This window comes from Polypterus senegalus, chromosome 1 (assembly GCF_016835505.1).
Source record: "Polypterus senegalus isolate Bchr_013 chromosome 1, ASM1683550v1, whole genome shotgun sequence".
NCBI lineage: Eukaryota > Metazoa > Chordata > Cladistia > Polypteriformes > Polypteridae > Polypterus > Polypterus senegalus.
Genome location: NC_053154.1, coordinates 194,786,331 through 194,858,419, shown reverse-complemented (window position 1 = coordinate 194,858,419; position 72,089 = coordinate 194,786,331). Strand labels below are relative to the sequence as shown.

Here is a 72,089-nt window from a genome sequence, read left to right as displayed (position 1 = left end):
AAAAATCAAATACTCAGTTAGAGGATCTGTGCAGACGTTTTTCAAAACATGGCAGGATCTAATCAGTAATATTTTAAAATAAGTTCATAAAGCACAGAGAATTTATTAATTTAGGTATGTTTAAAGCCTTAAATTTTACCGTTTGGCTTGCTCTCTCTCTCAAGGGTGGGGATCGATCTGTTCTTAACTCTATTTTTCTTTTGTAAAACTTGATTGCTTTGTATGGATTGTAATAAAATTAATAAAAAAAAAAAAAAAAAAAAAGAAAGTCCATCAGAGTATTTTTTATTTTTGCATCAGCTGAGGAAATCCACTCTCCCTCAAGCAATATTAATTCTACACACAGGAGTCCACTCTGACCTCATCTGTAACTGTCTGGTTTGGTGCTGCCTCTGTTCAGGCTAAAGTTCATCTGCAAAGCCTCATCAAAGCCTGTAAAAGGATCACAGGCTGTAATTTATCCCACATTGAAGTCCTATATGAGTCCAAAGTAAGGAAGAGGTCCACAAAGATCCAACTCATCCAGGCCAGTTCCCGTTCCAAAGACTTCCTCCGGTAAATGTCTCCTTGCAGTGAAAGCTAAAACAACTCATCACCCAAACAGTTTTTAACCCATGCAGTTATTCTGACTAATCTCTGTATACCTGTCCACTAGACTGCCTGGACATTCTGATCCTATGGTCTCTTTATTTTTTTTTTTATTGCCCTTGTGTGCTGCATCAAATTTTATTGTTTTATATTTTATCTTTATCTATATTTTTTTTTGTTGTTGTTCTGTGTTGTCCTTGTATGCTGCGCCAATACTATCAAAACAAACTCCTACTACACATTAGTGTACCTGGCCAATAAAGCAAATTCTGATTCGAATTAAGCAGCTTTGCCTCCATTATTTGTCTCTTAATCTAATAATATTGTATATACTTGCGGATAAGTTCTCCCGCGGATAATTTAGGACTTGATTTTATCATATCATTTCTGGTATTCTATTATGTTGGTCATATAAGTCAAATGCGGAAAACTCACACTATTGGTCCAAGAGATTATGAAATGCTAACGCCCACCTGAGAGAGTAACCACGGAGCACACTGCGTTTTTTTTCCTATATGGGTGCATCAATGCACTGTATAAGTGGATGCTCTTAACCTCTCTCGTACTATGTGACCACATGATAATACCCGAACTATTCTGAAGCTACGTTTGCACTAATTTGTGTTATTTGTATCTCACACCCTCATACACATTTATTGTATGAGCATCCCTTTTCTACGATGGAGCGTTCGATCAGAAGAAAATATGAAGCTGGTTTTAAATTAAACGTTGAAGTAGCAAAAGAAATCGGTAACTGCGCTGCTGGAACTGAGTCTGAGAAACTGATGCGAGATTGGAGGAAGCAAGAAAGATGTAAAAAAAAAAATTAATTATCGCATTTTTGAATGGGCGTATAAGTCGGGGTCTAATTTTATGATCGATTTTTCGTGTTTTAAGACCCGACTTATACACGAGTATATAAGGTTCATGCTTTTTCATATTGGTAACAATCTGTATTATGTGTGTTGGTTTTCATTCTAGAACATTCCCCACCATACTGGAGCTAAACTAGACAGTTAAATCTGTTCACAATGTGGTTTGGTTTAGTTACTGTGCCCTTCACTGGCTCCTGCAATTTTAGTGGAAGCTCTGAAAATGTAGCGTTAGTCCACAGCTCTTCCTGATCCAAGTGTGCAATGGAACAGCGCTAAAGACGACACATAGTTTTGTTATTTAAAGATGATCTCAAGATAGGCCCATGAGACTACTGTCCTGTGGATTGTGCCAAGGCTCTCTCTCTCTCTCTCTCTCTCTGGTGCCTGGCAAACTTGGAGATTGTGGAGCAGGTCAGTGCTGGGAAATGCAGTTCATGGTGCTGCCTCAAAGCTGCAGGAACAACAAAATGACCAACAACAATAAAAACCAATCAGGATACAGGCAGTAATCTTATAACTCACTTGTGCTGAAGAATCCACAGACAGGCTCTTGAGAGGCCCTTGATGAAAGTCGACAGAGGTGAGCGCAGCAGGGCTGTCTTTGGTTCTCCAGATGTTTTCAGAGCCTGCAAACACCTGGAGGCTGGAAGGTCACAGAGGGTCCTGATTCAAAATGTTCAAGAGCTGAGCACGTTGGTGGCTGTGGGGTACTACAGTGCCAGGGGGTGCTAACACTTTTTATAATGTGAAGATACTATTAGTTTGGTAAACCAATCAGTGTCTAACTATGAGCCTCTGTCCTTTTTGCTAGAAATCTCTGGTGTTTCTCCTGGCAGAACCCAAGAACTCCTTTTCTCTCTTGAAAGAAGGCAGCCTCAGAGCCCAGAATGAAGTGCAGAAAAAAAAATATTTCTTACAGAGCAGTTTAACAAAGAGACCAGACCGTGGTGCAAGTGCTTAAACTAGGAAGTGCATCGGTTTCTATTACATTTCTTACCGTCTATGCAAGACACTCTCCTCCTTCCAGTTCTTCCCACCACTACCTAATGTCCATCACTTGACCATCATTACTTCATACCCTTTTCAGGTGTCCCCCAAACCTATTCACTGATCAGTTACACAATTTAAGTCAAAGCCATATGTGGGATAGTGGGCCGCTCAAATGGAAGTTACCTGATGGACAAGCATCAGCCAAGATTGAACTTTTAAGCAGTTGCATTTCTAAAACAATGGCCTGCTAGGCTTTTTTGTAGCACACGCTGTCCTTGACTTTTCATTACATCGTATCTGCATCTAAGCAAGCAAGTAAAAAGCAGGGCCAGGCTGCAGCATGTAAAAGCAAGTGCAACCTTAAAGCCATCTTCTTCATTATACTTAATAAAAGAGCTGTATGTTACTTATTACTGTGTAAAAGTCATTTATATTCATTAATGATACAATATACTGTAGTTGAAAATCATTTAAAAACACAAGAACTGGTACATTGAAAAGAAGGCAAAAAAATCAAGAATCTACTAGACAATAAAAATCTACTGTGTGTGTGTGTGTGTGAGTTTTCAGTTCCTCTGAGACGCCTGATTGATCAGTTTAGCTTTGATCTGATTGGCCGGTTTGGCCTGGGTGACTCAAGGATAGGGTGCGGTGCCCCGTGCAATGGTAAAGTTTGAGACTGTGGGCACCTGGAGCTGTAACCGAACGACCAGAGGATGGGAGACTTGAGACACAGACAATGATGAGGTGCCAATAAATATTTTCAGTAAGGTCTTGCAAACATACAGTTCAATGTGAGAAAGGTAAAAATAAGTGCAGATGCTATATACAATAATTTAATTGACTCCAATGCAAGAAGTGATGGAAAAATCCAACAAAAAGATGAACAAACAGCTTTATCTTCCTCCTTCTTCATCCACAGACAGTTCATGAAGAACGGACAGAAAAACAAAAATCATACACAGAGACAATCCTGAAAAAATGAGCACCCACAGCCACAGATTACTTGCACCCAAAAATAACAGTAATACAAATCGGAAGTAAACTCTCCTCACTAATATATGCAAACCTAAATGCTGTTCTTTCTGCTCTACCTGCTCAGCAGTAAAGCCTTGTCAGCGAGCCTGAAGACCGGTCAAAAGAAGATCACTAGCGGGCTGCACTACGGTTTTGTACAGCTAGCCCTCCTGCCAAGGCAGTCCTCGCTCATGTCTTCTGGGGTCCCCCAAAAACAAGCATCGTTGAGTCACGTACCCCAATTTCTTCTCTGATCTGGTGCACTGTTGCCTGCACTTGCGTGTGTGTGTTTGAAACCACGTTGCACCCACAGGTTTGCTCATATCACACTGTGAACTTTCACCGTCTTGCTCTATATGCGCACTTCACTTTGAAAGTCACTCAGGAGCCATATAGAGGCTTTGGATATACAGCATTGGTGGGATTCTGGCCAGAGAAGCCCACTGACTTTGTAGGCCTCTAAGACAGTGGAGCAACTTTGCTTTGTCACTGCATTTTCCTTCGCTAGAGCGCTAAAGTAACAGGTTATGATATACACACTTTATTAGGTACACCTGTTCAACTGCTTGTTAATGCAAATATCTAATGAACCAATCACGTGTTAGCAACTCAATGCATTCAGGGATGTAGACATTGTCAAGACAACCTGCTGAATGAAGTTCAAACCAAGCATTAGAAGTGGGAGAAAAGGTGAATTAAGTGGCTTTGAATATGGTTGTTGGTGCCATACAGGCTGGTCTGAGTATTTCAGAAACTGTTGATCTACTGGGATTTTCACACATAACCATCTCTATGGTTTACAGAGAATGGTCCAAAATAGGGAAAATAACCAGTGAGCATCAGTTCTTGGGGCGAAAATAACTTATTGATGCCAGAAGTCAGAGTAGAACGGCCAGACTGATTCAAGATGACAGTAAGGCAACAGTAACTCAAAAAAACACTCGTTACAACCAAGGTATGCAGAAGAGCATCTCTGAACACACAACACATCGAACACTGATGCAGATGGGCTACAGCAGCAGGACACCACCTGGGGTGCCACTCCTATCAGCTAAGAACCGGCAACTGAGGCTACAATTTGCACAGGTTCACCAAAACTGGACAAAAGAAGACTGGAAAAACATTTGTATGATAAGGTCAGAATTTGGTATTAACAATATGAAAGTATCCTGCCTTATATCAAAGGTTCTTGTTGTTGGTGGAGGTGCAATGGTGTGGGAGATATTCTCTTGGCACACTTTGAGCCCCTTAGCATCAAGTGAGCATCATTTAAATGCCACAGCCTACCTTGTTGCTCCATTCTTTTATGGCAGCAGTGTACCCATCTTCTGATGTCTACTTCCAGAAGGGTAACACACCATGTAACAAAGCTCAAATCATCTCAAACTGGTTTCTGAACATGACAATGAGTTCACTGTACTCACATGGCCTCCACATCTCAATCCAACAGAGCACCTTTGGGATGTGATGAAACAAGAGATTTGCATCATTGATGTGCAGTTGACAAATCTGCAGCAACTGTGTGATGCTCTCATGGACCAAAATTCCTCAGGATTGTTTCCAGCACTTTGTTGAATCGATGGCACGGTTCTGAAGGCAAGAGTTGTTTAACCCGGTACTAGTACGATGTACCTAAAAAACTGGCCAGTGAGTGTGTCTATATATATATATATATATATATATATATATATATATATATATATATATATATATACACACTAACTACACTATACACTACAGCTAGCATACACATATATATACATACATATACATATATATATATATATATACACATATATATATACATATATATATATATATACATATAAATATATACATATATATACATATAAATATAATATATATATATATATATATATATATATATATATATATATATATACATTGTGAACCTTGCCCCGGAAACAGACAGGCAGACACGCTAATGTCACCCACAAACACACGTTTATTTTCCATCTCTTTTTACAATTCAGCTCACTAATCCCCAATACCCCTCAGTCCAGGCCACTCCAATGCATTCTCTTTTCTTCTTCTCTTTTTCTCTCTCTCTCTCTTTCTTTCTCTCTCTTTTCTTCTTACCGCCTCCTCCCTTCTCCAGACGTTACCACTCTTCCACCCGAGTCTTGTCAATGACTGGAGGGAGGCGGCCCCTTAAATGGGAACCCGGATGTGCTCCAGTTGCTTCCCAGCAATCAGTCCTGACCACACCCCAGTGTGGCGGTGCCGTGCGCACTGAAGCCGTCCGGGTGTCCCCTGTCGTCTTCCCCGTCCGGCGCCATCCTTTTAAAGATATGCCAGGCCACCAGGAGGTCTTGGAGCGTCAGCTGGCGGTCTACCAAGGCGGGGGGTCGGAAAGGCACGCTCGTGGGAACCGACAGGGACGGGCGGCCACCCCCAAGCCCTCTCGACGCGCTGCAGAAGCGACCCAGAGACCAAAAGAAAAACCGGCCGCCCCGCGCTGTTACAAGTGCGGCGAAGTCGGCCACCTTCTTCCTACCTGTCCCCTCAACACGGCAGTAGAGCCGATGGACTGCACCTGGGCGGCCGCCAAAAGGTACTGTACTCCGTCACACCCTCTGGCAAGTCCAAACACGGGAGTGGTGTTGTTGAATGGGCACTCAGTGGTGGCTTTGTTTGACTCCGGCAGCAACATTACCATTGTCGCCGTTACGTGTTACCGCGACAGTGGCTGGCACAGCACTTGCAGGTCACTTGTATACATGGGGAGACCAAGTTTACCACAGCGCCCGCTGTTACATCACTTGGAAGGGGCAAGTTTCCAACTTGACGGTCGCGGTGTTACCTGATCCCCCCTATCTGGTAATTTTGGGGCAAGACTGGTCACACAGGAAATGCGGTAAGACGAACACTGCTCCCGGGGTTCGCTAGGTCTGGTTATGAAGGGGCGAGGCGCCCTTCCCGCGGTCTCCACGCCATGCACTGAGGCAAGCTAAAATGGCGCAGGCACATTGGGGGAGGTTTCTCAGGCGACGGACTCTGACCCGGAAGCATCTGCCGGAGAAGGGACGAGCCAGGGAACCCTTCCCCCAAACTGCTCACAAGACCCCCTAAGTAATTTGGACCACCAATTTTGGTCCACGCCTGCCTCGTTTAAAAGGGAGCAGTGGAATGACGATTCCCTGCGGTTTGCCCGGAATGTGATTGTTCTTCCAGGCAGCTCACAAGCTGACGGTTCCATGCCACGTGAGCCCTTCTTTGTACTGGAGAATGATCTGTTGTATCGGGTCGCATCCCACGAGTGGGAGGTGTGGAAACTGTTGTTAGTGCCGCGTACCTTCCGGCGGGAGGTATGCGAGCTGGCTCACGCCTACCTCCTAGGCGCCCACCTCGGGGCCGAGAAGACACTGGAGAGAATCAAGCTCCGCTTGTACTGGCCCGGGATCAACTAGGAGGTCCTGCGTTTCTGTCAATCCTGTCCGGAGTGCCAGACTGGCCAAATTCCTAGGAAGGACCGTGCTCCTCTCGTCCCGATTCCCCTGATAGAAATCCCTTTTGACCGAATAGGGGTAGACCTGGTAGGCCCCCTGGAACCCTCAAACCGTGGCCACAAGTATATATTGGTCATGGTAGACTATGCAAACCCGATACCCAGAGGCGGTTCCCCTGCGCTCCACTAATACAAAAAGTATCGCATGGGAATTAGTCCACCTATTTTCAAGAGTGGGGATCTCCAAGGAAGTCCTCACGGGCCAGGGTACTCCTTTCACCTCAGATACGTTCAAGGAGGTTGCCAAATTACTGCGTATAAACTCCTGAAGACGTCTGTCTACCACCCCCAAACAGACGGGCTGGTAGAACGTTTTAACCAGACGCTTAAACAGATGCTTCACAAGGTGGTCAGCGCCGATGGCAGGAATTGGGACCAGCTCCTGCCGCTCGTGCTTTTTGCCTACCGGGAGGTGTCGCAGGTCTCTACAGGTTTCTCTCCTTTTGAGCTATTGTACGGGTGACAACCCCGGGGACTTTTGGACATACTAAAAGAGGGCTGGGAGGCTGAGGCCCTTCCCTCCTCCAATATATTGGAGTATGTGGCAACTGCGCGACAGGCTCGCTAAAATCAGGCCCATCCTAAAGGACCACGTGACCCGTGCGCAAGCAGCGCAGGCCCGATGTTACAACCGCAACTCCGTCCTCCGGGAGTTCCGCCCGGGGGATCGAGTAATGGTACTCGTCCCAACCTCCCATTCAAAGCTACTAGCTCATTGGCAAGGGCCATACGAGGTTAAGGAATGAAAGGGGCTCGTCGACTATTTAGTTAAGCAACCGAATCGTCGACCGAGCGAGAGGATCTACCACGTTAATTTATTGAAACCTTGGAAGGACCGGGAGGAGTCTCCCGACACTAGTAGATCCCTCTCCCTGTTCGCTAGCACAATTGCCCTTAACCTGGGTGACGAGCTAACACCCGTACAGTGGCGGAGATAACCCAGACTATCCACGCCATCCCCGATGTAGTGAGCGAGGCACCAGGCCGGACCTCGCTGATTGCGCACGACATAGTCACGGACCCCGGAGTAGTCGTCCGGGAGAGGCCCTATAGACTCCCGGAGGCAAAACGCGCCGAAGTGGAACTGGAGGTGCAGCGGATGCTGGATATGGACATTATAGAGGAAAGCCATAGTCCTTGGTCCAGTCCTATTGTCCTCATTTCCAAGCCGGATGGCTCCTGGAGATTCTGCAACGACTTTAGACGTCTAAACCAGGTCTCCAAGTTCGACGCCTACCCGATGCCCGCATTGACGACCTGCTCGAGCGGCTGGGTGTGGCTCGATACTTGACATGACAAAAGGGTATTGGCAAATTCCTTTAACGGCATCTGCAAAAGAGAAAACAGCCTTTAGCACCCCTAGCGGACATTGGCAAAACAAGTTCCTCCCATTTGGGCTGCACGGGGCCCCAGCGACATTTCAGCGTCTGGTGGATAGAGTGCTGAAGCCCCACCAGTCCTATAGTGCCGCCTACCTGGATGACGTCGTCATCTATTCCGGCACCTGGGAGGAACATCTATTGCAGGTCTCTGCTGTCCTCGCGACACTGGCTAAGGCCGGCCTCCGCATTAACCCCCGTAAATGTTTCTTTGCTTAAAGGAGGCCAAGTATTTAGGCTACCTGGTGCGGCGAGGACAGGTGAGACCCCAATGCTCCAAAATTAAAAACATCCTGGAATGGCCCAGTCCGAATACCAAGAGACAGGTGCAGGCTTTCTTGGGGCTGGTGGGGTACTACCGCCGGTTCGTACTCGTTTCTCGAAAGGGCAGCACCCTTGACTAACCTAACAAAGAAAGGCTCCCTTACAAGTGGTATGGAACGACACGGCGGAACACGCATTCAATGACCTTAAAAGGGCCCTAACGTCGGCACCTGTATTAAGGACCCCTGATTTTGGGTTGCCTTTATCCTCCAGACCGATGCTTGGACACCGCCTGGGCGCCGTGTTGAGCCAAAGTATCGAAGGTGTCGAACCCCCGTAATGTACCTGAGCCGGAAACTGCTGGACCGAGAGAGCTGGTACGCGGCAGTGGAGAGGGAACTCTGGCCATTAAGTGGGCCATGACTTATCTCCGGTATTACCTGTTAGGTCGCGAATTCACTCTGGTGACTGATCACACTGCGCTTCAGTGGATGTCCCTCCACAAAGAGTCGAATCCGCGGGTCACCAGGTGGTTTCTGAACTTGCAGCCCTGTAAGTTCGCGGTGGTCACTTATCGCCGCGGCAGCCTTCACGCCAACGCCGATGCCCTCTCTCGCATCCACGACCTCTCGGTTAGGTCCGCCTGACCTGGCGGTCTTGGGCTAAGGGGGGGGTCGTGTCACGCATGCGCGAGTAGGAGGCCACGGACGGACCTTGCACCGCTTCGAAAGACGTTCGCCGGTAGGGAGTGGCGGGGTACTAACCTTTCTCCTTTGTCTTCCAGGAAAAAAGACGCTCTGCCATTGTAACCTTCCCGCAGTACGTCCACTTCCGCCCTTCTTCCGCCATCTTCCTTGACGTCAGCAGTACCATCCTCCCTCACGGTTCCTTCCCAGCATTCCTCCACTTCCGGCTCCTCCCCTATAAAATGGCGCCCGGCGCCTCTGAACGGCGTCCCGCATATGAACTGTTTTGTTTATATCTTTGACCTTTTTGTTTGATTATTGTGGAGTGTCCGCAATATACAGGGCCGAAAAAACCCCAACCCTTTATACTGTCTGTGCTTTCTTTTACAATATATATATACCATATATATATACATATATACTGTATATACATATATATATATATATATACATATACATATATATACATATACAGTATATATATACATATATAAATTGCTCAAAAAAATTAAAGGAACACTTTGAAAACACATCAGATCTCAATGGGAAAAAGAAATCCTCCTGGATATCTGATATAGACTGGGTAATGCGTTAGGAACGAAAGGATGCCACATCGTTTGATGGAAATGAAAATGATCAACCTACGGAGCCCTGAATTCAAAGACGCCCCAAAAATCAGAGTGAAAAAATTATGTGGCAGGCTAGTCCATTTTGCCAAAATTTAATTGCAGCAACTCAAAATTGTATGCAGCACTTTGTATGGCCCCTGTGTTCTTGTATACATGCCTGACAACATCGTGCATGCTTCTAATGAGATGACAGATGGTGTTGTGGGGATCTCCTCCCAGATCTGGACCAGGGCATCACTGAGCTCCTGGACAGTCTGAGGTGCAACCTGGTGGCATTGGATGGACCAAAACATAATGTCCCAGAGGTGTTCTATTGGATTTAGGTCAGGAAAGTGTGGTGGCCAGTCAATGGTATCAATTTCTTCATCCTCCAGGAACTGCCTGCATACTCTCACCACATGAGGCCAGGAATTGTCGTGCACCAGGAGCCACTGTACCAGCATAGGGTCTGACAATGGGTCCAAGGATTTCATCCTGATACCTAATGGCAGCCAAGGTGCCTTTGTCAAGCCTGTAGCGGTCTGTGTGACCCTCCATGGATATGCCTCCCCAGACAATCATTAACCCACCACCAAACTGCTCATGCTGAATGATGTTACAGGCAGCATAATGTTCTCCATGGCTTCTCCAGACCCTTTCACTTCTGTCACGTGCTCAGGGTGAACCTGCTCTCATCTGTAAAGCACAGGGCACCAGTGGTGCATCTGCCAATTCTGGTATTCTATGGCAATGCCAATCGAGCTGCATACTGCTGGGCAGTGAGCTCAGGGCCCATTAGAGGACATGGGGCCCTTGGGTCACCCTCATGAAGTCTTTCTGGTTGTTTGGTCAGAGACATTCACACAGTGGCCTGCTGGAGGTCATTTTGTAGGGCTCTGGCAGTGCTCATCCTGTTTCTCCTTGCCCAAAGGAGCAGATACTGGTCCTGCTGATGGGTTATGGACCTTCTATGGCCCTCTCCAGCTCTCCTAGAGTAACTGCTTGTCTCCTAGAATCTCCTCCATGCCCTTGAGACTGTGCAGGGAGACACAGCAAACCTTCTGGCAATGACACGTATTGATGTGCCATCCTGGAGAAGTTGGACTACCTGTGCAACCTCTGTAGGGTCCAGGTATCGCCTCATGCTACCAGTAGTGACACTGACTGTAGCCAAATGCAAAACTAGTGAAGAAACAGTCAGAAAAGATGAGGAGGGAAAAATGTCAGTGGCCTCCACCTGTTAAACCATTCCTGTTTTGGGGGTCATCTCATTGTTGCCCTCTAGTGCATCTGTTGTTAATTTCATTAACACCACAGCAGCTGAAACTGATTAACAACCCCCTCTGCTACTTAACTGACCAGATTAATATCCCATAAGTTTCATTGACGTTATGCTATACTCTGATTAAAAAGTGTTCCTTTAATTCTTTTGAGCAGTATATATATACATATATATACATATACATCCATATATACATATATACTCAGCAAAAAAAGAAACGTTCCTTTTTCAGGACTGTGTATTTCAACAACAATGTTTTAAAAATCCAAATAACTTTACAGATCTTCATTGTAAAGGGTTTAAACAATGTTTTCCATGCATGTTCAATTAACCATAATCAATTAATTAACATGCACCTGTGGAATGGTCGTTAAGACCTTAACAGCTTACAGAAAGTATGCATTTAAGGTCACAGTTCTAAAAACGCAGGACACTAAAGAGACTTGTCTACCGACTGTGAAAAACACCCAAAGAAAGATGCCCAGGGTCCCTGCTCATCTGCGTGAATGTGCATTAGGCATGCTGCAGGGAGGCATGAGGACTGCTGATGTGGCTAGGGCAATAAATTGCCATGTTCGCACTGTGAGACGCCTAAGACAGCGCTACAGGGAGACAGGAAGGACAGCTGATCATCCTCGCAGTGGAAGAGGCCAGATCTCAATCCCATTGAGCACGCCTGGGACCTGTTGGATCAGAGGGTGAGGGCTAGGCCATTCCCCAGAAATGTCCAGGAACTTGCAGGTGCCTTGGTGGAAGAGTGGGGTAACATCTCACAGCAAGAACTGACAAATCTGGTCCAGTCCATGAGGAGGAGATGCACTGCAGTACTTCAAGTAGCTGGTAGCCACACCAGATACTGACTGGTACTTTTGATTTTGAGCCTCCCTTCATTCAGGGACACATTGTGAAACATTTTTAGTTTATGTCTTATGGTGTTGACTCTTTTAGTGTTCATACAAATATTTACACATTAAGTTTACTGAAAGTAAAAACAGTCAGAGGACGTTTCTTTTTTGCTGAGTATATACATACATACATATATACACATATATATATATATATATATAAAAGCTCCGCCCACATAGTAATGAAACAGGACAAACTTCAAAATCAATAGACGTTGGCACTGTATCTGATCGTGTTCAGCTCTGACGAGAAAGCGTTCCACGCGTCAGGAGAAAAGCACATGGCCGTGTTATCTCTGGCAATCAGCAGCTACCCTCTAAAACACATGGAGCTCTGATCTCTCTCAAAAACGTCAAACGTTACTCCTTAACAATCTGTAGATGATAATGTCTGTTGAACAAACAGGTATCGCTAGCTAAGCGGAGGCGAGGTGCACTCCAACACGTGGCGAGACGTAGTCCAACTTGAACAGAGGCTGGCGAGTGAATGAGGCCCACAGCCACTCTCTTGGATTTGCATAAATACCATAAATTGGTACCGCAAGCGAACTATGGTACTTAGCGTGATGAGAGAAGTCACAAAAACAACCGGAAAGTTCAAGCAAATTATAGAAAACAACCAGATCTAAATCCGTTAAGTAATTCTCTCGTGAAAAGTGGACAGACATACAGACAGAACGCGCTTGAACCACGAAATGTTTAAAACTATTTCTTAGCGAGCACCTATGGGCCAAGGGCAACCTACATTCCAAATTTTAAGTCCCAAGTCCTCATGGTTCGGGAGATTTCGTGATGAGTTAGTCGGTGGTATTTATATATGTTGTTTTTTTAAGCATGTACGAGGAACACTGACATTGCATATAAGATAAGAGACATCCATCCAGCCATCCATTATCCAACTCGCTATATCCTAACTACACGGTCATGGGGTTCTGCTGGAGCCAATCCCAGCCAACACAGGGCGCAAGACAGGAAACAAACCCCAGGCAGGGCACCAGCCCACTGCAGTAAGAGACATCAAATATTTAAAAAAACATTTTATTATTGGTCTTAAACAACTAACATAACTAGTGATAATAAAAAGGAAAAACAAGCAATGTAACGATATTAATAATAAGTAAAAATAAAATATGCCGTATATAAAAGAATGACAGGTCATCAGCAGGTTATGTATACGAGCGCAAAGCCCCTTAAATACACCGACCACTGTGACGTATGCAGCACTGAATGAACTTCACGCCTGCCCATGTCGAAGATGAGCATTGTACTGTTTTTTCCTGCAGATCAGAGGAAACGTCACGAAATGCTGAACTAACAGCAGCAGGCTTGCTTTACTCTGCGGATGACGCCATGCTGGACTCTTCCGCGGATTAAGCTGTGAAAATAACGATGAGGTTTGTGTCTGGGTCTCGGATTCCCAAAGCGATGAGTCATTGGGTTTGACTTTATGTTTTAAGCATCTGTCCGATTATTTGATGCTAAAGGGTGACTCCTCCAACTGCAGGCTGAAGACCACAGAGAAGCCGCCCCCAAAATTACAGCTGATCAGGGAAAGGGCTTTAGTTTAGTAAGTGCCTTAGGCTGCTGTCTGCGCCAAGACACGGCCAGGGGTGCTTCCCGCCTGCACACTTATCTTGGGTAATGCCAGCCCGGCATGCTAAGCTTTCATTAGCTTTCAATAAATACACTCCTAAAATAAATTCTGTCCAAATGGTTTCCTGCTGCCAGGCAGCAGCTTTTGTACCCCCCATGACTTTTAAAAAAGCACATCAGCTCCGTTTTGGGACTGTCTCACGCACATCTTGTGGTTTTCCTCATTTGTGATGAAAGCTTGCAAGACAAACATTGGGGCACATCCAGCAGGAGACAAGTGGGTGAAAGCCAGTAAAGAGGTTTAAGGATGTGTGAGGGCAGGACTGACGTCCTCATCAAGCTGGTGCCCTCCCCACAAACCATAAACAACTGGCCCGGAAACTTCCTGCCATTGTCTCTTTTCCCGCTTTATGATGAGTTTGTTTATGAGAAGGGGTCCTGTGACATCAATTAGGGGTAATGGAGCCACTTGTGGTGATAGAGAGGAGATGTAAACGGGGCAGCCACCCCAGGCCCCACAGGATGTGTACACTCTCATTTTGACCACTTAACCCTACAGGACTGATCATCATGCCTCCTTTTTACTGCTCAGCCCATATCTGTGCCCTCATAAACTAGAGAGGCTTCCCAGCCACTCTTAGGTTTTCTATTACCTTCTCCTCTCTACTTTTGAAACCCGAGTTTCTCAGGGAACTGATGGCACCCCAAATACAACAGGACAGGACACCAGGCCAGTTCCAGTTATCTGAGAGGACAGCTGATTTTATGTCTCCATGCCCAGGCTGCTCAAACCGGCACCCATGGGCTCACCCCGATGGCTCTTATCTTTGTTGAAAGCTGGCCTGCTTTCCTCTGATAATGGTGGTTTGCCAACACAGCCCTGACAAATCGAACAACTTGCAGCCAAGTGCCGCAGTACAGCCAGGTCCGCCCCAGCTGCTGGGGATATGAAATCAATTAAATGAAAAACACGGATTTTAAAAGGAAGCTGAGCAGTCCTGGAAAGGAGTGCTGCTGTAGAAACTGTTACTGCCATCAAGTTATGAGGAGGGCATCTGGGTGGCACTGGCAGCCGTGGCATACATGTGAAAAAGTGGATTTAATCATATAGGGATCAGATTCAAACCAATTCACCAAGCTGCTGGCACTGAAACATGTAGAGGATGAAATGGGAGACAAAGTGAGGGGCTACTGGCACCCATTTGTAAGATGGAGCAGTGCCAACCTTCACTTAACACCCACATCAAGTGGGCTTCTAATGGTGCTGTTGGTGCTGAATTTTGAGCAGTACAGTGAACATTGAATATAGTGCCAAGGCATGGTGGCACTCCACGGACAATTTTGTGTGATGGATCAGCATCCCATCTATGCCCGATTCTTTCTTTGTGCCCGATGATGCCAGGCCTCACAACTCTGAAATGGATAAACAGATTTCAACAATGGTTTAGAGTTTCAAGAGCCTGCTAAGTGTTTTTATTTTCAGATTTTGTGTCATATTTGCCATGAAGAGGGACCCACTGTGAATGGCGCTGCATAGCGTGAAGATGGACTGGTGTAAAGAATTCAGCTCGGACTTCATCCTTTACACTCAAGGAGTTCTTCATTCTTTGTGAAGATTAGAAGGACGGAAAGAGAACCAAACAGCTGTTAGGAAATGAAAGAGACAAATAAGGAAATAACCACAAATGCCCAGTTTTCATTAGCTGAAAGGTCACTACCAGGCCAGGAGGCACACAGAGTGTCCACTTTGAGTGACAGGAGTCAGTTTAGTTTGATACAGAACCTGAAGTGCAAGGTCTCACTGCAAAGAGCCAAAACCAAACCGGCTGCTCGCTGTTAAACTAATAATGCGGCAACAGCTTCTTCTTAAAGCTCCCTTTCTAAGCCTGCATGTTGAACTTTGTAATGTGGTGTGTCACCACGCTTCCCACTACTGCGCCCAGCGCTTGACTGCTCCTGCCAGGCCTGTGCCCCACAGGCGAACATCAGCAGCAACATACAACCAACAGACAAAGAACACAACACCACACGTTAAGGAAATGTTCAGCCCGGACATCAAGGAAGCAAAAGAAAGAAGCCCAAAACTACAATCTTTCCAGATTGTGCAGAAAAAAACGATGGCAAATACTGTGATTAGGAAAAGACAAGGCAAAGTGAGACTGCACGTGAACCAGGAATCGGGAAAACCAGGCGAAGTCATAACTGGGGAAACAAAATTATAAACATAGCAGAAGAGCGTCGCACAGACAAAGCCAAAACAAAAGACACAAATCGTAGCAAGCAAATCAAGGGGTACTCAGTAAGTTCACGTGCCGCACACTTCCAGATGACTTTGCTTGACAACTGCTTGGCTACCAGAGTAAACAAAATGCACAAAATGGAGGTGCCCTTATCTCAAACAAAATGGTGCCCCAGCAAAACGTTCTTACTTTTTAATGTTAATGAGAGGGCATATCAATCTATGTAAATTAAATTGTCAGCAGTTTCCGTTTGATGGCCTGTTTGTTTGTGCGCTAATCACACAAAAAAACGATTTTCATGACATTTTGCACATGTTGCCGTTGGTCAGCCTGAATGTCATATCAGGAAGAGCGATTATAAGGGGAGGACGGGGGCAACTAAAAACCAGCACCAACGTGGGGACTACAGTTCCCATCAGGCAGCACGAGTGCGCTGGGAGAAGGATATCGTCATCAGCATGACCAAAGTTTTGTAGCGGCCAAAGGAGAAAGCATGTACAACGTTTTCTTCTCAATTTGGCGTTATCTTGCAGGATTACAGATTTTATCAAATAAGGGCACTTTACTTTGTTTCATAGTCGGTTGTGTTTAGTTATATGAATTTCTGAAAGATAGTTTTTCCTCTGTTTATTTTAACTCAGGCACAACAGATAATTTGGCTAGTAAAATTACCGTATATACTCACGTTTTAAGTTTTCCCATGGATAAGTCGGGGCTTGATTTTACCGTATAATTTCCAGTATTTTATAATGTTGGTCGTATAAGTCAAATGCGGAAAACGCGCGCTATTGGTCCAAGAGATTACGATATGCTAACACCCACCTGAGAGAGTAACAATAGAGCACACTGCCTTTTTTTCAATGTGGCTGCGTCAATGCGCTGTATCAGCGATTGCTCCTAACCTCTCTCTCTATTGTGCTTACGTGACCACACGGTAATACCTGAACTATTCCGTACCGACGTTTGCACTGATTTGTGTTTTTTTGTATCTCACATTCTCATACACCTTTATCGTAAGAGCATCCCTTATCTATGATGGAGCTTTCAATCAGAAGGAAATATAAAGCTGGTTTTAAATTAAAAATCGTTGAAGTGACAAAAGAAATTGGTAACTAAGCTGCTGCAACAAAATTTGATGAAGCAAGAAGATGTACAAAAAAAAAAAAAATTTAAGTTAAGTGTTGCATTTTTGAACGGGCGTATAAGTCGCAGTCTGATTTTATGATCGATTTTTCAGGTTTCAAGAACCAACTTATATGTGAGTATATATGGTAAATGTATCCATTGTGGTCCTTGGCCTCTTAAATACTCAAACAGATGCCTTAGTTATTTTTAAAGGCTAAGGAATGGCTACAAAAAAATAGAACTGACAGCATGACATGGCTAAATGGTCACCCAGCATTCTGTTGAGTACAGCGACAGGTTTGTCACATTGCAGATCCTATTGCCTCATCTCAGGGACAGGAGAAACAACTTGACCAAAGTGGCACCTTCACCAAAGGCTAAGGCCTGAGAATGAGGAGAGCAAGTGCTAATGATGGCTATTCAGAGAAGAATGAGCATCATGAGCCATCTCAGTAGCTCTGCTAAAATGCAGAGACCAGAGGGGCTATTCAGGCACTCCAGAGCTTGGAGACAGTGACAAGTTGGAATTTCAGGGAGAGCTACAACCTGACGTCACAGCGCACCCCTTGTAGATCCAGAGGTGGGTGGGCTGCTGAAGACTTGGAGTGTCCAAGGCTCAGTTGGAAAGCTGGGAAGTGCGTATTGTCAGGTCGTTGCTGAGCCCTGCTGTTGAGTAAACCGCAGAGTAGCAACAGCCAGATGATTAAAACTGGACAAAAATCCTGACAACAAAATGTTTTCTATGTAAAAAGAATTCAGTAGATTTTCTGTACGTAGGATGCTGTCATCGGGGTAGGTAAACTCACTTAGCCTGGGGCCTGGGCATGATTGGCACATGCAAGTAAGAATTTCACTGTACATGGGACATTAAAGACCCTAAACTAAATATTTATACATTGATCAGAAAGTCAGTTTTAGCAAATGTGAACATTTATAGTTAAGTCCATGTCACAGATAATTGTTTTTACTATAAACAGAATTTAAGAAATTGATTTTTGTTTGCATATTTTTTTTTTCTATCTTTTGACTGTTGCACTTTCAAACTGAGGTAATCATACAAGGGTGATGGATTAGTTTTATTGAAAAGTAAAGAGGAGTGTAATGAATGCACAAATTAAACTAATTATGTGTGACACAAATGAATAAAAAAAGAAGCCAACCACCCAACTGCAGAAAGGGACAATGGAGCAGTGCTTACAGACTTCTTCAAGCATTGATTTACTTAGATGAAGTGACCATCCCTGGTCTTTTCACTTTGTCTCCTCTGTCCACTGCTACAGTGGGGGCAATGACCACATCCCTGTCCACTATTTGCTCAGACAACTGGCATTCTATTGCTAGACCCATGACACTTTACTGCATAGGGCAATGTTTGTGGTGGTCTTTAGAACATTAGAAAAACTGTAACATGAACACTCAGCCCAACAAGCTCATCCACCCTACTCACCTAAATAGTCCAAAATAACATCAGTGATTTCTTCTTGTATCATGAGGGGCTGTTCCAGTTGCTCTCATTATGGAGGTCTACTTCCTATTCGTTCCATCCCTGTGTAATTTCCTTGCTCATAATATAAATTAGATCACAAAAATAAATAAATATGAAGGAAACCCAGTAAGAGCATTGCCTGATAGGCTAACTACTTTGTCAAAACCATGGTGTCCTGATCTGGTGTCTAAAACATATGGATGGGGGTCCACCATTGGGCTCAACTGTGGGCATGTGGGATGAGAAGCTCACGCAGATTTGAACAAAATCTACTGAAACAGCAGGGCTGAGCCATACGGTCCTGCAATTTAAAAGCTGAATAATGTCAGTGGTTGTTCCTTCACAATATAAGCTGGGGCTCCTTCAGAAAAGCCCCTTGAGCACTTCTTATGGAGGATGAAATGACCAGCCAAGTCCAGAGAATGCTAACCCTGGAAACTGCAGGCCAGTTAACTTAACTAGGATGAGAGAGAAATGAATGGAAATAATGATGAAAAGAAAAGACACAGAAATGACTGTCCACACTGGTGTGTTACTGGGTGGTCAGCACACCTTGTTGTGGGACGGGATCCCCATTTTACTAATGAAGTACAAGTTTTAAGAGAATGTGAGGGGTTCACAACCGGAGGCAGTGGCTTTTATGAACTCATCCACATGAGTAGACCTGCCAGATCCAACAAAGTAACTAAAGGTGAATCCGGATGGATGAATGAGAGGCAAATGAAGGAAAGAAATCTAAAATCTGTACAAAGAAAAAAGAAATGACTGAAATTATTATTGGAGGTGTGGTACGGAGCTAGAAGGGTACCCTTTATCACAAAAGCTTAGAAGTTAAAGGGACATGTCGCTGCTCACTAGCAGCTGAATCAAGAGGCACTTAGGCAGGGGTGCACGACGTTCTGTAGAGTCCAAGCCTTGAAGTATCTGCTACACGTCTGGAAGACTGTAGTGAAAGCCACAGCACTGCAGGTCTTCACGTATGGCAAACACTGGGCAAGTGGAGACTAAGAGGTAACCGACCTGAAGTTTTTGCGGTTATTAAGCAGGCCCTGCAGATACTTTAGGGAGACCACAGGGTGACTTGACAACAAAATGTGAGGAAAGAAAGATCAAGGAACGAGGCCGATGTCAGTACCTTGAAAACCCTCAGACGACCACATCAGGTGTTGGGCCTTTGCTCTTCAAATCAATTTCTGTTCAGTCTGAAAAATCAGGTGCTTCCTGTGAAAGGCAAGTTATACATTAAATATTAATTACGGTAAATAAGAAAGCAGAGACTTAATGGTAAAGGTGTATTCAGTGATTGAAGTGCACTGTGAAAAGGCGATATACAGAGTAAAGATAATGATGGAACCCTGGCCAGGGATTGTTCCTGCCTTGTGCCCTATTGCTTAATGGGATGGGCTCCAGCTTCCCCAGGACCCTGCTCAGGATAAATCGGATTATGAAGATTGATGGATGGATGTTTATCCACTCGTTGTCTAGCCCGCATTTTGAGGTTAAGGCCCTATTTGGTACAAAGCTGAGTCCATTCCTGGACGAGGAGCTGTACATCCTGCGTTAGATTCCGGATCGCTAAGCACACTGGTGGATTTCTGCCATGCATTGTGAGGCAATTTGGGAATTTTCTTGTCAGCTTTCGCTCTCGTTATTGTGTTACTCAGTATCCTCACCCACACCCCTTCTCATAATGACTCGACACATCTCAGTAAGGCGCTATATAACCTGACTCTTCACGCGCTGAGCCCATTGCAGCCGAAGAGCCGCTCCAACCCCCCACTGTGCTGAGTCACGTGCACCCTTATTAAACACTCAGCGTACGCAGCCGCAGCACAGCCTAGCAGCCACTCTGCCTCTGCTCGTCCCGTCCTGGACATCAGAAGTACAGGACCCTCGCCGGACTGCGCCGATCTACACCTGTAAGCTTAACGAAATCCGGGGTCAGTTTGCTTTGCCCTGTCCTGTGAGCGTGCGAAGGTAATGGTGGGCGTAAAAGCGTGCCTTTATATGCAAAATCAAAGAAATCCAAGCTGCCCACCTCTTGCCGTGGGCCGTTACTTCGGAATTCAAAGAGCGCCGCGGTGTTTCTTGTGCTTCCCGGTTGGTCAGCCTGTTCAGGACTTTCCGGGGGTGAATCTTGCAAACCTCAGGGGTGCTGGTTCATATTTGGACCGGGCGGTGGTGGTGAAGACCCCACGGGAAGGCGTAAACATTTTCTTCTTACAAATTCGCATCCTTCAGGGCACTGGACCATTAGGTTTGAGTAGTGCAGGTGAAAAACGACGAACCGAACTGAAAGCACGAGCCGCTAAGCCGGGCGGACGCGGCTTGAAACCTCAACTTGGAGCGGAAAAAATCAGCGCGCGTACTTGGGGCGCAGTTTGGAGCCTGGCTCATGGACTGAGGGGCAAACCCACCATTATTTGGGTTGTAACAAGCATGGCGAGAGCTGGGAGTAAACGGTCGACAACGAACAAGAGGCAGCGATGAAAACTGCAAGTAAGAGAGGGGGGGCGTTTCGACCCGATGGGTGCAGGGCACATCCACCGACGACCGGCTGGGGCGTTTAACGTACGGGCGAACACACATCTGCAGTATGGCAGGTCGTATTATGGCGTTCTCAAAGACACTTGATCTAATTTAGGGTCGTGGGGTCCGGAGTCGAACCTGGCAACGGCTGGTACACCGTAGAAAACAGCCATGAGACCGCAGGACCCCCTCACCATCCTACAGGGACCAATTTGAAATGGCCAGTGTGGAAAACCGGCAAGCCTTTGGGGACGTGGGAGGAAAACCAAAGGTAGACATAGGGAGGACGTGCTGACTCCACTCATCCGGGCATGGAGTTTGAACCTAGAGCACTGGCCGCAGTAAAAGCGCAAATGCCGGCATCGTTTACAGATGTGCACCCCCAAATTCCATGAAGGACGCACTGAAGACGGGGTGACAGAAAGAAATAAGGCAGCGGCGTGAGACGAACTGGAAATGAAGCCCAAAAGTTTCAAAAGGTTTACGAATGCATGGAATCCGTTAGCATATGGAGGATGTGGTTCAGCTGAGAGGCACAGGAACGGAGGTAACCAAATTGAAAATGTCATCCGCCCTACGAGACCACAAGCACTAGACGGGAAGGGGGGCCCGAGCAGCTCACGGTTGATTTTTTAGGTCGTCACTTTGAAAAGGAGGAAGAAGGAGGAGGTGTGTGCGGCTGTCCTTTGCCCACGTAATTGTGGACAGCCCAGCGCTGCCTGCCGTGTCGGATGCGCCCGCTGTGCCCAGTGATGTTGGCACATAACATCAGGCAAAGAGGCAGCGTGGTGGCGCAGTTATTTACACTTTCGCTTCACAGCTCCGGAGTGTGAGGGTTGAACCCAGCCTAGTCGAAATGGGGAGACTTTGTACATTCTTCCTGTGTTTTTGTAGTGTATCCGACGTGCAAAGGTCGTGCTAGTTGGTAACACTGTGCTGAGTGTGAGTATGGTACATCGCTTGTAAAGTATGTCTGACTTATTACGGATTTGTTGTAAAGTGTGAGTAATGAGAATTTTCCACTTTCCATGGTGGTGAATGTAGTGATGATTAACGACTCTAAACTGAGACAAATACGAGTTAGCGTGCACAGCAATGACGTGGCGCCCTGTCAAGGATTGGTTTCTGACTGACATGGTTTAGACAGGCGCCACTCCACTTCGACCCTTAACTGGATTGAGCCCTTTTGGTAAGGGATCGGTCAGTCACGGGAGGTCTAGCATTTTGGGTTGTCTGTTGATGTCAGAACTTTAAACAAGAAAGCAGCGCCGATCAGCCTTCCCGTTTACTTGTCTCCTAATGACAGCCCAGTCAACAGTTTCTCGTCCAAATTATTCAAATACCGCTAGCCTTGAAGTCTTGTCATACGCTGAGAGGCCACGCCCCCAAAGCGCTCACCACGTGCTGTTTGTTCAGACCACGCCCTCCAGTTCTTTGATCAGGTGCGAACCTGAAGCATTTATTTCGCTGGTCCCCTCCCGATTTCTGTCCAGTCATTCTATCTGGTGTTTTTCGGGCATTTCTAGTCTTCTTATTCCTAGTTGACTTTGCTACTCCTCGACCTCGCTTGTCTGCTTGTGCTTTAAATTGTTTGTCTTTCATGAGGCTCCTACTGGCTTTTACCTTTTTAACATCCGATTTGTCCAGTCATCGTGTGTTCCGAATTACAATGGAAAATGTGAAGAACTGTTCCTAAAGAATAAGTCGACCTGTTTGCTGGATATTAATGCCACATGGCATTACCTACTGGGGCCATGGAGAACTGTGCCCACAATTCAGTAGACTGCCCGAGTAGACTGCCTTCAGTAGACTGACCGAGGTCACACACTAAAGTGGCACAGGGAATACACTTAAGCCCACTGCCACTCGTCATTTCATACTCAGGGCCAGCTTCTCATGAGCTGGAGTGGTGGAGATGGGTAGGGTCTGAATAAGTATTCAGTGACCACTCCGATGGGCACATTCTGGTAGTTGACAGTTTTCCCGTTTTATTAAAGGAGCCTCCATTTTTCTCATTGGCACTTGGGGAAGTAAGAGTTAGCAGACTGCTGTATAGATGCAGTGCCTTTTTGTGACTGGCACATTCATCTCAAAGTTTATAAAGTTAAATAAAGATGAGGCAGAGAGGAACATAAAGGTGAGAATGCCACCACAAAAAGTGCCACTCAGAAAGACATATGGACTTACCTTATGGGCACACCACTAGAAGTACAGTAGGTCTCGAGTTTTGTTTTTTTAGGTAAGCTTTTTTGCAGTGTGGTGGGTGCGGCATTTACTCTTGGATACCTGGGGCCTCATGTATAACGCCGTACGTAGAACTCGCACTATAACATGGCGTAAGCACAAAAGCCGAAATGAGCTTACGCACAGAAAAATCCAGATGCAGGAATCTGTGCGTACTCCAACTTCCACGTTCTTCCGCTACATAAATCCCGATCAGCGTGAAAACTAACGCTCGTGCATGCGCATTATGTAACGCCCCAAATCCTCCCAGAATTACGCCTATTTGAATATGCAAATCAATATAAATCGCCCTTAAGCGCAGCCTTCTGTGAAAAGACAATGGGAAAAGCACGGGGAAAATATAAGAATTTCAGCGAATACCAAGTGGAGGCAAATGAAAAACATACTATTTGTTCAAATAAACCGTGGTATAATCAACAAAAGGAAGTTGATCGAGTGACATAGCGTGTTGGAGAAACTTGAAAGCTCACATCCACAAAATCGCACAGTGCCGGAAATAAAAAAGAAGTCACATATCAAAGTTGCCGTGAAAAGAAGAGTTGTAAGCCCACTGTCTGAGTGTCATATGAAAGCTTATTAGGGTACAGAGAAAAAAGGCACACGGTGGGGAAAAAGCACGAAATGTCAACTTCAATCTCGACATTTCCACTTTAACCACGTAGTTTATTTTGTCATTAAAGTAGAACATCATAAACTTCATCTTAAAATCGTTTAATTAACCAGTTTCTCAAACCACATCGTAATTAAAGTAGCACGTTAAATGCTTTGTTTTGTATTTGATCTTCTACTCGTATGTGCTCTATGTGTGTGAATCACTACTTGCATCTTAAACCGGCTCTCTTCCTCCAACTGGACACAGAGTCCATGACATTCATGATATTACAGCTCTCTGAATAACTAAAATACTGAGATGTATACGTGATATCATTTTTATGATGATAGGAGTTAAAGCACGTTATTAAACATGTGTTTCACTTCGATGAAATAATTTATTGCAGCAGTACAATCAGGGGCGGCTCTAGGCTTGTGGTGGCAGAATCGGTGGCTCCTTCGTCGGCCAATGTCAATATGTTATCTAATGCACGGAGACACTGCACTGCACTGCATAGCTGCCTCGTGCTCATGACACAAGCATTTCACTTTTGCCGAAATTTGTCGCTACGTTTTTAGCTGTGTTGTTATTTTATCTTTCTGTTTTATATTCAATATATATTGGCGTAGCCGTCACTGCAGTCAGTGCTTTTCTTTCCCCAAGTAACCGATCGCCATACAATCAGCTGTGTAATAGACGTTAAGCCATCTGTAAGCTTAGCGCCGATTCTTCAAAACGTTTAAAGAACATTGAAATATCTTCGTAGTACATGTTTAATTATTCTATCCTTCACGACACTCCCAGTGAAGAATATAGATTATTTAAATGAAGTTAAAGTTTTATCTGTATAATTTAACAAACATATTTTGCTGCATTTCACCTTAAAAATGATATCGTCATTATATGTAAATACGCGCTTTATAAAGTGGCTCAGGTTGTGAGATATTATAACTGTAGTGCAAGTTTACAGTGGGGGTGATTGTACTTATAAGTACAAACCGTTCTACAAGGTGCAATTGATTGAGTGCATTTAAAGTTCTTGGGATGAAACTGTTTCTGAACCGCGAGGTCCGTACAGGAAAAGCTTTGAAACGTTTTGCAGTGGCTGAGACAGCGTGTCCATGAAACTGTATACTGATAATTCTCTTTCCGATCAGCTGCTGCTGTGATTCACATTCAGATACAGTGATATCAATACTCCGAGTGGTGCAGTGAGAGAAATATGGAAAACGATTATCTATTGTGGCAACTCCTAACGGGAGGAGCTGAAAGGAGAAGAAAAATAAGAGGAAGGTGCAGTGAGAGTAACAACGCTAAAGCAGTTATGGTATTTGGAATACTATGGCTGTTCCCTGGACCATTATATTGTTACAAGTTAATTACAATCAGATGCGTTACAATAATAAACAATATGCGGTTAGTTTCTGTGTATTTACAAAGCCGCGTCATGAAAATAATGAGTAATCACACAAGAACAGTAGCACTGCTTTGACGCTGGGTGCCGCCAGTCTGCAAAACCGAGCGGAGAACTTGCGTACGACAAGGCATGAGGTACCGTGGAAAAGTGCGTGGCTTTACGCCAAGTGTAGGTTTTATACATCGAGATTTGAACGTGGAAAAGTTCTTACGCAACATTTCTGTGCGTACGCACCGTTTATACATGAGGCCCCTGGAGAGATGGAGCCCTGTGCTTTCACTGATAAATAACCTCAACCACTGTGTGCCCATCTAGTCCTCAGCTCTGGCCCTGTAGACTGGCTCTGAGGGCCTAAGAAAGAAATACAAATGACCAGGTGGGGTATTTTATGAGAACGAGTCCTCCTTGTCTAATGCCCAGCTTTTAATAATGTCATTGCTGATGTCCACATTCTTAAAAGATCAAGGTGCCAAAGTGGTTGTGCAGAGTGATGCCATAGGGGAAACCATTTTTGGTTCTGAAAAGAAACATCAGCATGAAGGTCCCAGAAAGAAAAACTTTTCATTTAGATCCGTAACCGGTTCCATAAATAGATAACAGATTTTTAGAATCCCAACAGATTCGGATTTAAAAAGGCTTCCTGGTACTACAATAGCACAGGCTAAGTTTGGGTTTTCTTGATTTGTCAGTGTGTGGCTAGCTTGCCTACTACATGTTAAACATTCCTGTTTTGTCCACATCTTAGGAAACTTTTCACAGCTCAAAGAGCCAGCTTCATACAGTATGTAAAGAACACTTCTTAGAATGAAATGTGTTCCTTGGTCAAGCAATAGTTCTATGAGGAACCACATAACCCAGTAAAGGGCCATCTGCAGAATGCTATTTTTAAAAACACTGCCAGTGGTTTTTATTTTTTGGTGATGTCCGGTCACTTGCAGCCCACGACTGTCATACAGATGGCATAAAGATGCTTGCCTATGATATGTACTGTACTGCCCACACATTGGTGGAGTCTGTGAAGTGGCTGGCATCAGTGTGGTTGGCAGAACTTCCCTATGCCATTTTGTAAACATGTCTCTTCTTCTGTTTCAGCCTCCATGGAGCTATTCATCTGGTTCTACTGGATTGCCAGTTTTCACCTGACATGCCTCATTGCATCCCCCTGTCCAGAAAAATGTCAATGTATTGATGAAATCAAAGTGCACTGCAATGGCAGGGACATAACACAGTTCCCTACAGGCATATCAGGCATCACTCAAGCACTGGTCATAATGGACACGCAGATGAAGCAAGTGGAGGACAGTGACTTTAACAGTGTTCACCACAGCCTGGTTTCCCTAGACTTGTCTAAAAATTCCCAGTTGCAGATCCTTCCAGATGCCTTCCACCGACTCACAGCCCTTCGGTGGCTCACCTTGAACAACAACCAACTGGAACAAATTCCACCCAACTCTTTCCAGTCTCTTAAGAGTCTTATAAGGCTTTCCCTTGCTACCAATAAACTTGAGACCCTGGCTCCGCACCTCTTTGACAACCTCAGCCATCTGAATGAACTTTACCTGCAGGAGAACAACCTTCACTTCCTCCCACAGGATATATTTCAGCCCTTGAGTGCCCTGAAAAGGCTCCATATGGGGAAGAACAACCTGAGCCACATACCGGCTGATGTCTTCCAGACACTGACCAACCTCCAGATTCTAAAACTTCAAGAGAACCAGCTGACAGACATTGCTCAGGGTAGTTTTGCAGACCTCAGGAGTTTGCAGGAGCTCCACCTGCAGAAGAACCAGCTCAGACAACTGCCAGAGGGATTCCTACCCAGCCAGCCCAACTTGGTCAAGCTCTATTTGTCTGGGAATCAGCTAGCTGCCCTCCCTCAGGGCATCTTTCTCAATCTGCCACGTCTCACCCAGCTCAGTCTATTTGAGAACAAGCTGGCAGAGCTCTCTCTAGGGACATTTGGGCCGATGCCCTACCTCCAGGACCTGTGGCTGTATGACAACAATCTGACCCAGCTGCCAGACCAGGTGTTCAGTAACCTCACCCACCTGCGGCTACTGGTGCTGAGTAGGAACAAGCTGAGCGAGGTGTCGGCCAAAGCCTTCGAGGGCCTGCTGGAGCTCACCGAGGTCTCCCTGCACACCAACCAGCTAAGCTCTCTCCATGAAGAAGTGTTTGGCGGTCTGGTGAAGTTGCAGAACATCTCTCTCCAGAACAACAAATTACAGTCGTTGCCTGACAAGCTCCTGAATAACATTTCCCAGCTGCACTCGGTGCTACTACACAACAACTCCCTGCAGAACCTCCCACCACAGCTACTCAATGACTTAAGCCGGGCACAGCGGGTGAACCTCTGCAATAATCCGTGGAGCTGTGACATGGCCATCATCCCACTCCGGGACTGGTTAGTTGCTAATCCTTCTAAAGTGCTTAACCTTAGCCATGTTGTGTGCCAGTCCCCCACCTATCTTGCAGGAGTTCCAGTTGCAAATATAATTGCAGACCAGCTAATTGGCAGCCCAGAAGAAAGAACTGGGCACACCTCAGCGGCACCCAGCAGCAGTATGCCCATCTGGAATGAAGAGAAAAAGCAGCCCGAGGGCAGCGGCCTAAGTAAAAAATCTCTGATCATTCTGATCTTGGTGGTCTGCAGTTTAGTTATTGCCACTGTCATCGCTGTCATTGCTTGCCGCTGGAGGAAATGCTCCACTGTTCAGATATCTAAAGGGTCTCGCAGGAGTGTGGCCATCTGAGTGGCTGACTGCAGACAATAACATTGCATGGAGATGCCAGGGAAGGTATGTGGGCACCAGTAGGGGTTGTTGTTAAGCGATGGCTTTGATATCCCCATCTGACACCTCTCAAATTCACTTTCAGCTTCATTGTCATTCACAAAAGAAGCCACTCTGTGGAGCATAGTGGACGATTCACATGCTCAGGCTGCCAAAGAAGTGCCAAAAGCTGGTGGGCAGCTGCCTGGAATATTACATTATACTACTGGTTTCACTTTTCAATTGTATGAACGATCGACACCGACGACTGTTGGCTGCCACCTCGACGTAACGCTACTGTGAAATCTGCTGGAAGCTTCAATTCGCTTCGCTGCTGCCACCTCGTGGACACATAGAGAAACGCCTGCCGCCAGAGATGACTTGCTTTTCAAGACCAGCTTTTCTAATAAAAGGCAAACGGGTATTTTAAGTGGAGGAACTTAAAACAAAATAAAGAAATTATTGTGAAATGTGACAAATAATAATAACAAAATGTGAGTATAAAAAAATTAAATGTGTCACAAAATAGGTTTTTGTTGCTTCAGATGCAGAGTTCTGAAAAGTCAAAGAATTCAGAGTTTCTTGGATTATTATTGATGTATGCCTTTTGCTTGCCCAGGGACACTCGTAGCTCATAAGTATGGTCTGAGTTGGGAATGTCGATATGAGTGCAAGGAAATACTGCCCAAAATGACTGTATGAAGTGTCTGTCTGCTTTAACTCAAGAAGCTCTGAAGTCATCATTAGGAGTTTGCACTTGAAGTGTCTGCAGTGAATGTGATGGCTGAAGGCCTACGTCCACTCCACTGACAATTCACCATACTTCCCAGAGTCCATCCTTTCATCTCTGAAAAGTGAAACTGACAGTTTTCATTTCAAGGAGTATCTGATGTTGCGGGGCGGCACGGTGGCGCAGTGGTAGCACTGCTGCCTCGCAGTAAAGAGACCCGGGTTCGCCTCCCTGCGTGGAGTTTGCATGATCTCCCTGTGTCTGCGTGGGTTTCCTCTGGGTACTCCGGTTTCCACCCAAAGACATGCAGGTTAGGTGGATTGGTGATTCTAGATTGTCCTTGGTGTGTGGGTGTGCATGTGTGTGTCCTGCGGTGGGTTGGCGCCCTGCCCGGGATTGCTTCCTGTGTTGGCGTGACCCTGTGGTTAGGATTCAGTGGGTTGGAAAATGGATGGATGGATCTCATGTTGCATGTGGTGTCACCAAAATAAATTAAGGAATAATTAAAAACATAAGGAAACAAAAACATATTTCATCACACATTTAATTATTTCTGCTCACTTCTTGTGGTTATTATTTATGTAATGTGGAATTTGACAAAATACTTGTGTATTTATTTAATTTTGCTTAAAATATTCCTCCATAGCTTTATCTTTTACTACTGGGAATGTTTGAGAAAACTTATTTATGTAATAAAAACGTAACCATAGACTGCTCTGCTTGAACTGTCCTTTACATCGACTCACGTTCTCTCCTTCAGGGTTGTGTGAGTGATTGCTGCACAGTTTCTATATGGATTGTGCATGTTCTGCTGCACCAGGCCCCGCCACAGAGGCCACATGCCTTTTACTTTTTTTGTGATTGGATGTGTGGGCAACAGGCAGCAGGGTGTAAACCATTATGGGAGGGTAAACACATGAGGAATACAGGCAAACGAGGTTCCAGCCTTGAACCCAAGTGTTCATGTGAAATGTTCTGTGTTACTTTCAGAAGATGGGTGGATGATTAAAATTAGGTGGCTGGTGGTCAGTGTCTCCCACCACTCTAACCCCTGAAATCCCCAATGCCTGTCTCAGTTCAGTCAAGTATATAATTATGATGATGATGATACCAGACACAGCCGATTTCAAAGTGCATGCAATTCATTCATTTTGTTAACAGTCTTGCTTATTCCAATTCTGGGTCTCCGGTCACTAAGCAGAAACCAACCCCGTCAGTGAGGTCAGTCCTCATCAGGAGTAATCCACGGTGGGAGCCGTCTGCATCCCTCCTATGACTGAGCTATATGGAGGATAACATATCAGTGGTAAAACTTCTAAGATATACCACATAATGGTTTACAATTGTTGTTTTTGTGAGAATGAATGCCTGTTCTGAGACTCCTTGAAGATTTTAAATGGAAAAAGTTTCAGTATAAACACTAAGGTTGAATCACTCTGTGTGACCTCGGGGGGTTAAAAAAAAAAGATAAAAAACGTATTTATAATGAATTGAGAAATTGTACTTCTGGTTGGATGTGGTTTATGTGACTGTTATATGAAGTAATATTTTTGTTGACTCTACTTCTCACTTCCGTAATGAAAAGAAGGGAAAAAAAGGGAAGTGAAATTACTTTGTAAATCTAAAGAGGTTCAACCCCCAGGATGATGCACTGCATTCGATCATAGACAGCCCCGAAAAAGAAATGGGGACTTCACAATAATCCTCTGACAGCAAAGGACATGGCTGCAGTTGTGCATTCAATCATCCATTCATTTACTACCAGCTCATCTGTATCTGAGATGACAAAGCTTACTGCTCCATAAATTCATTTAAAACTATAAAAATAATATAAAAAACCATATAAAAACATTTGTTTCAAAACTTCTACATGGCCGGACCTTCCTGTTACTGACCTCGCAGTTGAGTCAAATCTCTCATGGCATGGCATGCAGTGTGTTAATAGGTTTAAATGGAGTAGCATGTCGTATGTTAAGGGACAGATATAGTCTCCTAAAATGACATACCTCACTGCTAAAAAGAAATGTGCCACTTGTTAGGGCTAAAGTAACACTGAATTGGCATAATAATAAAAATGTGCTGAACGCAGGGGAAGTTCACTCGACACATACTTGATTATTGGATGCCATTTTCACTGTAGGTATGATCAAGTCTAGCACACAGAAATGCAATGACAAGGCCTGATCACTTATGTGCAGGGTGTTAAAAACAACACAACAAAGGAAGCTTTACTGGGGACTCTAAATTAATGGATTGGTCTTCATATCGACATGTCTGTCAGGTCTCCAGAACTCAGGGAAATTCTTTATTGCATTTGCTGATCAGCACACACTCTTCAGCCACTCTAATGCGAGGGTGGGCAGCGTCGGTCCTGGAGGGCTGCAGTGACTGCAGGTTTTCATTCCAACCCAACTCCTTAATTAGAAACCAATGATCGTCATTCTCAGACCGTATTTAATTATACAGTTGTTAGTCTGCAAAGTAATGTTCTTATATCGAAGATTTTTTCCCTCTTCAATGAAATCACCCAAATGATATGAAGCCTAAAACAAGATCGTTTTCAGTCCGTCATTACACCAGAGTTAAGTTCAGTCCTTGGAGCTTCCAGTGGCGTCAGGTTTTCATTTCCAAACCAACTACTGCTTTTAAATTAAACTCATTCCTTAACTGAGCAAACTGGCTTTTGTTATTTCTGCATTGATGCATCAAAAAACAAACTGGGAAATAACACCTTGCTAAATTACTGACCAAATTTAGCAAATTATTGTTAAATTGGTATCATTTTATGTTTTTGAGCTTGGTTTTCAAAATTGTCATCATCTTAATTCCACTTTTTTGAACTATTCTGCTTGTCAGACTTGAAGCCATTAGTTAACTAATGTGCATGCTATTGAGTCTGACACTAAAGTGCTATGCTAACAACAAGCCATGGATTACAAGTGACATCAAGGGCCTTTTGAACCAGAAGAAAAGGGCTTTTAAAGGTGGTGATCAGCATGAGCTCAAGCACGTGCAGAAGGAACTCCGAGTCCAGCTCAGGGTGGCAAAGGAGCAGTACAGGAGAAAGCTGGAGCAGAAATTGCAGAACAACAGCATGAAGGAAGTGTGGGATGGGAGGAAGATCATCACTGGTTGCAGCTCGAAGCGGGGTGCCACCATCGAGAGAGAGGTGGAGAGAGCAAACCAAATGAACAACTTCTTTAACAGGTTTGACCACCCTAACCCACTCTCACCTCGGAGTACTGCATCCTCCAACCATCCTTCTGCTGATACCAGCATAGGTGAGACATCCCCATCCACAATTACAGCAGACCAGATAAGCAGAGAGATGAGGAGACTTCATGCCAGCAAAGCAGTGGATCCAGATGGAGTATCGCCACGACTGCTGAAGGCCTGTGCGTTGGAGCTGAGGAGTCCTCTACAGCGCATCTTCAACCTGAGCCTGGAACAGGGGAGAGTCCTGAGGCTTCGGAAAACATTTTGTATCACCCCAGTCCCAAAGTATCACGTCCTAGTGAGCTTAATGACTTCCGGCCTGTCGCTCTGACGTCACATGTGATGAAGACCTGCATTTTTATTACTCTTTAATATTGCTTTTTATCAGTATACTGCTGCTGGAGTATGTGAATTTCCCCTTGGGATTACTAAAGTATCTATCTATCTATCTAAGTCAGTGGCACCTAACAGCATTTTGTGGCATCTGGGAAATAAGGGGGAGTTATGCATCTTTAACTTCCCCATAAACTTAAAAGTAGGAACATAGGGGAAGACGGGGCAAGTTATCTGAAGTTTTACTTAGTCAGCTGTGGATGGGTCAAATATAAAGTTATTGCCAAGCAAAGGCCTGCATTGATTAGGTAAATTACCAATAAACAGATAAAAAATAACAAGCATCATCAACAGAGATACTTAGGCTGTAATAAACTAATTTAAACTGGGACACTTGAGATGTGACAACATACGTACCCCAGGATGGGGTATGTTGTCTCACAAGCAGGGGCATGTTGTCACGAATAGTTAAAGCTGTCATCAAGTAGGCCTTTAGAACATACCAGCTACTACAGACTAACTCAGTTGCAACAGCGTCATGTTCCTATAATAAAACACAATTTTACAGTCATAGGCTGCTCACTGTTACAGGTCTAGTCCAGGCCTATGTCAGCGCCATAGTTGCACAGCAATCCATAACGAAACTTAAACTGCTTGCTGCTTCTCGCAGTTCCACCAACGCGAATGGGGGCAAGCAACTTCATGATGATATTAGTGGCGTCATGCTCCCATATTTCATCCTTTCCCAGGAAGATGAAAATGCAGTCTTGTTTTGACGGAATTTGACTCATGAAGATGGTCTTGACCTCCTCCTCCCTCACTGTAGATTTCCATGATTCTGCCGACATACAGTTTCTGACTTTTCTTTCCTGTCACATAAAGTGAAATTGTTGTTACTAGGCAACATTGCCACAGGCAGTTTCACCCATTGCAACACATGGCACCATGGGGTGGACTGTCTGTGTCTGTCAAACTACTTTGGCCCTTTATGCCTATCGTCTAGCTCTAATGTGAACAAGATTAAAAAGGCAGAGTTCTTAAAATGCTGCAATTAGCCAGTTTTCAAAAAATGTCAAAATGTAACAGCAAATTGGAATTATGGCACTTGCAGAATTTTAGGTTAACTGAATGTAAAACTTGCTTGTGAATTTTACCATATGATCATCAATCTGAAGGTTACCAATGTCTGGGCAGAGATTTTCTTCTGATTCCACACCAGAGACATTGTCATCAGACTGCTCCATATCCTTTTCCATCTGTTGCGATAGGCTCTACTTCCTTGTCTGAGTCGGCACTTGAGTCTTCATCACTGTTTGTTGCTTTTTTCACATCATCATATTAGTTTTAGACTTCTTTTTGCTCCTTTGCCAGCATTTTCAATCTTACCAGCGGAATTTCTACTTTTCTTTAGGCTGCCAATTGCGATCTGATTCTTGACAGGTGTATCAGTGTAAATGGCTGATTTGCCGGGTTTTCTTCTCTTCTTCGAATTGTCTCTGGGCGCTGCCTTTGCAAACAGGCAGATATCTTCAGGTGATACAATAACTGGCTGGACAGTGTTGGATGTTCCTGGAGTCGCTAGAGGCAGATTGTTTCTCAGTTCATGGTGTGCTTCGCCAACACTGACGGGAGATGCTGTCGGATCACCTGTTGAGGTTAGTGGGCGGTCACTGACAGTAGATGGCATGAAGTCTAGATCCGTAAAGATGTTTCGGTCAAATGGGTATATTCCAGTGCAACGAAATCCGGCTGTAACGTTGTCACATTATGTTGTCTCACACATGTGACAACATGCCCCAATAGAGGTCAGTACATTTCGGTTTTCAGCAGCACCAACGAAGTTAACGGAAACAACTAGCACATTGCACAATAAATACAGGATTCAAAGATTTTCAAATCAGTGCTTGAAATACTCTCCGGAAATGTGAAACTCTCTGATACACGGAAAGATACTTTTTCGTTGACAAAAATACAAGTTTTAATCCGTGATGTAACTAACAATCCTACTGTTTACCCGACTGTCTGCTACTCATTACCGTATTGTTACACACACGATCCAGTGACGTCAGCACACCATAGATATAATAACTTTCGCTAGATGACCCTTGAGACAACCTGCCCCGTCTTCCCCTACTATTTTACTTTTCGGAATACTAAATAGGAGAGGGCACAAAAAAAAAAAGACCAGCTCGTTAAACAAGAAGATCAAATGGAGAGGAACTGCCTCGCGGATTGTGAAACTTGTGGAAACAAAAACCTGTAAGCAGAGAGGGGGGCAGAACTGAACTTGAGGACCTCCATAACTCAATCCCTTTTTCTGTTTTGAATTAGTGCAGGGTTCAGAAGAATCTGTTCAAAAGTCTGCGAAACGTACACGCCCTCCCCCGTGTGCTTTCCTGTCACATCACAAGGACGTTCGACTGAATTCTTCCATTGGCCCCTTGTAACTGATTGATCGCTGCCATTTTTTCGATCTCCTTATCAACAGTGCGCCTTCCCCAAGATACTGTAAACATGAAGCTCTTCGGCACTACAACTGAACAAAACAGTACAGTATTTGGAAATCTGATGGAATTAGTCCACGTACAAAAACAAAGAGAAAAAGAAAAAAACGGACCACATTCATTTGAGGTTTAAATCACAACACAGCGAAATTAACATGGAAGGCATCGCGCCAGTTTTTTTTTAACCAGGAGGCCGGAACACACCGAAGGGCTTGGATATGTGGTGCGGTTTACGCTACTCCGTCTGACGGATCACATCATCACCGAAAAGTCGGCATAAATAGTGAATGTTACATTTATTTCATTCAGAAATGTCAGTAGGATTAAAGCACGTTCTGTTGGGCTAGCACTCCAGGGGGTGAACTCCTGCTCCGCACACGCAGGTTAAAGCATAACAGAAAGGTAAACAGCACCGGTGCGTGGGGGTAAAAGTTAGGGATGAAGCAACAGTATGCTGGGAAGCGATAAACAGCCGTCCACCCTGCGATAGCCTTGACCCCCGGCTCCTTCAAGCTGCACTAGAGCAGAATCTCGCAGCGACGCGAGCAGCGTGACCTCGTCAGTGCGGTAAGAGTGCGCCTTCACTGCTTTATATCTCGGATCGCGCTACACGGATGTCCGATTTCCTATATTCACTGCTTTCTTTCGGGTTGGAGGGTGACGGGAGGCAGGAGCTGACCCAGGTCGGTTCGACAGTCCAGCGTTGGGTGGGCTCAAACGAGAGGCGGACCTGAAGTGCGTTTGGCCGGTGAGGAAACATGAAAACGGCCGTCAGCAAAACGATCGTCGGTGGGGGCGGACTTGTCAGTTCGGAGTGGAGTGGGCAGGCGGGCGGAGACTTCGGCAAGAATTAATAGTCATCTTCGACGGTTTAAAAAAACAAATTATTCGTCTCAAAAAATCCAGATTGTTTTCGGAAAGAGTTACAAATACCGTAGTCCAAGTAGATGTGAAATAACAGTGGATACGAGGTAAAGCTTGGGCTGTGAATGGTTGTGGGCACCATTGGGCAACTGTCGTTAAGCCACTTTGTGAAATAATGGCTCCCTAAAGGCGTTTTACTGGGCTCGACAACGAGCCATTTAAATCTGGGAAGAGTTCGTTACATATGAAATTGTTCCTTTGGACCTTATATTTTTGGATAAAATATAAATCTTTAATGTATAGTAGGCTACCTTTAGAACGAGATTAACAGGACAAGAAAACCTGTGTGATTGCATGCAGAGAAACAAAACACCTTTTAAAAAAAATCACAAACCCACGGATATGTCACAAATCTGTCATCATCAATTTATCCTGTTAAATATTATGGATCTAAATCTCTTTCCAGAACCTTCTTGTGGGTGGTTCTTTCGTAAACCAAAAATTGTTGGCATATGGCATTGCCCTGAAGTACTGCTTTGGCACCTTTGTTTTTAAGAGTGTAGGTTGTATGTAATGGCAAAATGACATGCGCTATATAAAATAAAAACCTCTGCCCCCTGAGAAATTGTAATGAAAGGCACAGGGTCACAAGTTATCAGCACTGTGTGCTGCCCTTCAAATGGCTGCAATAAATCTTTCACACATAACCTATCACAGTATGGCTGAAGTCGGCTACTTGTTTGCAGCTCCTTATTCGCTTTCAGCTGGCCCACGTCCATATTTAATGAATGGGACTGTGATGTTTAAAGGCACTATAAAGGGTAAATAACCCAAGTTTTTAAGAAAAGTCAGATTCCTTTGTTAAGTTGCAGTTGAGCTTTGCCCAGCTAAATCTGGGTACCCTGGTCAACTGGATTCACAACTTTGCTAACCCATTTGACCCAGTTACAACTACAACTACTCAACTACAACTTGACAAAGGCATCTGTTGCATACGTTGGGGTGGCAAATATCATTTAACCCTGCAGTATATGATGCCATTTAAAAACCACAGTCCCATTCATTACACATGGGAGTGAGTCTGCAAATTTAACCCATGGAACCATGCTGGGCCAGGCAAGACTCGATTGTTATTTATCAAAGGCATATGTGTTTGTGCTAATGTTGATTAAGTAACTGGTTTGCAAAAGGTATGTGCATAAGTAGCTGGATGGAAGCAAATAAGCAGCCAACAAGTAGCTGCAAATATGTAGTCAAGTCTGGTTGTGGATTTGATCATGACACATGCCCAGAATTCTGTTCCTGCTCTTGGCCAAGGTCTTCTTTAAGCATTTCTACTGCATATTCACTCTCACGTTCTTCCAGCTTCTGCCTTTGTAGCAAGGTGTTTGGTAAATGTCACTGGAAGTCACACATCCGAGTTCTGCCCTGTTCTGAGTTCTGTACCAGTAGAGGGCCCGTGTAGGCCTATGCCCACCCACTTTGCTCAATGGTCCACCCTGTTTTGTAACTCAGGTTTTCATCTTAGAAACTAACACTGGTGATTTTGCCTTGTATATTTATAATTATTTTTTAATCAAAAGAGATACTAAAATTCATGTGTACAGCATACGCTGATTTTCATTTGAAAAAAAACAACAAAAAAAAAGATTTTACAGTGTGTATCTGTATGTCTTCCTAACCTGGTTTAACAAATAAGATTAACTATAAATTTTAGCATTTACATCCGTTCAAAATATATGATGTTAACAGCAGTTTGATGTTAACAGCAGTCTATTCACTAGTAAGTTACTGAATTTACTAGTTCTGTAGGTGTGTCCTGTTGGAATGAAATGCGAATAAGGCATACATGTGAAAAATGTCTTGACAAAAAAAAAAAAATGTTTTAGATTAGAACTGCAAAATTTTCCAGAGTCTAATGTCATCACTGAACATTTTGGCGATTCCTCAATGGCAAGTTAAAAACCCCACTGTAAAAGATATGTTTGTTACCAACAGCACTACAGAGTGTGCTGGAACATCTGCAACCACTCAGTCTGGGACTTGTCTAATATTCAAAAACTATTCAACTCGAGCAGTACTGAAGTTTTTATTACAACTAGTAAGGCAAACAGCTTTGTGGCTCATTGTTACTACAGGTAACAAACAATACATGGCTGGAATGCAGGAGACTGAAAGATGCAATTTTGGCACTTTGGTGATTGAAGAACAGATTCATTTGTATATGCAAAGCCTGGAAAAAGACATAATCAGGCAAGCTCAAAACACGACTTATGTACAAGTCACGGGGCAGTGCTTTGGAAAAACACAAACGACAAGGAATGCCAAAAACGGCAGTTATATCATTTTAGTGGTCAAAATTATGATGGATGGTGTTTGGCCATTTGTGCCTTGCGAGAAGCTGGTGTCTCGCATGCATCATCTCAAAAAGGTAGGCAGTTTACTTTAACCATTTATAAGTTGATTTAAATTAGTGTTAACAGAAATTGCTTAAACTAGAAAAAAATGATAAACACATTTCTATGGGAATGGCTGGACTTCCTGTTGAAATTCTGTTGCGTGGGTCACCAACCGTGAGAAATAATAATTCAAAAGGCAGCTCAAATTAAAAAGTGCCCAGCTGACTTTCTTAATGGATGTTAAAATGAAAAGAATATTAAGTAGACTTAATAAATAAAAACAGGTTACTGTGGTTCCAAAGGTAGTGTTGGCATTGTTATGACTCAGTGTTTAAACTGTAAATCTGATTCCCAGCTGAGGCTTCCTGCGTCATATAAAGAAACTCTCCGTTTATTTACCAAGATTTCAGCCCACTGTCCTAACACATGCTGTCAGATTGAACAAAGACTGAATACTTGACCTGTGGCCTTTTCTGCCTGGAAAGGCTCCGACACCCTACTACTCTATGCTGAATAAAGCAGGTTCAGAAAATAGATAAATGGAATAAACCTGGTGCAAGCTCTAAAAGATATCTTCCCACACTTTTCAAGCCCTGGCAAACACTATATCAAATGCGATGGCTCTCTAAACTTCTGTTTAGTTTTTATTAAACACTAGGCTGACCCGCCTTTTAAGGCGACCGACTTTTAAGTTGACCACTTCTTAAGGCAATTCAATATGGAGATCAATTTGATATTTTATACAAACTCATTAATTTGGTTATATTGCATTTGAGTGGTATTACTTTAATACTCGTAGTTTCTGTTATTTTTGTGATGAAATTTAAACTTTTTTTCGATATTGAGGTCGCTCTTTTGAACCCCCCTGATATTTACTACGCGGTGAGGTGTTTGTACTCTATCAACATTAATTATTTCCAGAGACATAATTTTGTCTATTTTTCCAGCGCATCGCGCACAAAAGCAAGGGAACGATGGGAGCACCAGAACTCTGCTCACATCATGTTGCTTTGTACCGCAAGCTGCAAGTAGTAAGTCTGTGATAAGCGGAATACCGCTACGCTTTCCATTCATGGGACGGAAGGACAATCCCGACCGCTTTTATATAGTAAGAAAGAAGAAGAAGATATCGCACAGTCTGGAGTAGAAAATCATCTGTTACCTGGAAAAACGAAACTACAAATCCCATTGTGCATTGCAAAATGGACGGGGCGTGCGTGAAACTCCGCGCTTGCGTAGCACTCACGGGACAGAAGGACAATCCGACCGCTTTTATATAGAAGGATGCCAAGCTAGTTATTCATACCAGGAGACAAACATGGAACAAACAGACAAATTATGTTAACACTAGAATCCCTGAAGCCTATGAAAAAAATTGCTACGTCAGGACACCTTAAATTCCTTCACACCTCTTCATCAGCGTCTTTTGTTTTGCAAATGTGTCAATCAGCACCAACGCAGCTGAAGTCAAGGCAGGTGCAAAACAAAAGTTGTCTGTTGTTACGGATCTGCCTTTGTCCAGAAACGGCTCCATAAGCTTTATGACCACAATCTCGGAAAGTCTTTCTCCCGTGGCATGACTGGAATCTTTTCCTAAATAAGGAGTGGCACTGCACATGTGCTTTGTCTCCCAATCTGCCGCAATCCAAAAAATGATGCCAAATTTGTCAGGTTTGGTTGAGATATATTGCAAGAAAGGACAACGGACCTTGGTTGGAAACAGTTGCTCATTGACAAATAATGTGTTGCCCTGAGTTGCAACTCAAAACACAGTTTTCAACAAACCATTGCCAGATGTCTGAGATCACAGCAAATTTGTCGTTTTTTCACACGTTCTGCATGGGTGTCTTTATTGTCATAGTGCAAATGCTGCATGATAGTCTGACAGCGGTCACAGGGCATTGTATCTTTGATTGCCAGTACAACAAATAGTTCTGAGCAGGTACTCATTGATGGCAACATCTAAATTGAGTGATTTGTTTTTTATCGGTTGTATTCTTGAATAAAAGCACACTTGTTTTGTTATACCTTTTATGAAAGTGTTTATTTCATATTTGGACTTCATGGTCCACACATTATACACTTCACTTCACCATTTTGTCATTGCAACATTAAAAATGTTTCTGTTTTAGTTATGCGTCCAACATTTCTTGTCACCCTACATTTACCCAGAACGTTGTTGACAAGGAACACACATGAAACGTATGCATTCCAAATACATTATTTACCCTGCACAATTCAAGGCACCTCACATCCAAATGAACAGACTTGATCTGGGAAAACTTTAATTGTATCGCTGAGGGGTGGGATAGCAGGCTGGTTGCTACATTTGCAAAACAAAGATGCTGATGATGAGGTGTGAAGGAATTTAAGGTGGCCTGGCATTACAACTTTTTTTGTAGGCTTCAGGGATTCTAGTGTTAATTACACCAGCAGCTGTTCACTTCTTCATTGTCAACAGGGTCATCCCTGACCTGTCAGAACTCAATATCAGGCAACAGTGCTTATAAAAAGTATTCACCCTCTTGGATGTTTTCACTTTATTTTTTGTTATACAACATTGAATAACAGTGGATTTAGTTTGGCATTTTTGACACTGATCAACAAAAATGACTAATGTCAAACTGAAAACACATTTCTATAAAGTGTTTTAAATTAATTACAAATGTAAAGCTGAAAATAATTTATCAGGTAAGTATTCACCCCCGTTAATATCCATCCATCCATTTTCCAACCTGCTGAATCCGAACACAGGGTCATGGGGGTCTGCTGGAGCCAATCCCAGCCAACACAGGACACAAGGCAGGAACCAATCCTGGGAAGGGTACCAACCCACCGCAGGACACACACAAACACACTCACACACCAAGCACACACTAGGGCCAATTCAGAATCACCAATCCACCTAACCTGCATGTCTTTGGACTGTGGAGGAAACCGGAGCGCCCAGAGGAAACCCACGCAGACACGGGGAGAATATGCAAACTCCACACAGGGAGAACCCAGGAAGTGAACCCGGGTCTCCTAACTGCAAGGCAGCAGCGCTACCACTGCGCCACCGCGCTATCCCCCCTGTTAATATGACACAACTAAATCATTACAGGTGGACTAAATTGGTTATAGAAGTCACAGAATTATTTAGGTGGAGATTACCTGTCTGTATTTAAGGGGTTTTAGACGATCGGAAAAATAATGTAGAACAGCCAACTTTTGTTCAGTTAGTATGAGGTTAGGAGCACACACTGATACAGTGCATTGCCGCACCCACCACACAACAAACCAACTCAGGATCCAGATTAGGACCTGAGTGCAGCCATGCAACAGGTGATACCTCAGCACCACACAAGTTCAGATGTAGTGGAACAGTGTGAGGTTTTTTTTTTATGGAGGCTGGAGTGCCAATTCTGCCACCAACCCCCAGGTTTTTCCCTGCAGGTTGGAAGGCCTACATGCAGGGATGGATGCAGATTAACGTCATACCCAGGATGGAGCAATTGCAGGTTAAGGGTCTTGTGCAAGGGCCCAACAGAGCAGAGACCCTTTTGGCATTTTACGGGATTCAAACTTGCAACCTTACGATTGCCAGTGCAGATCCCTAGCCTCAGAGCCACCACTCCACCTGATACTCAATTAGTATACTCGAAACAATTCTGTAAAAAGGCGACTGAAAAGCATATCAGGACGAAGACAAGAAAATATCCAAGCCACTGAATATCTCATGGTGTTCAGTTAGATCAATTATTAATAAATGGAAAGAATATGGCACTAGTGTTGGATAGGCACTAAAGGTTTGGCTTCAGTATCAATACTAGGTTTCGGACCTCAGTACTAATATTGAAATGGTACTAAAGGTCATGCTGGGTAAACCAATGATGTCTCATTCTAGCCTCCCTAGTGCACCACACAATTGCATGCTTCACCGTTTTGCACCTTTGAATTGTCTAGCATGTTGTTTCAGGGGGATGGGGTCTCACATGTAGTCTTCATCATGTCAAACAGTAGGGTGGTGGGCCCACCATGGAGTTTCAGTCCATTGAACTTCCTCTTGGAGTATTCAGCATGTACAGTAAAAGAGTCTGAGGTGGGTGACTTAGAGGTATTGGTGGAGGGAGAGAGAGTGGAAGAACAAAGAGCAGAGCAAAAGGTCTTTGAAATCTATCATTTTGTTCTGGTTCCAAAAGTACTGTAGTGCCGATACTGTATTGTTTTACAAGTTAGACTTTTCAATGCCTTTTTAGTTACCGGTATAGTGTGCAATCCAATATGGTACAGCTGTAAATCTGCCTAGAGCAGGCTGTCCACAAAAACAGGGTTATCATACATGTAGATGATTAGTGGGGGAGGCAAGAGACCTATGATAACTCTGAAAAAGTTACAAACTACAGTGGCTTAGAATGTAGGGAGTATGCAGACAGCTTCACTAGTCACAGCTTTATGGGAAAGTAGCAAAGAGAAAGCCACTGTTAAAAAAAAAAACACCCACACACAACATACCAGCTAAATTTTACAAGTTGGCACACAGGATTATCAGCTGGAAGAAGGTTCTATGGTGTGATGAGATTAAAATTGAGCTTTTTGGCCATCACAATAAATGCCATGCTTGAATACTGCAAATTATCCAAAACACTCCGTCCCCAGCATGAATGATGCTGGAGTCAGCATCATGGCTGGAAGATTAGGGGTAGAGGATAAAATGAATGCAGCAGAATCCTGGAGGAGAATCTGATGCAGTTTGCATGAAATCTGTACCTTGGGAAAAGATTTGTTGTCCACCAAGGCAACGGCCCCAAGCATAAAGCCAAAGCTACACAGAAAAACAACAATGTTAATGTCCAGATCTCAATTCAGTTTAGAATTTGTGGCTGAACTTGAGCAGTTCTGCAAAGAAGAATATGGAAAAATTACAGCGCTGAGATGTGCAAAGCTGATAGTGCACACAGACTCTGAACTGAAGAAAGTGTACCAGAGAATGGAGACAAGCATTCCTCCCGTCTTGTTGAGCTGGTAGATATGAGAACCACGTTGGCTATAGTAAAATAAGCAACTCCTAGGATTTGACAATATTTGAATGGATGTAGAATTATTTTGTGCATTTAAGACTGTGATTTTATTTATTGTGCTGAGCTCCTTGGTCAGTTTGTGTACAACAAAAGGACTGGTTCTCAGTTCGACATCCAAGTTAAGTAAGAAAAAATAAAATGATGGCAGAGAATGAACATATGCTTCCTGTCCTCAAACATGCATTTTGTATGATGTGTTTCATTAAAGGGTACCTAGTAGCATTATGGGCTGTGCTAATAGGCTTACACAAAATGTCGGAATAATCGCAGATGCCACTAACAGGGTGGGTGTTGCTTATACAGATGCTTATGGATTGTAAATGAATCAACAGACTCATCTTACTCTGAACTGGCTTTTGTAGGATGCACTGAGCAGGCAAGTTAAAAATGACAATGAGTGTGAAGTTTTCTGATTACTAATTGGCAGCTAGACAGATGTTGTGGTTTAACTGCTGTCTTCTTTTTCAGATACACAATGGCCATGGTCCATACCATCATGATTCTGGCTGTCATGCCACTCTGTGTTCTGAGCAAAAGCTGCCCAACTGGATGCCATTGTTTCTCACAGACCAAAATATTCTGCTCGGAAGAAACCATCAACAAAATTCCAGACAACATATCCTCCTCTGTAAAGGAGCTAATTCTAGTGAACACAAAGTTAACTAGTCTTCCATCTGAAGCTTTTAGTAGTTATCAGAACCTTTCCACAATCATCCTCCTTAACAGTTACATAGTCAAAGTACCGCTGGGAGCATTTTGGGGGCTGCCACAGCTAGTGGAACTGGAAATCAGCGGTAGCCGGCTGTCAACACTGGAAGTGGATATTTTCAGGCCCCTGGCCCACCTTCAGAAACTCAACCTGAACTTTAACCGGTTTACAACTATGCAGAGTGGCATCTTTGATGAGCTGGTCCACCTGAAGGAGCTGCAGTTAAAGGGCAATGGCCTTTCCCATTTGCCAGGTGATATCTTCCACAGGCTCTTGGGCCTTCAGCGACTTGATCTCTCAATGAATAAGCTGAGAGTGCTACCACAAGAACTTCTGGCTGGGCTTTCTAATGTGACAATACTCAGCCTCAATGATAACAATATTGAGTACCTGACCCCAGGCTTATTTGAGGATTTGGCCCAGCTGCAGGAGCTTTTACTGCACCGCAACAACATCTCCATGCTTCCTGACAACATTTTCTTCTCAATGATGGAGCTGAAAGTGCTTGATTTGCATGGGAACCAAATCCAAAATCTTCAGCCCAGTGTATTTTCCTGCTTGCATAGTCTCCAGTTACTAAAGCTTACCTCCAATGAGCTAAAAGAGCTGCCGTCTGACTTACTGAGGAAGACACCAAGGCTGGCTAAGCTGTACCTGTCCAAAAACCACCTGAAAACTCTTCCCAGCACATTGTTTCAAAATACACAGGAGCTGAGTGTACTGGAGCTCTCTGAAAACTTCATGCAGGTTTTGCCAGCTACTGTGTTTCATGGTCTGAAGCAGCTCACCCGCCTACTGCTGGACCACAACAACCTGACATGCTTAGATGAACACTTGTTGCGGGACCTTCTCATGCTGGAACAGCTCCATCTTTCTCATAATAAGCTATACACTGTGCCTAATGGGCTTTTTCAGGCAGTGACAATATTGCCGTTGCTGGCATTGCATGATAATCCCTGGTTGTGCGACTGCCGCTTGCAATACATGCAGGAGTGGGTACGATATAACACACAAAGTCTACAGCTTTCACACAAGATCTACTGCCAGGGGCCAGCAAATCTGCAGGGGCAAAGTCTGGTGTCACTGAACCAAGAGCAGCTTGTCTGCTATAAGGACTTGCTGCCCCCTAACTGTCAATCTGAAATCTTAGAGTCAGCAGAAGTCAACCTGCCATTTGACAAGAAAGCACTGAGTCAATGCAGAGTGATAGAACAGAGTGGAGCAAGTGCTATCAAATGTACCTTCTCAAGATGTGCACAAGTCAAAGTTCAGGTGCAGCTGCAAGGTGAAGAGGGAGATGGTGACTCAGAAGACTTAAGGCTTTACATGTGGGACTGCTCCAATTCTACCATCACAGTCACTGTAATGGCCTCTGACCAGCTCTAAATGCACATGTAGGCATCTAGAGGCAGGTGCCACCATGTGTACTGTATTAAGAACACTTGTGGATTTAATTTTGCCTTTCTTACTAGACAACTTTAATTCATGTATTTCATATGTTAGCTTCACTTTCAACTATACTTTTCCCTTTTTGTTTTTAATCTGTTTAGTGTTTTGGGCAATGTTAGCCCTGACCAAAGGGAAAAAAAAACTTCAAACACTGGAAGTGTGCATGCTTTTCCCTTAATCTTTTCGATTATTGACTAAATTACATACCTTGATAAGCAACATGACATAGTGGTGTTGGTGCTGTGGTTGATATATTAAGAGTAACTTACAGGCTGTTCATTTAGAATCATCTGAAGCATGTTGGCACTATATACTCATTTTATACACCACGATGACTGTGTGTTTGTGTTACCTTATTACTAAAAGACTTTCTCATGGTAAAGCGTTTACTTTACTTGCACTCTAATGATTTTCTCTTTTGTGCTGCTGCTCTGCATTCCTTTACTGTAATATTACAAAACTTATACAGTATTAACAGCTTCAAAGACCTAGGTTTGATTCTGCATCTGGTCACCATTCTCTGCAAATTATTCTCTTCAATTTCCTACCACATCTCAAAAATGTGCTGGTTAGGCCCACTGAAGAGTTTACATTAAGGTGGCATGAGTGAATGTTGTTGGCAGTGTGTGTAAGAACAACCTTGTCCCAGACTGACTCTTTCTATGCTGCCAGGATAAGCATCTGCCACCCATCCATAGTGGAATAAGCAAGTTTAGAATAAGTACGGCATACTCAGTTCCTGGTTGGCCACTCTAGCTCCAGGTTTTCTTTCAAGCCAGCTTATTTAGTAGTCAGTTACGTCTACTAATAGAATTTACTTCCTTGACTTTGACTTGCTAATTTAAGATTGTGAAACCTGAGTTTATCTCATGTGCTTAACAAGAAAGCTGTCTAATAGTCTTATTTGCTGCTGGAAGCACACGTGATATTCTTGTGCTGTGCTAATATAGCTAAAAACATAGAGACATGGGACTGGCCAAATCAGCCCTTACACAGGCACCATGTTTGAGAGGTCACTTTGAATCGCTATCTCGCAGTACAGCTTGGTGAGTACACCTGAATTCAAGCGGACTTTTCTTTTCCTTGTGGAGTCACTAAATTTATTGTGTATGCGTATATAACAAGGCTCATGACGCAGACCATGAAACCATGAGTGCTTCTGGGACCGTGCCACTTTTAGTCTTAAATGAGTGATTATCCAGAAATCCAAGCAAAAGTGAATTGGTTTCCCTTTGTAAAAACAATTGTGAAACTGTGCCATTAATCAACAAGTTAAATTTTACAGACAATATAACTACAATTCCCATCAGGCAGCAGTGAGTTTCTCATAAAGTCTGAATGGAAGGGTGCAGGCACCAGGTGACCATGGTTTCCCACTCTTTTAGGTAGCTCAATATCCTTAAAATGATCACTTGTTCTTGTCACACAAGTTGGAATTGTTGTCCGACTTTGGCAGGTTTGGAACTTTTAAGTGGTACCATTGCACTGGTTTTAAATGGGATTATGAAATGCCCCATCATACTGTCTAATCTCCAGGCTAATGCAGCTTGTCAGCGACATTATGCACTTTTTGCTAAATGTCGTTGATACGCATGATAAGAAAAGCAAAAAAAAATGCGCTATAGCCAAGCCACGATGAAACAGAATGAAGTATGATTTTTTTTCCAATTAACACATCCTGAGCTAAAAATTCCTCTGTCCTGTATTGGTAGAGCAGCTAATTACACAATTTGCAATCCATAAGCACCTCTCCATCCTGCACAAGTGATGGTATCGTACATTGGTGATGTTTTGAAATGTCAATGAGAACTTTGAATACATCCAACAGCCCTTCTTCGATATTAACTGTTTTTTTTCTTCTGAAGCAGCTCAATACGTATTAGTAACTGTAACTTGGTTAAGGAAAAGAAATATGCCGTTTAGGTTTTGTAATCTTAAAAATCAAATCAATTACCATATATGCTCATGTATAAGTCTGGTCTTGAAACTCGAAAAATCGATCATAAAATCAGACCCCAACTTATATGCCTGTTCAAAAGTGCAACACTTAATTTTTTTTTTTTTTACACATTTTCTAGCCTCCTCCAATCTCACATCAGTTTCTCAGACACATTGAATTTTGTTGCAGCAGCCAGTTACCAATTTCTTTCACTACAAAGTTTAATTTAAAACCAGTTTCATATTTTCTTCTGATTTAACGCTTCATTGTAGATAAGGGATGCTCTTACAATCAAGCTGTATGAGGGTGTGAGATACAAAAAACACAAATCAGTGCAACCGTTGCTTTGGAATAGTTTGGGTATTACTGTGTGGTCACGTAATACAAAAGAGAGACAGAGAGAGAGAGAGAGAGGGAGGTTAGGAGCATCCACTTATACAGCGCAATGCTGCATCTACATAGAAAAAAAAGGCAGTGTGCTCCGTGGTTACTCTCTGAGGTGGGTGTTAGCAAATCATAATCTCTTGGACCAATAGTGTGAGTTTTCTGCATTCAACTTATATGACCGACATTATAAAATATCAGAAATTATACAGTAAAATCAAGTCCCGACTTATCCTCGAGTATAAACGGTAAATCATAGCAGTAAAATCTGTACCTTTAGCAGCAGTAATTGACTACTAATTTGAACAATGGATGTAAAGAAAGACTGTACCAATTGTGGCCCTTTAGTAAGCATGTTTAACGCTGCATTCAACTTGGAATTCCTACTCGGAAACTCCGTCTTGGTCTCTCAAGTCCGAGTTCATCCAACTTCAGAATGTGAGGTCAGTTCAAAATGACAGTGTACACTACAATGAAAAAATACAGTAACAATTTATGGGTTAGAATTTACTTGAAATTAATTGCCTCAGTACATAATATTGAATATTGAGAAGGTAAATGTTAATATCAGAATGAACAGTAATGGACTTACCGACGTTAATTTCATATGCTGAGCTCAATGGTTGTTTTATGCAGTTTTTTTAATTGCAGCTTTGAAGCAGGCATATGTATTATGGCAAAGAGCATAAAACTCTGTTTAAAAAATTTCAACACACTTTTTGCACCTTTATAGCTCACCGGTTTCTTCTTCGATCTGGACTACAGAACTATCAGTGTAAGGTTTGCTGCTGAAACAACAACTTTCGCAGTGGCGTCCATGTTTACTTACACACTTGGGAAGCACGAATGGGCAGAGGTTGCAAATGATGCAATTACAACTTCCGAGCACTGTGTATGATGAATGCCGAAGCCTTATTTAGCAAGTGAATGAATGGATAAATAACCAACCACAATTGGTAGTATTTTTTTTTTTAAATGTACATACTGTTTCTGATACACAAGCCAGTATCAGAGTTTTTTTCACCTCGTGGACTTACTTTATTGAATGTAACTTCATTCTATACCACTCCATAATGCTTCACTTTGACATAGAGTGGTGTAAAGCAGAAAATGCATATTTAACAAACAATGTACGATATAAGTGAACTCAGCAATTACAACCTCACATAATAGAAACATGACACCAATCGCAGCCCCAAGTACTTTGTTTTTGTCTAAGATGAAGCATGGAGACTGCACAAATGGCAACTTAGGTACCAAGCAAGGAAGTCACTAAATAAAGAAGAAAGCTCAGCTCACCAGATTCTTTGTTAATCTTGACAAAGTACATGTAGTGATGCTGAGCCTTAGACATAAGTCCCAATGATCTTGTTTTATAAAAAGCTGACCTTCTTCCTCTCTCAAGTGGCTATACAGTTATATACTGAATAATGGATTATATGTCAATCAACAAAAGAGAATGAAATCTCTTCACACTGTTATAGTGACCATGAACCATCCAGCAGCACGAGTCATATTTACACCAGGTATTTTTATCAGACCCCAAAGGATTGTAGTAGCCGTCATTTTATATACTTTATTTACTCAGAATAACTAAAGAGAAGGAGAAGAGGCAGACAAAAGCAAGGTGAAACCGAAACAATATTTGTATATTTTTTACAGTATATTACTAGATGCATTTCAAAACGGTGTACACAGTTTGCATTCTCAATCGGTCACTTAAAAACACTAGTAGACTGTATAACCTGCTACTAATGTGTTGCGTTCAGAAATGTTGGTAACTGCAGCCCAGTTAGTCTGTCTTCATTTAAAATAATTAATGAAAAAGTACAGGAACCGTGTAACATCCCTGATCTTTAGGGCTGTGTTTCCATGTGGCTCAGAAGGCGACACGGATAGACTGTGTGATATTACTTTTAATTGCCCCTGCTACTTTCATTGTTTTAGTCAATTCATTATTGTTCGTCTTTACTATAGAAAGATCCAGACAAATCAGTTCATTTTAGGATGTAATGGATCCAGACCTTGAATTTCAACTTGGATAACGGTTTCAAAAAAATATGCAGTACAATAAATGGATGTAAGTCAAAGATCTTTGAGGGATCACCAGCCCACAAGTTGTCCACGTAGAGGTAGACAGCAACAGTGACTGCAACTAGAAAGGAAAGGCTTTTCTGATGTTGAATGCATCCAGAAAATCAAACTGCAGAAGAAAATGAATATCAAAAGCCAGGAAGCTGAATATCATTAGGTTTGGATCAATAAATGAAAGGGGAGTACCAAACAGGGCAGACCTCTGCTCTTATAAGGCAGCCCCAGAGGGACGACTAAAGCAGTATTCCCCTTCAAGCTGTGGCCTAATAATAAGTGAAGAAGGTGAACCTGGAAGTGTGTCTAACAGTCCCCAGTACTGTGACTCTGCTTTTCTAGTGAACAACACCTTAGAGGGCTGTGGCTTCTTTACAGCAGCTGGGTTCAGTACAGTTGGATGTTCTGCCACAAGTCATCTTTTGTGCTTGCACCTGTGTCTTCTTCTTCTTTCGGCTGTTCCCGTTAGGGGTTGCCACAGCAGATCATCTTTTTTCATATCTTTCTGTCCTCTGCATCTTGTTCTGTTACATCCATCACCTGCATGTCCTCTCTCACCACATCCATAAACCTTCGCTTAAGCCTTCCTCTTCCCTGGCAGCTCTGTCCTTAGCATCCTTCCCCCAATATATCCAGAATCTCTTTTCTGCTCATGTCCAAACCAATGCAATCTTGCCTCTCCGATTTTGTCCCCCAACCGTCCAACTTGAACTGACCCTTTAATGTACTCATTTCTAATCCTATCCATCCTTGTCACACCTAGTGTAAATCTTAGCATCTTTAACTCTGCTACCTCCAGCTCTGTCTCTTACTTTTTGGTCAGTGCCACCGTCTCCAATCCATATAACATAGCTGGTCTCACTACCCTCCTGTAGACCTTCCCTTTCACTCTTGCTGATACCCATCTGTCACAAATTACTCCTGACAGTCTTCTCCAGCTTTTCCACCCTGCCTGCACTCACTTTTTCACTTTTCTTCCACAGTCCCCGTTACTTTGTACAGTTAATCCCAAGTATTGAAACTCATCCATCTTCGCCAACTCTACTCCCTGCATCCTCACCATTCCACTGACCTCCCGCTCATTTACACACATGTATTCTGTATTATTCCTACTGACCTTCATTCCTCTCCTCTCTAGAGCATATCTCCACCTCTCCAGGGTCTCCTCAACCTGCTCCCTACTATCACTACAGATCACAATGTCATCAATAAACATCATATTCCACGGGGACTACTTTCTAATCTCATCTGTCAACATGTCCATCACCATTGCAAATAAGAAAGGGCTCAGAGTTGATCCCTGATGTAATCCCACCTCCACATTGAATGCATCCGTCGCTCCTACTGCAGACCTCACCACTGTCACACTTCCCTTGTACATATCCTGTACAACTCTTACATACTTCTCTGCCACTCCCGACCTCCTCATACAATACCACAGCTCCTCTCGAGGCACTATGTCATATGCTTTCTCCAGGTCCACAAAGACACAATGCAACTCCTTCTGGCCTTCTCTAAACTTCTCCATCAACATCCTCAGAGCAAACATTGCATCTGTGGTGCTCTTTCTTGGCATGAAACCATACTGCTGCTCACTAATCACCTTCATCATTCCCATAACATCATGCTGTGGCTCATCAATTTTATTCCTCTGTAGTTAATGCACTCCTGCACATCCCCTTTATTCTTAAATATAAGCACCAGTACATTTCTTCTCCACTCCTCAGGCATCCTCTCACTTTCCAAGATTCCATTAAACCATCTGGTTAAAAACTCCACTGCCATCTCTCCTAGACACCTCCATGCTTCCACAGGTATGTCATCTGGACCAGTGGCCTTTCCATTTTTCATCCTCTTCATAGCTGTCCTTACTTCCTCCTTGCTAATCCATTGCACTTCCTGATTCACTATCTCCACATCATCCAACCTCTTCTCTCTCTTGTTCTCTTCATTCATCAGCCTCTCAAAGTACTCTTTCCATCTGCTCAACACACTCTCCTCGCTTGTGAGTACGTTTCCATCTTTATCCTTTATCACCCTAACCTGCTGCACATCTTTCCCAGCTCGGTCCCTCTGTCTAGCCAATCGGTACAGGTCCTTTTCTCCCTCCTTAGTGTCCAACCTCTCATACAACTCATCATACGCCTTTTCTTTAGCCTTCGCCTCCTCTCTCTTCACCTTGCACCTTATCTCCTTGTACTCTTGTCTACTTTCTGCATCTTTCTGACTATCCCACTTCTTCTTTGCCATCCTCTTCCTCTGTATACTCTCTTGTAGTTCCTCATTCCACCACCAGGTTTCTTTTTCCTCCTTCCTCTTTCCAGCTGTCACGTCAAGCACCCTTCTTGCTGTCACCCTTACTACATCTGCTGTAGTTTCCCAACTGTCTGGTAACTCTTCACTGCCACCCAGTGCCTGTCTCGCCTCCTCCCTAAACTCAACCTTGCAATCTTCCTTTTTAAACTTCCACCATTTGATCATTTGCTCTGCCCTCACTCTCCTCTTCTTCATTTTGATCTCCAACGTCATCTTACTGACCACCATCCTATGCTGCTTAACTACACTTTCCCCTGCCACCACTTTGCAGTCTTCTATCTCCTTCAGATTGACTCTTTTGCATAGGATGTAATCTACCTGTGTGCATCTACCTTCACTGTTGTACGTAACCCTATGTTCCTCCCTCTTCTTAAAATACGTATTCACCACAGCCATGTCCATCGTTTTGGCAAAATCCACTATCCTCTGACCTTCTTCATTCCTCTCCTTGACACCATACCTACCCATCACCTCCTCATCTCCACTGTTCCCTTCACCAACATGCCCATTGAAATCTGCTCCAATCACCACTTTCTGTTCTTTGGGTACCATGTTCATCACTTCATCCAACTTACTCCAAAAATCTTCTTTCTCACCCATTGCACACCCAACATACGGTGCATATGCACTAACAACATTCATCATCACACCTCCAATTTCCAAATCCATAATCATTACTCTGCTTGACACTCACCTCCAAAACACTCTTGACATACTGTTCCTTCAGAATAACTCCTACCCCATTTATCCTCCCATCCACACCATGGTAGAACAATTTGAATCCACCTCCAATCCACCTGGCCTTACTCCCCTTCCATTTAGTCTCTTGCACACACAATATATCAACCTTCCTTTTCTCCATCATATCTGCTATCTCTCTTCCCTTACCAGTCATACTACCAACATTCAAAGTTCCTACCCTCACTTCCACTCTCTTTACTTTCCTCCTCTCCTCCTGCCTCCAGACACGTCTCCCAAATCTTCTTCTCCTTCTTCGGCCAACAGTAGCCCAATTTCGACCAGCACCCTGTTTGCTAACAGTACTGGTGGCGGTCATTGTTAACCCGTGCAACCTTAAAAATAAACTGAAAAATGAAGATTTGATTCCAAGATTCAACTGATTTTTTCTTTTCCACTTTCTGCCTAAATTAGTTCCCATGCAAACAAACAATTAAATAGCATTCATCCATCCATCCATTTTTCAAACAATGTTTACCCAGTGCAGGGTCACATGGAGCTTGGAGTCATCCAAGCAAGCAGAGGCCACAAGACAGGTAAAATTCTTGGATGTGATGTCAGTACATTTTGAATCCCACTTATTCCAGTTCAGCTTTGTGTAACCCACTCTGGCAGCATCTGTTACAAGACAGGCACAAGCCCTGGATGGGGGAAACAATTAATAGTTCAAGTGAACTTAATTTTTGTTCAGACTTGATATTTCCTGCCACCTTCCTGGTCCATCCACTGTCTGCATGAAGTTTGCACATTCAACTGGTGTCCCTGTTGATTTTTCTCCAGGTGTTGCACTTTCCAACCCTACAGGTTACATTGATTTGCGACTGGAAATGAATAAAGTGTAAATATCTATCCACTGTTTGTTATGACTTTGTACTGCACACTGCAGGAGTAGACTCTGATCTCTTCAGGACCCTGCAACTAGACTAACTGTATGAAAAAAAGAGAACTGATTTGTATGGGATACATCAGATGGACCATTCTTTCTTTTCAAAGGAAATATAGCTTCAAAGGTTGAAGAGGTAACCCACAGTAAGCCCACCCTCAGTGGAAGTCAACAACTCTCTGATTATTTAATGCGCCTACTCTGCTCTGATTTTAAAAGCCACCCTAGCTTTGGCGATGGAATTTTTAGAGACACACAGGGCACCCAGCAGGCATCAGCTCCATCATCAGGTAACAAAAGTTTCCTGAAAGTGCATTTAGTTCCCTAGATGGAGGGGTCCTGTGATGTGGCGTCATACCCTCAGCCCTGCTTATCAGTGTGCTCAGTTGCTGTCCTAGCGGAGGGATCTTTGAAGTAGTGGTCTGTGTCAGCTGATAACATTGGGGGTGTGATGTTTCAGGAAAGTAAAAACATAAAAACAGAAGTCTTAATTCAGTATGTTCACCCACTGCTACGTTCTGTGACACTTTTAAAATTAATGAGCACCTTGGAAATGTGGTAAGGAGTCTTCTCTTTGCTTTTAAGATATCAGTCATAGGGACAGTAGATGTGTTAAGCAGAGGGGCTATTGGTTATTAGCGAGGCAGGCCACCCGTAGCTAAATATTTTGAAAGCTAACAGCCAGCAGTAGGGCTGACAGGCCTACACATTCCAAAACAGAGAAGGAGTGTGATGCACAGGTGGACTGTGGGACTGACTGTGCGGTCTTTTGCCTTCAAGGTTGTCTCACATCTGCACAGCCAAGAGACATATAATGAAGCCCACCTTACTCCTAAACAGTGTTTCAACTTTGAAATTGGTATTTATCAGTGGTTATATGTTGTGAATCAGGAATTTTCGAAGTCGTCCTGGGTTTCACCAGAATTTGCTCAATAAATTTCAGACTAAACCTCAGAACATTGTTGAATTCCCAGATTTCCATTCTCGTTTATTTGTTTCCTCAATGCTTACACTGAAGAAGCCATTCAACATTCACTAACAGATTAATGACAGTTGACGTTTTGCGACCCAATAGTATAGTAAAAAGATGTTTTACTTCCACCCCAGCCTGCCCCTCTGAATGGTGGTTACAAGACAGATAAAAATTTAGCGCCTCACCTTGAATAATCCAGTGTAATTGTAAAAAGCTCCCTCTAGTGGTCCACAGGATGCATTAAATCCCTGAAAGGAGCACCATCAGGACAGTGAGGCCCTTACATGTAATAAACCCTGCCACCTTTAACGGTGCTTTTTCCTATTTTCCTTTCTTGTCAGGAGACCCCTGTTTTATTTTCGGGATCTCCTGTTTGCTTTGGGGGTTTTCCACAGTCTGAGCCTCTTTATTTAATAAAAAGAGACCCTTTACTGTCTGCAACCCTTTAGATTTACAACTGACCGGTGGCGGCGTCTTTAGGACCGCCTCGCTCCGGTAGCCAGCACTATCCAGCTGCCCCGGCTCGATCGATCCTTCCTCCGACCGGTCTGTCATCGTAGTAACCTCAGTTGTAGGGTACGCCGTGTATTGGCACCAGCTATTCATTAAAAGCGGGCCCAGATTACACTGCGCCCCTATTACTTGTTTTATGGTACCAGCTTGGCTCACCTGTACCGCCGTATTCGTCATCTCGGGAGGCTCCCCACCAAATCGCCGCACGTAGGCCCTCACCTTCTCTAACGGCTCTCTGGCTGCTGCTCCCAACTCCTCAATGATCTTTTCAATGGTCTTCAGGACCTGCAAGAAACTATTTACGGGCTCAACTAAACGTTTGAGTTCCCACAAGTCAATATTATTGTTTACTTTGGCCAACAGGAGACTCACTTCCCTGTTCATCTTACCTGCCGACCGGAAGCCAATGAGCACGTCTGCTTCTGGCACGTGCTCTGGAGTGTCTCGCGGAGGCTTCTGGGATTTGGAGTCCTTAGAGAGTCGGGTTGCCTCTTTTTTGACAGGCTGTGGTCTGTTTTATGTATTTTTATAACATCCCGACTAGCCATTTCCCGATCCTCCTTACCTTTTTGTGGGGTGAGCGGTGCCTCGCTCTCCTCCCCCTTCCCCTTCAGAATGTCCAAGTCCCTTACTTTGGGCTCGAAGGCGCAAACAGCGGGATGCGGACCTAAACTCCTTCCCAGCAAGCAGCGGGTTTGTTGCCGTGTCCCTCGTCGGCTACCGTCATGCGGAAGTCGTCTCCCAGATGCTCTGGCTTCGACAGGAGCAGGCCGTCGTCTTCGGGGCAGTTTCCTTTTTCCCTCTGAGCCTCCAGGTGATCATCTCTGAGGTACATGCACGGAACAAAGTGAGTTATAATAAATGGGTTTTTGATATCGTTCCCGGCACATACCTCAGAGCGATCGTTGATTCCTGGAGGTTTCTCCTGACTTGTAAGGCCGCTCTGTGACTCCTTCCGAGCGTCGGCCATTGCACCTAAGGCTCTCCCGCTGGCTTTTTCGCTCTGCTTGCCCTTCCTCTTCCCCATTTTGGATTTGGATTTTTCTGGTTTCGACGATGATGTGGTGATTCCTGACGCCGTTGTCTACTCGGGGTGCTCTGCCCACAGAAAATTTGTATACAGGTCCTCTGCAAATGATGCTAGAGTATCATGCCGGTTACGCCACTGTGACAGATAGGGGGCGCTATCGCTCCCTTGAACCCCTGTCCACGACTCCAGACACCAGGTAAAAGTCAAAGCGTTGACTTTGTTAATCTTCCACAGTGCACAAAGCACCCTCTCCTCCACTATTCTCATACAAATAATAACCAATAATAATAATAAACAATCCTCCACTCCCAGACGCCTTGCCACCCTTCCACCCAGCTCAGCTCGCCGTCTGGGAGCTCCCGTAGTCCTTTTATATATCCTGACCCGGAAGTGTTCCCAATCCCCAGTCCATGTGACTCTCAATCACTTCCGGGTCAGGTACAAGTCCTTTTCTTCACCCTGGAAGCACGTCATCCCCTTTGTCCATGTGTGCTTCCGGGGCGTAGGGAAAATACCCGTTATTCCAGCATCCAGCAGGGCTGTATATAAAAACTACAATGTCCATGATGCCCTGCTAGTCTTCTGGGGACCTCCATACTGCAAGGAGGGCTCCACCTGGAGGCTTGGGGGTATTGGCCGGGATAAACGGCCGGCCATCCATCACACAACATAAAAAACATCACTAAGCCTGCAATACTCCTGGAGGGAGGCTCATATCTGAAGATCATACATTAAAGTCGATTAGGACAAGTCGACGAGAACAAACTGTTCACAAGATCCAACCAAAGCTCCCTATTGTGCCTGCGCTCCTCCACACTACTTGTTTTTTTATAGCATGTTAATGTGGTTCTCTGAGTGAAAAAGAACTTACCCTTAACGAGTTTCCAACTGTGTCCATGTGTGATTGTTGAACATATTTATCTGCCTAGCACCTGACACGCAAACTACCTTATGCACTGCTGCAGAATTTGTAGTTACACTACAATTTTTAATTTTTCACTTATTTAAATAATTTTACATTTCTTGGGTATGCACGTTTGCATCTTTGAAAGTTCATAACTTGAAGGTTTGTATGTAGGGGACTTACTCTAAATTTGTATCCAGGTACATAAAGGTAACAGAGCTCTTATTTTCCCATCTAAAAGGCAACTTGGAGATTCCTGAAGTGCAAATAAAGTTGAAAGTTTGCTCACACCCTTTGGTGTTATTGTAATGTTACATACATTTTATTTACTATTTTTATTCTTGTTCTTTTGTGTATGCAACATAGTAGATGAGTCATGTGACCACTATTTTTCGCATTTGTGTTGTTGCCAGACCTCCATTATAAATATCATGGCGGAGCTGATCGAATTCATCCCTCAGTTGAATCATCTAAAAAAACTTTAGTGACAACTTTATTTCCAGTAGATCTAGAACTATGTTTTGTTTTGGTTCGGATCTATTTTTTGACATTTAACTTTGATTCATCCTGCTTGTTCATTTGGTCAGTTTCATTTTTGATCCTCCGATTGTGACCTTGATAACCAATTTTGTCTTGTTTCTGCTCATTTTTGTGTCTTTTGATTCACTCAGAATAATCCCTGGAGACTTTGTCTCCTAACAGGTGTATGCAGTTCATATCAAATTATAAGCACACAATAACAAAATTCACTATTTCTGGCGAAATTCTGTTTATAAAGGCAGTTTGCTCCATGATGACATGATACAGTAATCATGTTAAGTGCTTGCCTGTATTTTCCATCCCTCTATCCTTTGTTCTGCAAAAGTCATCACAGCAAATTCTTCCTTTGAACCTCCTGTTCATCACTCTCTACTTGCTGTGCCTGAAGGACTGTTTGATGACCTGTAACATCTTACACATCTCAATCTGGCTAAGAACCACATCAGGACCACCTCCAGAGAGCTGTTCAACAAACTAGAAAAGCTTCAGAAGTTGAGGCTGTGCAAGAACGAGCTGGAAGTTCTTTCTGATGGGCTGTTTAAGGACATGCCAGGGCTCACTGAAATACTGTAGTTCTCCACTTCAACAGGATAAGTGTCCTGCCTGCCCATACATTCTCACACAACAGCAGGCTGGAAAAGATACAGCTAGACAACAATTTAATCACTGAATTGCCGCACAGAATTTTCTTTCATCTTCCCAAATTGAAGATACTAATGCTGCACAGCAACCAGCTTGTTTAGCTTCCCAGCGCTCTTTTTGGACAGATGCCCAAATTAACTGAACTTAGACTAAATCAAAATAATCTAATTGCTCTTCCACAGGGCATCTTCAGCAACTTAACATCTTTGAAAAAGCTCTTTTTTTCCAATAATCAATTTATGTGACTACACACTGAATGTTTTTCTGTTCTTCCTCAATTCACTGAATTTTATTTGTGGAAAAACAGTCTGTTAAGTCTAAGCAGTGAAATCTTCAAAGGCATTCCCAAGCTAAAGATCCTCAATCTGGCAAACAATCACCTGACTACTGTTTAGCTGATTTATTTGACTCCGTTTTGCAGGTCAAAAGAATTTTCATCAAGGGAAATCCATGGAAGTGTGACTGTAATGTAACTGAGTTGTATGCTTGGATATAACATACAAACTTCTTCTCACTTGCAACCTGTGAAACTGCTCACCTCCATAACTGAGGAGAAACTGATTTCTCTACCCCAACTGTGACTTCTACATCCCGTTCAGTGAAGCCAACTACAACATCAACAATTCATTCCACTGCTCAAAGCAATTTTACAGAGTACAGAGCCAGCATCATTGGTAAAAACAAGCACAGTAATGATGACCTCCACTGTGCCACACTGTGTTGTGAGCAAAAGCTGTCCAACTAGATGCCATTGCGGCTCAAGGACCAAGATCTTCTGCTTGAAAGAAACCATCAATGTGATTCCAGACAATATGCCCACCTCTGTAAAGGAGCTGATTCTAGTGAACTCAAATTTAACCAATCTTTTGTTTGAAGCTTTTAGCAGCTTCCAGAACTTTTCGACAATCATCCTCCTCATCAGTTACATATTCAAATTAGTGCAGGGAAATACTGGGGACTGTCACAGCTAATAGAACTGGAAATCAGTGTCAGCCGGTTGACAACACTGGAAGTGGATATTCTAAGGCGACTGGTCCACCTTCTGAAACTCGGCCTGAACTTTAACCAATTTACAACTATGCAGTGTGGCACCTTTGATGAGCTGGTCCACCTGAAGGAGCTACAGCTAAAGTGCAATGGCCTGTCCCAGCTGCCGAGTGACATCTTCCACAGCCTCTTGGCTCTTCAGCACCTGGACCTCTCATTAAATAAGCTGAGTGCTTCTATGGGAACTTCGGCAGGGGTCTCTAACCTTACAATGCTTAGGCTTAACAAGAAGAGCATCGAGCACCCGACCCCAGACCTGTTCCAGGTTTTGACCCAGCTTAAAGAACTTTCACTGCGCCATAACAACATCTCCACTCTTCCTCTGAGAAGTTTTTTCTCACTGATGGAGCTGAAAATGCTTAAGTTGCATGGAAATCAAATGAAAATGCTTAAATATTTTCCTGCTTGTTTAGTCATCAGCTTCTGAAACTTGCCACCAATGAGTTCAAAGAGCTGGCTTTCGACTTACTGAAGAAGACACCAAGACTGGCTAAGCTGTATATGTCCACAAACAAGTGAAAACTCTTCAAAATGCAATGGAGTCGAGTGTATTGAAGCTTTCTGAAAACACTATCCAGGTTTTTTCAGGCACTGTGTTTCACAGTCAGAAGCAACTCACCCATCCACTGGTACTTATATTGCTTAGATGGACACATGCTGCAGGACCTCCACATGCTGGAACAGCTCCATCTCTTTCAAAATAAGCTGCACACTGTGCCTAATGGGATTTTTCTGGCAGTGGCAGTACTGGCATTGTATGACAATCCCTGGTTGTGTGACTGCTGTTTGCAATACCTGCAGGAGTGGGCACGATACAACATAACAAATCTACAGCTTTCATACAAGATCTACTGCCAGGGGTCTAAAAAATCTACAGGGTCAAAGTCTGCCCTCACTGAGCTTGTTTACTACAAGGACTTACTACCCCTTCAGTGGCAATCTGACAGCTCAGAGAAAGCAGAATCCAACCCGCTCACAAGAAAGCAATGAGTCAATGGAGGGTGATACATGAGAGTGGAGCAACAGCCATCAAATGCACCTTCATAAGATGTGCACAAGTCAAAGTAGAGGTGTAGTTACAAGGTGAACGGGGACATAGTGACTCAGAAGATGGGGCTTCACACACAGAAATGCTCCAATTCTGCCATCACTGTCACTGTTGCCTCTGATCAGCTCTAAACACAGACGCAGGCATCTAGAGGAAGGTACCACCATGTGATCTATATTAAGAACAGTTCAGGGTTCAATCTTGCCTTTCTTCTTCTAGAACATTTAGTTTATTAATTTCATATATTAGCTTCACTCTAAGCTATACTTTTCACATTTTTGTTCCTAATCTGTTTGAGTGTTTCATGCAACATTAGCCATGACCAAAGAAAAAAAGAAAACTTTCAAACACTGAAAGCGTGCATGTTTCATCATTACCCAATTTGTTGACTAAGTTGCTGCCCTTGATGAGTAACAAGGAAAAAGGGTGTTGGAGTTGTGATTGATAAGGTAAAAACAACTTACAGGCTCTTCATTTAAAGTCACCTGAAGTATGTATACTAATTTTATATTCCATGATGGCTATGTTTTTGTGTTACCTTTTAAAGTAAATCTCATGGTAAACCTTCTCCTTTACTTACATTCTAGCACCTCTGAATTATATTACTGTAATAGTATAAGAATTATATTAACAGCTTCAAAAGTCCCATGTTTGATTCAAAGTCTGCCAACAAGCTCAAAACTAACATTTAAAAGTGGTTGCCAAAACTGAAAATATTGTTGCCCTAATATGATTGGAGCCTATAATTGGAGCAATTAAAATGTTATGCAAGTATATGTCTATTTAATAGTGAAAACGAACGTTTAAAACATTTATTTAAGAACTAATTTCTTGTTTTACCTACTAAATGAAATCATTTCAATCAACTGTTTTCAATCAAAAAGTCAAGACTGTCAACCTATGATTACTGGTATATAAAGTAGAGCAGTTAATTTTATATTGTTTACAGATCCTTCAAAATTAATACAACAAATCACTGCTTGCTTGCTCACTCCATTCCCTCTCCTTTAAAATTTGTCCTTCTGGATCTTTATAGTGATTCATATCACAAATTTGCCATTGAACATGGAAGCCTTGGAGTGAGGGCCCTTCAATGTGACAAAGGACGCATCCTTCACATACTTAAAGTACACTGTGATTCAAGCCTGCAATCTGTTTTACAGTCTTGTAAATGTAATACTGTGCACCAGTAAATGGAAAAAAGCCATCACCAAACCCAACAAAATTTAAAAAAAGTTTTGCAACTTCTGACAGTGTTGCCATGAATGTCATCTTAAAAGAATAAAGTCCCATATCACAAGAGCATAAGCAAAAGTATGGGGATTCCCTACTTGCAACAAATTGAGTCATTCTTAAGCACTGAATTTTTATAGAGCAAATAGGGCTTGGTGATAATACAATAAGGATATTTATCGCAAAAATACTTTTCCTCAAAAGAAATACAAGACATTGTTGATATATGTTAATAGAATTCATTCCATCCACATTTTGACAGACAACACAGAAGGCCAATGATATAAGGAGAATAGCGCCATGTTGAACCAATCATGTGGCTGGAATACAGTTACAGCCACATCAGTTGAGATTGACGTATAAAGCAGTTAGCACAGGAGCAGCAGGACAGGTGCTAATGTTTGTATTACAGCAGCCATTAACACCAGTACATCAGGAATGGCAGCAAGAGAAAAGAGAAACGACAAAATGAAAACTAAAAAAAAACAGTGTTACTGAAGAAGACACCTCAACAGACACAGCCCAAGGCTCAAAAGAAGGGTCCGAGGAATGTGGTAGTGTGGAGATATTTTGACTATTTAAGGTCTGACGTGAAGCAGAGTAGCGTGCACTGCAAATTGTGTTGAAAGCATGTTTTAACAAAGACAGGTAATACCACTAATATTGTGTACCATCTGTAGCAGTCCCATCTTTTAGAGCACACACAATACAAGACTTTACAGCCCAAGTTCCAACCAAGTGCTGCACTAATGGGGATTTCTTTTTTTGCCTTGGAGCACAAGATGACCACAACTGAATGAATGTGTCAATTTTGTTTATGTTCTCCTTTGTTTACATTTGAAAGCTGCTAGAACTTGTACTGAGGATATATACAGAATTTTTATTTTGTCTGTTTATTTGTGGGTTTGTTTCCCAACCATTTAAAACAGTTTGAATGTATATAAAGCAGCAGGATGTTGTACCATTTTAGATATAATGGATGCAATGAGAAGTCAGGCAAACCTTTTATTGGCTCTCTCAACAGATTACAATATACAAGGTTTTGTGGCAGCTTACATATTGTAATCTATTCAGTAAACCAGTAAAAGGTGTCATTTTACCTGACTTCTCATTGAATCTATACAAAGAAAAGCATACAATATAGTGGTTCGTTTTTTGAGATTTTATATTAATGCCCACTTTATTTATTTGAAACTGACCAAAGAATTTACTTTGTATTCTTCTGTAAACATGAAAGCTTAAGATTTTAGTTTTAGAGTTAAGATTTTAGAATTAAGATTTTATTTTATTTGGAGTTGACCAACACAATTTGTGTGTTTTCCTGTAAAACTTGAAAGCTTTTGGCTGGTCAGAATTGAGACCTTTTCTATTTTGCACTACCTATTTTATTTATTTGGAATTGACAAGAGTTTAGTTGTACGATTTGTTTATGTTCTCCTGTAACACTTGAAGCATTTGATTGGTCAGAATTAAGATTTTAGTTTATTATATATACCTATTTTATTTATTGAAATATAGTTGTATAATGTTCTACAATACATTTGTCATGTTCAACTTCTGACAGAAAATAATATGTAAACCAAAATTAACCTTATGATATCTTCACATCTCACATCTAAGCTTGACAGAAATAGTGATTTGATTTATATAATGATATACAGTATATCAGTATCGACTGATTTATAGTGTTAAGATTTTTTTCCATATCGCCCAGCCCTAATGGTGATTATACATACATACCCATTCTGTGTATAGTAAATGTCATTTTAACAAAAACATGCAAAACTCCTGCACATATTTTAATGTAAAATAAATCTAACAACAGAATGAAACTGAGTGATGTCAATTAAACTTGCATTAAATGCAGATTCTTTTTGATAAAACAAGTATTTCAAGTTTGTCATCTTTTCTTATCGAGTAAATGAAAGGCTGCACAGAAACAACCTTTTTCTCTTTGCACTCTTGCATGGTGCAGGAAAATATCTTCTTAATGTTTTTGATCCATCAGTACACAGTTTACCTCTAAGCTAAAGTGATTCTGACAGGTGGGCTTGCAGCTATGATGCCAAAGAACTGCTCTTAGTGTGTTACTAATCCAAATTTTCCTCCAGCATTTCAGAACGAACTGCAAACACAGGACTAAGAGGCATTTACTTTGAAGGTGCCTGTGTGTGTAATTTCTGCTTGCTAACTTCCTGCTTTATGTCTTTTTTCCCTAAAATGTTCAAAAATGTCAAATTGATTTTTTCTTAACAGTCAAACATAACACTTCATATACTCAGTGCTGCCTAGGATATATCAAAGAACAACTACCATCACTTTTACTTTAGTAACAAGACACACAGATACCTTTCTGCTAATCACAATCATATATGCTGTCTCACATCTCTCTAGAAATTGTCACCTCTTTTTCTCAGCTTTTCTATCTTAGACATTGCAGTGGGTTAGAAATGTCACCAGCGGCCACAGGATTGAAATCAGCACCAAGTTGAAAAAAACACTTCAGCACCAGAACTGGCTCTAGCATTTTTGCTGCCCAAAGTGAAGTTGTAAATGGCACCTTTCGTAAAAGCCAGCCAACTATGTCATGAAATGCAGGACTACTGCTATTTAACCCTATGATATAGCATTACCTAAATAACATTTTGCTTCTAGTTTTAAACAGATTATAAACTGATTTGTATATTCATGTTTATATGTACATTTTATTCAGAACATAGGCGTGTATTTTAATACATTTCATCATTTTTGGTAAATGATGCAGAAGAAAAATAGCAATTTATTACTGATAATAGGTAAATGAATGTACATTTGTGTATATTAAAAAAAACACACAACATATAAATATAAAATAAATATAGCATGTAGATTATCTTCTTGATGGTAGTTCCATTTTACAAACCAAATACCATTTTTAAAAAGCAAATACAGTACATTTAACGTTAGATAGATAGATAGATAGATAGATAGATAGATAGATAGATAGATAGATAGATAGATAGATCTTTGTTTTCAATGGGAAATTTGGCTTATAAAAGGATAAACCACTAAACTTCAAAACTTTGAAGAAATTGAAACATTTTTCTTGCAAATTATCTTTACAAACTTAAAAACAGTGCTTTTAAATCCATTGTTTGAGCTAGTTCACTCTCCAGTAATAAGGCTGCAGAGAATTTTATGCGAATGGTAGAAAGGTGTATGCGTATGTGTGTGTGTGTGTGTGTGTGTGTGTGTTTGTGCATAGGGCATACATGACTACTATGTTAAATGATCAGATTTTTTTTTTTTTTAGAATTTTCACAAATTATTCACGTTATTACTAAATGTAGAATAGCATTATAGTAATAGGTCATAAAATAGTATAACATTTAATATTAAATATGCACCTATAAGCATTTAAGGGTCAAAGTTGACAAATGGATTGCCTTTAACAATTGGGGTATGCTGAATTTACTTAGCCACTTTGTCAAGCTCTGTTGTCCACAACTTCCTGAAAAAGAACATAGCCAAAAGAGGATAAGAAGAGGTTTGATTTTGTAATAACAGGATAGTCAATATGTTTCTTTAATAAGACACAGTATTTTCCATTTCTTTGAGGTAGTACATCTATTGACAGAGTTTGTGAAACTGTGTGTTGGTGTTTATTGCAGAAATATGAAGCGTAAGGTGCCACTGCAGTTTACGTGATGGATCCTATCTGCTCTCTAAAAATAAACAGGCCTGTGGGCCCAGAACTATTAATTTTTTTGTCAAAAAGAGTCTATGAGAACAGACATTTGATAGAATGTATTGATGGTATGTTAGCTACAGAATCAAGAATCGAATGCTGCTACCATGGATCATACTATTCCTCTTTCACCAGTAAAGAGCTTATATCAAGAATTGCCAAACCAAAGTCTTGTTCATCAAACAAGCCATTAGTGAGCCAATCCAAAGAACTCACAAGCAAAAATCCGAGGCCTACAAAGATGCTGAGAAGTTCTGTTGGTTGCATGAACTGGAACGCTTCCATGTCCTGCTAAAACACAACTGTAAAAGAACAGCTCATATCTGTTACAACATTTAACAAGTGCAACTTCATTCTGGCATCCTTGAAATATAACTCAATCATACATGTGCGACTTTCTGGTGTACCCGGCCTCATGGCTCCTGAAGGCAAATATTCACAACACATGTAAGCAAAGTTTCTGAAGACGAACAGCAAAAACAGAGCAGTTTACTAGTCAAGGATCAACTGTTGCTATGGAATGGTTGGTTGCAGAATTAAAGGAAAAAGCCAAAAAAGAACAAGTACTGGATCTTTCAGAAGTCTGAAACTACTACTGCGAGTTAACACAAATAGCAGGAGATGGAACACCTCAGTCATTTCTCAGCAGATGAAACACATTTAAAGACAAACTTCAGTTGAAGATTGATGACATTTTGATGACATTTATGACTGTATCACTCTCAGACAACCAAGGAATACATAAAAGTTCCATTATCAAGACTGGTGTCTGAAGAAGAAGACCCCGTTCACATTCCAAAGTATCAGGCCAGTGAAGAATTCCTGGAAATGTTACATGTAACGCTGACACTCAGGTCTGACATTGTCTCGCACTCTGCCTATAAAGGCTTTGTTGTCAATGAGGAGAACATGATATATTCAGTACCTGAAGGCATTTTAATGTTTCTATGACTGATGTTAGGTGGACAAAGCTTGCTGGAAGAGGACCCAGGAGAAGAGGACCACTGATGATCCAAACCAGAAAGATGAGGATACTCAGATCTTACAAGACACTGTGCACAACATCACTGGTATCAAACATTGGACACCAAAGCATCTTGGTGTTGGAACTGCACTACACCAGGCTACAAGATCTAAAGAACTTAAGAATATTTTTCACAATGCTGGACATATCATCAGCAACAAGAACATCCTGCAGGTGGAATCCTGATTCTGAAATGGGTCCTCTGGTCACATCTAAATTTGTTAATGGTTAATTTTTACATTTCACATATGACTATATCAATATCAATTATTTGAATTTTGATGGCAAGAACGGCTTTCATGCCACTCAGGTTGTTGCATGACAAAGAGGTCCTTGCGCTGATACAGTGATGTATTTGCCGGAATCCTCCAAGAATAGCACTCTTTATGTCCTGGGGGATACTGTGCATTTTTATTACTTTTTCTGAGGTCATCAATAACACAACGTAATAAGCCACTTGGCTATTATCAGCATGAACTCAGTCCTTGCACTGAAGCTGTCACGTGATGATCTCATAGATGACTTTGCTTCCATAAAATGTAGATGTGTGCTGTTGCAACGTGCAACAAAGAAACTAAAGAAAACCCCTAAATATTTACTTTCAAGTTGTGATTATAAAAAAATTAAAAGTATTCTTATTTGATTTTAATAAGTTACAGATAGGTTTGTGACATGTGCTTCTTTATTTATATAAGTATTGTTCAAATTAAACCTGTGATAAGAAATATTAATGTGGTGGCTCTGAGGCTAGGTTGCCGGTTCGAATCCCGTAAATGCCAAAAGGGACTCTGCTCTGTTGGGCCCTTGAGCACGGCCCTTAACCTGCAATTGCTGAGTGCTTTGAGTAGTGAGAAAAGCACTATATAAATGCAAAGAATTATTATGGAGGAGCAGGGGGTTAAGAAAATTCCACTTTGGGTTTGACGACGGGTGGCACTGTTGACTATAACATATTTGGTGTTATAACACTAAAGTTCTTCATGCCAGAGTGGCGTGTCATTTTCTCTTCACTTTTTCTTGTCAGACAGTCATTTTCTATTCTGCATACAATTTAGTTGCTGCTGTGCTAACAGCTGTCCTTGAAAGGACACTGGAGACGGATTGTAATAGAAGGAGTAAAGAAAGAATCGATATATGAAATGCACAATAAAATTTCAATCCTTGTATATTTTATTCAAATACAAATGGCATTACTACAAATAACCAACTGTAAAATGTAAAACAGTAAATCACAGTTTCAGTAACACAGAAACAATGGAACTAAATGTACAGACCAATATATTTTTTACATTGTTAACCCATAAAAAATATATTCTTTTTCCATGAAAAACAGTAACCGTGGCGAAAAAAAAACAAAAAAACAAATAATGCCACCAGAAAAGAAATCACATACCATCCATTTTACTACATCAGGCTATTTAAAGAAAAGTTGCTGTTTGTTGACTGTTTCTGGTTTGCTCTAATACAAGGTCACATGGTGACCAAGCACATATATTCTGTAACTTTAAACAGCTACCTTACACTAATTTAACTCAAAATGATCATAATGGCCTTATGGAGCCGTTTATTCAGTACTTTAATTAATGTGCACCAAAAGTAAAATAAGTTTGTGTGGTTGCCACATTGATTAGGATAGTTTTCAGAACTTCAACATTTTCTTTTTTTGTTTTGCATGGCACCACTTTCTAAATTTGCATACAGTTATATTTGCATAAGCGAACAACCGCTTTTACTTTTACTTGTGACCCACACATTTTCATACAGTGGGGGAAAAAACAAATAGATATAGCAACTAACCCCCAATTTTTTTCAGGTTATGGAAGATGATTTACGGTAGGTTGCTTTCAATAAAGTGGCAAACCTAAGACATACCATACACCACAAAAGCATACTTTTCTTCTCCACCAGACAATGTGTCATACCTTTATTAAACATCGAATTCTTTTCAATGTATAAAATGACACAGCCTAACTTTTTTTTTTTACCAAGTACTGTTGTTTTACTAATGTTAACTCCTTATTGGTCTGTGTTTCTGAGTGCAATTTTGATGGTTTAATGATTGACAATTTTTTTACAAGGTGAATTTCAGTTTATAGTAAAATTTTAATTTCTATTGTAATATACTGCAGTTATTTACTGTATAATATAAATCTTCAAAGAGGTAAACCGTAAACATAAAAATATTTTTACCATATTTTTGATCGAATATTTCAGTTTTCTACGGTAAATTTTACATTTTATTTTTTACAGTGCATATTGGTAACTGCAACTTGTGGAAAGAAAATATACTGTATATACGGTTTACGTTTTTGAAACTTAGAAATCGCGTCGACTAAAATCAAAGCATCAAAATCTGTTCCACTAGCAGCAGTGCTTGACTACTAATTTAAATAAAGATTGTAAATGAAATGCGTGGTCCTTCAGGAACCAAGTTTAGGAACCCTGATTGAGCAAGATAATGAATAATTACACTTTTACCAGCTACAATGGTTTCACCGTAATATTTTTTAAATCAACATACATGTATTGTCTAAGATAAGCAAGCCAGTAAAATGAATAGGTTGAGTAAAAAAAAAAATTAAACCGAATAAACTTAATTTCATTCAGTCCAGTCCACATAATTTTAATATTTACCACTCTGACACAGAAGAATATAAAACAGAAAACGCATACTAACAATCACTGTATGCAAAAACACTGCAGTTACAACCACACGAAACAGAAAAATACCACAAATCACAGTACCAACTACTTGGTCTTTATCTAAATAAGAAATGGTGATTACCCCAATAGCAACTTATTCAGTAGTCTTCGCAAATTAAAAAAAAAAATTTAGACATCATCCAGGCACTAATCGAAAAAAGCTCGGCTCGCCAGATTCTACGTTAATTTTCATTCTACTTAATTTAAATTAACATTCACGTAGGGAAACTGAGCCTCCGCGTCTCTCGACAACCTTATTTCAAAAATCCCACCTTCTTCCTCTCGTTTCGTGATATAATGACGAAACGAGCAATTAGTAAATGCTAATTTATATCTAATTCTAAAAAGTGACAAACTAATCAGAACAATCCTAAGCACAGTAAACTACTAAACATTTCAGCAAATCGTATTTGCCGGGGATATTCCATCACCACCAAAAAAGGACTACGGTGGCCATCATGGAACAAATTGCCTCGGCGATGCTATTATGTTAGTTTATTTATTTATATAGTACTCAGAATAACTAAAGAGATGGACGGACAGAGACAAACATAAGCAAAGCGAAACATATGCAATCATAGAAACATTACAATTCTTATATTTCCTCTTAGATGCATTTTTATTACTTTTTCAACAAAGTTCTTAATTGGTCACTGAAGAAAACTGGCAGACCCCATAACCTGCTATTGCTGTCCTTCTGGAAGAAGCCTTGTTATCAGCGCTGCATTCGTGCTGCCACTCTGTCTCTATTTAAATGTGTAAAGGAGTTAAAAAAATGTATAGAAATGTCTAACTTTCCTGGAAACTAGGGCTGTATTTCCATGTACCTTGGAGAGCAATATAGACAGAGTGGTTGATGTTACTTTTAATCTCCCCTAAATTTATTACATTACAATTAATTGTTTACTGTGGACAACTCCAGACAGATTCATTCATGGAAGGATGTAACAGACCCTGACCTTGTAAGTCAACGTGGATAAAGTTTTCAGTAAAATATACAATGAAAGGATTTAAGTCAGAGATCTTTGAAGGGTTACCAATTCATAAGTGACTACACCTAGAACGGAGAGCCTGTTCTGATGTTGAATACATAAAGAACTTTACATAGCAGAAGAAACTTAAGATGGATAACAGTAGGTGTAGATGAAAAAAAAAATAAATAAAAAGAAGGAACAATAGCATAAACTGGTCAGCCACCCACTTTTGTAAGGCTGGCCCTGAGGTAGGACTAAAGCAGAGAGCCTTTGCAAAATGTGGTCTTTTAATAAGTGAATGATGTGAACCTGGAGGTGTGTTCAAAAGTTCCCAGTTGTGTGACTCTGCTATTCTAGTGGGCAGCACCTTAAGGGGCTGCTACTTTCACACAGCAGATGAGTTGTAGCTGGAGACAGAACAGTTGAAGGTTCTTGAAGGAGTCCAAGTCATCTTTTGTGCTCCTGCCTATGGACAACCTTCAAAGTAAACTTTAAAAATAATAAAGATTTGATTCCAAGATTCAATAGATCTTTCTTTTCCACTTTCTGCCGAATTTAATCCCCATGTATGCCCATGAAAATAAAGGTGTTAGAGTGCTTTTAGAGAGATGCCATAGGGGAACTGTTTTTGGTTTTCAGAGGAAACATCCACACAGCGGTTTCAGAAAACCTTTATTTAGATCTGCAACAATCCATTAACAAACATGAGTAGCTTCTACCACATTTGTAAAATACCAGTGAGTTTCTGATTTTCAAAGGATTCTTGCTGCACGAGGTAACACAGTCTAAGTTTAGCTTTTCTTGATTTGTTTGTATTTGGCTAGGTAGACTACTACATTTTACATTTCTGTTTTGTTCACTTATTGAGTCTTTTCAAAGCTTAAAGAACCAGCTTCATATGCACAGAACTCTTCACAGAATTAAATGGTTCTTTGTCAACCAATAGTTATACAAGGAACCACACAACCCTGTAAAGTGTCAATTTTAGAACTATTATTTTAAGAGTGTAGGAAAAAAATTATATAACAGAACATCATAAATCTCATTTATGTCAGCTCAGCATTGACAGAGGTTAAAGCCAGCCCGGGCAACATGGAGTACAAGATGGGGACCATCCCTGGATGGGACAAACAGCTACAGTCCAAGTGAATTTTATTTTTGTTTTGGCACCAATAACAGTTTCTTGTCACTTTCCTGGTCTGGTATCTGTCTGCATGGGGTTTGCATGTTCCAACTACGTCTGTGTGGATTTTTATCCTTGCATTCTACTTTCTGCCCTTCCATGCCAAGAATGTCACATTGCATTCTGTGAATGTCCAGCCATCAGTCAATTAAAGTGTAGTCATATCTGTCAACTGTTAGTTATGTCTTTGTCCTTCACACTTCATGGATACGCTCTGATACCCCAGGACCTTGAAATCTGAGTAACTGTATGGAAGAAAATGGAGAACTGATTTGTATGAGACACATCAGATAGACTCTTCTTTCTTTTTCAAAGCATATCTAGCTTCAAGGACTGAAGAGATAATCTGTAGTAAGCCCACCTTCGGTGGAAGCCAACAATTCCCTGACTGTTTAAAACACCCAGCGATCCTCATGGCCTCATTTTTCACGTCACCCCAGCTTTGGGCAAGGGATTTTTAGACACACATGACACCAAGCAAGCATTAGCTCCTTCATCAGGTAACAAAGTTTTCTTTAACTGCATTTAGTTGCCTAGATGGGGGTCCTGCGATGTGGTGTCACACCCTCAGCCCTGCTTATCAGTATGCTCAGTTGCTGGCATAGCAGAGGAATCTTTGAAGTAGTGGTCTGTGTCAGCTGATAACACTGGGGGTGTGATGTTTCAGGAAAGTAAAAACAGAAGACTTCAGTACGCTCACCCACTGCTACCTTCTGTGACACTTTTAAAATTAATGAGCACCTTGAAAATGAGGTAAGGAGTCTTCTCTTTGTTTTTAAGATATTTATAATAGAGACGGTAAATGTGGTAAGCAGA

General features: G+C 42.3%; 2 protein-coding genes across 2 annotated transcripts in view; both read left to right on the top strand.

The window, feature by feature from the left end:
• Positions 1-20,384: 20,384 nt before the first annotated feature.
• lrrc15 (leucine rich repeat containing 15) lies at positions 20,385-45,790 on the top strand. Its single transcript, XM_039771060.1, has 4 exons — positions 20,385-20,486; positions 26,442-28,093; positions 43,589-43,602; positions 43,695-45,790. The coding sequence occupies exons 2-4, from the start codon at positions 26,447-26,449 to the stop codon at positions 45,319-45,321; spliced, it is 3,288 nt and encodes a 1,095-aa protein (XP_039626994.1). The 5' UTR covers positions 20,385-20,486; positions 26,442-26,446; the 3' UTR covers positions 45,322-45,790.
• A 26,075-nt stretch (positions 45,791-71,865) lies between these two features.
• Positions 71,866-72,089, top strand: part of LOC120537271 (carboxypeptidase N subunit 2-like) — a 4,461-nt gene continuing 4,237 nt past the window's right edge. Inside the window, exon 1 of the mRNA XM_039766090.1 lies at positions 71,866-72,026. Coding sequence (XP_039622024.1) covers positions 71,932-72,026 — 95 coding nt within the window. The 5' untranslated portion in view covers positions 71,866-71,931. The remainder of the gene's footprint in view (positions 72,027-72,089) is intronic.

Excerpts from the sequence above, each read along its gene's own strand:
- lrrc15 (XM_039771060.1), top strand. The coding sequence starts at position 26,447 with ATGGAGCTATTCATCTGGTTCTACTGGATTGCCAGTTTTCACCTGACA.